General features: G+C 48.4%; 2 protein-coding genes across 6 annotated transcripts in view; both read left to right on the top strand.

Moving 5' to 3' along the window:
* Positions 1–17,526, top strand: part of LOC134945860 (uncharacterized) — a 22,224-nt gene extending 4,698 nt beyond the window's left edge. Inside the window, exons 2-5 of one of the 2 annotated variants that reach the window (XM_063935402.1) lie at positions 2,647–2,767; positions 3,862–3,935; positions 14,667–15,023; positions 16,673–17,526. In XM_063935402.1, coding sequence (XP_063791472.1) covers positions 2,647–2,767; positions 3,862–3,935; positions 14,667–14,995 — 524 coding nt within the window. In that variant the 3' untranslated portion in view covers positions 14,996–15,023; positions 16,673–17,526. Of the gene's footprint in view, positions 1–2,646; positions 2,768–3,861; positions 3,936–9,415; positions 9,568–14,666; positions 15,024–16,672 lie in introns of those variants that run through there. The other variant, XM_063935403.1, reaches the window with a different exon arrangement.
* A 16,585-nt stretch (positions 17,527–34,111) lies between these two features.
* Positions 34,112–70,277, top strand: LOC134945859 (uncharacterized). Of its 4 annotated transcripts, none has more exons than XM_063935398.1 (6): positions 34,112–34,171; positions 41,915–42,301; positions 45,107–45,211; positions 47,210–47,330; positions 55,039–55,121; positions 67,567–70,277. In XM_063935398.1, exons 2-6 carry the CDS (start codon positions 41,941–41,943, stop codon positions 67,971–67,973), a joined length of 1,077 nt encoding a protein of 358 aa, XP_063791468.1. In that variant the 5' UTR covers positions 34,112–34,171; positions 41,915–41,940; the 3' UTR covers positions 67,974–70,277. The 4 variants fall into 4 exon arrangements, with proteins under 4 accessions (XP_063791468.1, XP_063791471.1, XP_063791469.1 ...); XM_063935399.1 differs by having other exon boundaries at positions 34,142–34,160; XM_063935400.1 differs by lacking the exon at positions 34,112–34,171 and adding an exon at positions 40,925–41,025.
* Positions 70,278–72,089: the final 1,812 nt, after the last annotated feature.

Below are 72,089 nucleotides of genomic sequence, written 5' to 3'. Positions count from 1 at the left end.
AAAGGGGGATTCTGCCTACCTCATGTGTAAAAAAGGGGGACTCTGCTACTGTAATGTGTAAAAAAGTCGGACTCTGTTGTAATGTGTAAAAGGGGACTATACCTGCTGTACTGTGGAAAAGGGAGCTCTGCCTAATGTAATGTGTAAAAGGGAGCTCTAACCATGCTCCTTCCCCATGAAGCAACACCCCTATATTTTTGGCACGCGCATTGACCCTGTTTTGTATATGGGGGGGGCGCCAATGCTGTTTCTTGCACACAGCGCTAAAATGTCTAGTTACGGCACTGATTTAATGGAATGTATGTGTAACGGACTTAACCAGAAAAATCGTCACGGATGTAACCATCAAATAAATCAATCAGGAAATGGCAAAGGCCCCTTGCAATTAACTGGCACAGGGTCAGTTACCTTTCTGACAATGTTTCAGATGGGTACCATATCTCATCATCTTTGTTTTAACTCTTTCACTAACATAAAACCACATGAAACACTGATTATCAACATATAATTTCTGACAGAACATGTCCTCAACTCTTGTTATAAACTACAATAATCCAAGTTTCTTACCTTTGTTTTCAGAAAACAGCAATAGATAATCAGTGGTCACAATCAGTGTCTGCCTGATGCATGGTAGCCATTACTGAAATAAGACAAAATGGCAGCATGTCATGTGACACACTGTTACCAACCCATTTTTTTACTACTATAGACTATCACTGATGCACTGGGAAATGTTTTTTTTTAATATTCCAACCATGACCCATGTCCACTTTTGGTTGGAATTGCCCATACACATAATAACCCCAGTATTGTGCCAGTTACACGCAATGCAACAAGTATAATGCCAGTTACACGTAATGCCACAAGTATAGTGCCAAATACACATAATGCCCCAAGTATAGTGCCAGGTACATATAATGCCCCCAGTATAATGCCAGTTACACGTAATGCCCCCAGTATAGTGCCAGTTACATGTAATGCCCCCAGCAGTGCCAGATACATGTAATACCACAGTAGTGCCAGATACACGTAATGCTCCAAGTATAGTGCCAGAAACACATAATGCCCCCAGTATAGTGCCAGTTACACGTGATGCCCTCAGTATAGTGCCAGTTACATGTAATACCCCAGTATAGTGCCAGATACACGTATTGCCCCAAGTATAGTGCCAGATACACATAATGCAACCAGTATAGTGGCAGTTACACGTAATGCCCCAAGTATAGTGCCAGTTAAACATAATGCCCCCAGTATAGTGCCATATACATGTAATTCCCCATGTAATGCCAGATACATGTAATACCTCTAGCAGTGCCAGATACACGTAATAGCCCAGTATAGTGCCAGATACATATATCTGGCACTACTAAGGGCATTATGTGTAATGCCCCAGTAGTGCCAGATACACATAATACCCCCAGTAGTGCTACATAGACGTAATGCCCCAGTAGTGCTCACTGCTGCTGGGCTTCTGCCGCCGCTGCTCATATCTGAGGGGAGAGGGAAGAGTGGAGGGCACAGCATGCACCTCTCCTGCCCCTCACTGAAGTCTGGTCTCCAGCAGCCATTTGAAATTTGGTGCCAGCTCATAAGCCAATCAAAGCTTGTGGTTCGGCAGCCAATCAGGAGCCGCCGCTGCCACTCCACGAGCTCTGATTGGCTCATCAGCTGGCACCATATTTCAATTGGCCGCTGAAGACCAGAAATGGCCGGGCGCCCCTAGTAACCCGACGCCCCATGCAGACTCTCCTAAGCAATGTGCCTAGAGCCAGCCCTAAATAAGGAAACAAGACCTCTCATTGCGTATATTGATTCAACTCATACATATACATATAATCAATAGTATGACCTTGGTACAGATTATTTTCCCCCATACAGTACTTGTCTAAGCATTTGTTCCAACGGAACACCGAGGCATCTATCCTGGCATAGAAGAAATCAGTGGCAAGAGCCTGAAGCAAGTACATGGCGGCAGCAGAACTTCACTGTTGGATGTGAATCGTCTTACACCCTGCTGCTTCTTCAATGCTCCAAAGAAATGGAAATCACTCAGTGCCAGGTCAATGTGGCAGAAATTGTCATCTGTGGTGGACGTACTTGGCCGGCCAGATCGTTGCTCATCTTTAATGTCTGTCCTGCCGTTATCAGAAGCAGTGCACCAAACCCAAACCTGTTTCCGTGACATGGCGTTATCACCGTACACCTAGACAAGTTGGTGATGTCAGCTGCTGATGAGCCCGTTAGATGCAGAAATCTGATCACACTAGACACCTCAATGTGCCACCATGTGTCCACCAGCCCCGCCATCTTACACCTGATGCTGGGACAGTATGACTGATAGGAGGCGCAGTCTAATGGCCGTGAGGGGAAGCAGTGGGCTACCTGCTCTGGCCTGGTGGGGAATTAGACTGACATAGAGAACATTACACACCTGAGAGGTCTTGTTACCTTATTGCACCACCATTGTATTGACTTCATCGCCATGAATGGTGTTACTGGTAGACATTCTGTTTAGCAACTACTGCTGTAGAAGAGGTCATGTGGAACATTAGCGGTAGTTGTGTCATAGTTAATCTGCGCAAGTTTTCCCATCAGGATGATGCACGCAGCACAGGGCGCCTCACCATGTGCCTGTTTTCCTCTCAGGGTCCTTACGGGACATTGGGAAAGTGAGCTGGGAAGATAACCTGACTAAGACCCTGGAGCAGATCCCGAAGAAGTACTCGCAGCGCCCTGCTGATGTCATTGTACCCATCTACGTGTACAGGTACAACTAATAGCAACGTGAACACAGTCTTCACAACACTGGGGACCTCTTGCATTGGTACATTGGCAATACATAGACATCTACAGTCAGAGGGGGAGATGTATCAAGCCTTGGAGAGAGATAAAGTGGAAAAGTTGCCCTTGGCAAATAAAGCCACTTCTGTCATTTCATAGACTGTTCTAAATAAAGGTTTATTTGCAATGGGCAACTTCTCCACAGTTTACTCTCTCCAAGGCTTGATACAACTCCCCTTGAGTCCTGACATGTGCAGAGTAAATAGCTCAGTGTCCAGAGCATGTAATGGCCCCTTTCTATCTGCCTTGTTACCCTGGAGAGGGGGGTCGCTGGTTTTGGATCCCTGACCTAACCACTGTGGGCACCTCCTTATAAGGAATGGATATAGATGTGGATAAGTCCTACAGAGATATAGGGGGAGATGGATCAAATCTTTTAAAGAGTGGAGAAATGGACAGATGAAGAAGTTGCCCAAACAGATGTGTCCTTCCTTACTGTGGCACCAGTCGTGCCAAACAGCCCCTCCCAGCGCGCATGGTACTAGACTGTATAGCCGCGCCGCGGTATAGGCTGCGGAGAGAGGGGGGTATAGGATTAGGCTGCAGAGAGAGTGGGGTTCAGGATTAGGCTGCGGAAAGGGGGGTTAAATTTAGGCACCACCAAAGAGCGTTAGGCTGCAGGGGGAAGGGGTGGGGGGGTACGTTTAGACTGCAGGGAGGGGGGGGGGGGGCAGAATTAGGCACCACCAAGGAGTGTTAGGGTTAGGAAGGGGGTGGGGGGGGGGGGAGAGATGGTTATGCAGCCATTGGGGTAAGTATGTATACTTACCTGTCGGGATTCTGAACACCGGGATGCCTCAGTCGGTATTCTGACCGCCATCATTTCAATCCCATCCCATACAGGATGTGGATTATAACACTCTGACACCAGCAGCCACCTCATCGGGATTCTAAAAATACTGTAGGTATTCTATGGATGATCAATTTACATATTTATCCATTTGTGACCCATACTTGTGCCATATAAGTGACAGTACAGTTGATGGTGAGCGTAACATGTTTTGCACCTCTGTGTTTCAGTGCCACACAAGCCTGGAGCCAATCTGATGGAACAGATATACAAAAACTGACCAAAAGTGCCTTAACAATAACAGGTTTGTCTCCTACAGAAGCGGAATTTGCCTTCAGTGTTTAGCCCGAGTGTTGGCGAATGCAAGGGTTACGCAGGCCTTCTGGGTGGACAAGCAGTTGTAATAGCAGGTCCTCACAGATGATGGACGGATAAGGATCCAGGATACGCCTCTTTCCATCTCTCCTCTTTTCCTTAGTGCCTCAGATACAGAAGGTCAATTTGTGCCTCAGAGGTTCTGCCTAATTTCCCTACAGAGGTATGGTTGGTGTCTTCTCTCTCTCCACCACCTCTTCTCTGGTTACATAAGGAGTCAGCACGGCCAGTTACTTTCTGTTCTGTGTTTGGCTTTCCAGTCTAGAACCAGGTTGCGCTGTCCTCCTTTGATGTGTTGTTTGGGCAATCATACCCATGGACTCCTCCAACCAGCTCCTTCGAATAGCTGTCACTGTTCACAACAGTTCCTGATATCCTGGGTATATCACGGGTGCCAGTACTGGGACTACTAGTTTAAAGTAAGGGCACTTGACAGACCTGACACAATGGCAAAAAAGGAGGTATTCTGACCAGCCCCATTTGGTAAATTACTGAAATATATCAAGGTCTAAGCTGCAGACAAGGAGAAACAAGCCCCTCCACCCCCCCCCCCCCCCCACCCCCCATAAAAAGGTCCTGGAGAGACTGTGGGGGATATTTAAATATAATTATAAACACAAAAACCCATAAATATCTCTTCTCCAGTGGCAGTTGCAGCACAGTCCAAAATTCAAGTGGGAGCCTCACCCACTGCCACCCCACACACTACCAAACATCGCCGCCAAGGACTCACTGGAAGTTTTGGACAGTGATGCAACTGCCACAGGAAAAGAGATTATTTATCTCTGTTTTTTATTTTTTAGATAATTATGTTTATTAAATATCCCCTTATATGAAGTATGGAGTTAATTCTTTGGCACTATTATTACTTTAAACAGGCTCCTACAGGGAGTGTAAGTAATAGATATACCACTCTTGGGTGTACGGTCACGCTCTGATATATGTACGCCTTGGTGTGCATTGTGATGCACGAGGCCAAAGGCCAAGAAGTGCCTTTCACAGGTTTCAAAGAGAAACAGATTCCTAAAGAAGTAGCGGTGCAAGGCTCATAGAAGACTATAGGTGACCCACTTAGTGCACTAACCACAAAGATAGAGGAATTGACATCACGCATGATTGAGATTTGTAAAAAAATTTGTGATAAGAAGAATCGGCTGACTCATGCCAAGGAACCGCCTCCGTGGTGACCAGAGCAAAGAAAAGATGTCTGTGAGTGGTGGAAGACCCCTCAGAGGAATGGGAGGAGAGCATCCGACAAGTTTGATGCTTGGAGCAGACCTATTTGCCAACGGTGTAACCGAAAGAAATTGTAACATGAGCAGGGATTTTAACTCCAGTACTCTGGGGAAGATGACCATTCCTTGGGGAAAATTAACAGCACTAATTGTCAACTGAGAAGAGTGGGTGCCATGCTACGTTGGCCAAAGCCCCGCCATACCGATCTACATCGACGGAATTCAAGTCCAAGCTATGCTAGATACAGGCTCACAAATCTCTACCATTCAACTAGCCGCATTTGAAAGACATTGGGGTGAAGAGTTAATATTACCCCCGCCGCCGTATTGGCTCCACCTCATTGCCGGTATGGAAATTTTGTGTCAGGGATACTGGAAAGCCACTATCCTGATTGGCCAGACGTGTCTCAAGAAACAAGGCTGTGTGCGATCAAGATACTATTCCTGTTGTTATTGGTAGGAAGGAACATATTGCAGCATTGTCCTGAAGAGTTGGTAGCTATATTGAAGAGAGAGATGTCCCAAGCTGCTTATCCTGAGCAACAAGTTCTGCAGCATAGGATTCCTACAAGGACACCAGACAGTCCGAGATTCCAGCTGGGAGGCAGGAAAAGTGAGAATCACTGATCGGAAGCCCACTGTTTTGAAGCCAAACACAGAAACTAAAGTCTGGTGAAAAGCCGGATGTGGACTCCAAGGTACAAGTTATGAAGCTTTGGTCGAGCCATGTGCAGAGCCCATCAGAAATTAAGTGGTTGTAGCTAGAACATTGGTGACTGTAAAGGATGGTCGAGTTCCAGTGAGGATTCTGAATCCGCAAAACCATGCCATGAAATTGTATCGATTATTCCAATTGCTCAGTTGAGTTGGACACATTTTCAAGATGTAATGATCCCACAGCTGAACGTACAGCAGAATGCAGTAACAGGTGAAAAGAAGGCCTCCGTTACTGCTTGGTGGGAAGATGTGCAAATTGGAGAAAAGAGACCCCTGAAAGACAGCAACTTGGTGTTCTGGAAATAATAAGGGAGAATTGTAAGGTTTCATCAAGGATCCTGCCAACTTTGGAAAAGTCCAACATTACATCCCCATTGGAGATGTTCCCCCTTTTAAAGAGAGGCACCATCCATTGTCTTTCAATGGCTTTCAAGTTGGCCCAATATTTGTCAACCCTCGATCTGATGAGTGGCTACTGGCAGATAGAGATGGCCCCACAAGACAGACAGTAGACTGCATTTACGACACCCATGAGCCTAGTTAAATTTCTATGTATGTCCTTTGGGTTTTGTAATGCTCTGGGGACCTTTCAGAGGATTACTGAGCACTGTCTAAGCCATAGGAATTTCAAATTTGTTCTCCTCTATCTCTACGATATATTATCTTCTCACAGTCTTATGAAGAGCACCTGAAACATCTGCGAGAGGTCTTTAGGCAGTTAGAAAAATTCGGATTAAAGCTAAAACCGGGCAAGTGTTACTTGTTGAAACTGGAAGTTAAGTGTCTTGGGCACCTAGAAAATGTGAAAGGTGTGACTCCTGATTCTGACAAGATTGAATCCATGAGAGACATGCCTATACCCAGTTTGAAAAAGACGAGAGATAAACGATGCCAATTATAGTGCGTTCAAGTTAGAGTTCCTGGCACTGGTCAGGGCGGTGACAGAAAATCTCAGAGGATATCTGGCAGCCGCCCCATTGGAGACCTTCATAGACTGTAACACCTTGGCTCACCTCAACACAGCTAAATTGGGAGCTTTGAAGCAAAGATGGTCGTCGTCACTGGCAAACTACCAATTTACCATCAAATATCGACCTGGAAAGACTAACTAGAATGCTGACGCTTTGTCCAGGTTGCCTAGCAAGGAGGAGCGTGAAGGAGAAGATGAGTGGGAAGTGTTGGAGTGGCCAGCTTTCTACAGACCCAATATCGAGACCACTCAAAGCGCTCTTACAGCCAGAACAGAGAAACAAGACAGGCTGGAAGGAATGAACATGAACATAGATTGGTGAAGGTGGCAGGATGACGATCCCATCTGGCAGCGAATAAAACAACTGATTATGAGTAAAACAGAAATAACTAAGCAGGAGCAGGATGATGCAGAACCAGAACTGTTGAAGTTATGGTGACACAGAGATTGGCTAGCCAAAAGAGAGCATGTTCTACTGAGAAAGAGTCGGGACCCCAGAACCCATCAATCATTGACTCAGATCATGGTACCAAGTTCTAAGGCCAATGTGCTACTGCATGCATATCATGACCAATCAGCTCATTTCGGTCTTCAGAAGACAAAATCCAATGTGAGGAAATGTTTTTACTGGATAAACCTGCAAAAAAGTATTGAAGAGTGGTGTAACCATTGTGAAATCTGTACCTTAAGTCAACCATCTCCAAGTACACAAGGAGCACCTTTACACCCCCATAATAAGTCAGCGACCTTTGGAACTGGTCATGATCGACCACGTCAAACTGGACCACTACACCAAGTTAATTTTGACATTTTCAATGAAGCATCTCACAACAAGAACCAGTGCTAAGATATTCCTTGTTAGACCCTATGGCTATACTGATAAGATACTGACCAATCAAGGCCCAGCTTTTACATCAAAGATTTTCCATGAGTTATGTGAATTATAAGGGTGTAAAAAGTTGCAAACTACCGCTTATTCACAAGGAAATGGATTAAGTGAAAGGACTAACTAAATTCTGATAAACCTGTTGAGAACCTTGCCGGGGCAACAACGACTAGAATGGTCTACCCTACTGGCAGAACTTGTGTGCATTTATAACAATACCATACATGGATCGACAGGTCATACACCTTATTACTTAATGTTTGGAAGAAAAGGCAAATTGGCCATTGATGTACAACTGGGGTTACCCTCCAAAGTTGATTAGGAACTGTTTCTGGAAACAGATTGGGTGGCTGAACATAAAAGAAGACTTTGATTGTCCCAAAGACAAGTAAATCCACAAATGGATCTTTCCAGCAGTAGGCAAGAAGATTATGACAAGAGTGCCCTTGCTGAACCCATACCACTAGGAGCCAGAGTAATAAGGAAAAAGAATCCCTGGGTTAGTAAGTTTGACTATCAGTGGGAGAAGATGTAGCAGCGTATCGTAGAGAGGATGGTCTAAAGTCAAGTTGGGTTCATCAGGATCAACTGTAATTATGTCCAGAGTATAGCAATAGTGATATGGAGGAGGAACTGGCTCAGAGTATAGAAGAATCGTCCGAACCTTGATCAATGGTCTCCCTCAACGCTTTGGATCTCCTGTGCAACATGTGTTGGCCGATACCGCTATTGGGAATTCCCAACCCAATAGAGCCTATACAAGCAGTCAGGCTCTGGTTCCAGAACCAGTACAAGAGTTACCAGCAAGGAAAGAACAAATGGTGGCAGAAGAAAATGTAACTAACCTCCCTATCACAAGATCAAAGAGAAGCTCCAAAGGAATACTACCTCTGAGATACCGGTAAAGAGAAAGAAAAGAAAGAAGAACAAATTTGTCAAAACTCAGAAAGAAAGCTAAATGGCAAAAATATTTCAAAAATGTTTGAAAGTTTATGACATTGTTATGTGTAAAGTAAAAATTGTGAATTCTTAAGACAGTTATATGATGTAAACATAGGGCATGCCAAGTTTTGAGCTAAAATAATAAGAGATTTGTGTGTAAACGCCTGGTCTAGGGAAAGCCTCAAAATGTATGTGTCACGATCCGGGTATCTGGACGCCATTACTTACCCTTCAGATGCCTCCTAAGGCTGGCTCAGCGTTCCAGGACTGGATCCCGCTGTTCCTGAGTTTTCACATGCAGAATGTCAGAGTGGTGATTTCATCAGCCGCGGCCTCCGCTGTGCCCGCGTGGTTAAATGTGCGCTTGTCAGTCTGGCGTCTCCTGTCTCCTGTGGCCGGCGTCGCCATTACTGTTTCAATTCTCACATGGATTACAAACCAAACTTCCCTCCAAGTGTCTGCATGGGCGCAGCCATCTTGGATTTTGTCATCTGATCATTTCCACCAATCTGCTGTCTGTATTGTTGATTTGCATAATTGCCTAGCCAACCCCTTCCTTGCTGCAGGTATAAGTAAGCTGTGCCTGAGCAAGGAAGGCGTCAGTGCTTTGGTTGTCTAACCTAGTTCCAGTTTGTCTCTCTCCTGTGGTTGTCTTCCAGGTTCCAGCTCCTGTCTCCAGACTTCTGCTATAGAGACCCGCACCAGCATTCCATCTGCGGTGTAGCCTGACTCTCCGATCCATTCTGGACTCACCTGTTTCCAGCTACAACAATCACCTGCTTCCAGCCCAGCTTCCAGCAGTGTACAGCTTCTCTTAAAGGGCCGGTGTCCTTTTCTGCAGTTTACCACTCTCCACCGGTATTATTATTTCACCGCTCTCAAACAATCACCTGCTTCCAGCCCAGCTTCCAGCAGTGTACAGCTTCTCTTAAAGGGCCGGTGTCCTTTTCTGCAGTTTACCACTCTCCACCGGTATTATTATTTCACCGCTCTCAAACTCCAAACTTCATTATTATTTCATCCCTCTCAAGTTCGTTTATTATTTAACTGGTCCCAGCCAGTATCCACTCCGTATCAACAACAGTCTGGTTCCAGCCAGTATCCACAGCAGCCGTTTTATCTTCAGCAGCCCAGCCTTTCCTGGAACACCGGCTGGTACGATCCTGGGTTCTCTCCATTGCTACAGTCAGGCCTGGTAAGGACTTTCCAACTAGAAGATTATAAGAACTGTCTCACACTACCAGTGCCTGTGGCCCTTGCCACCCTGTAGTACCCAGGAATTGTATTTATCCTCTGTTGACTTTTATGTTTCCTTTTACTGCTGCTGTGTTACGGAGTTTGTCATAACTGGTTGTCGTGGTCACGCCTTCGGGCAGTTATTCTACATGTTACTTACATGTCTAGGGGTCTGATACAACCTCCCAGGTTCCGTTACATCTCAGCCCCTACAACTGAGGCTGCCTCCCATCAGCTCAGGCCCTCAGTTGTGACAGTATGAAGACACGCATATTTCCAGCGTAGAGGAATGTGGAAATTGATGTGTGTGCCCCTTTAAAGGCTTACTTACAGTATCTGTAGCTGGAGGAGAAAAGCTGGTGCACCAAAGGTTAAGAATGGACCCTGGTCCGGTCGCGGAGCAGAGTAATGGATGCAAACCATTAAAGTCACGCTGAGTGGTGAGAGCAGCGCTACAGAGCAAAAGCAGCTATTTGCTACCGGAGTGCAGAGAACCAGGTGAGCAGGCGTGAGATGTCACAGCAAGGGACTGGACACCACCAGGCGTACTGAAAGGTGCCGCCATCTTGTGCAGAATTAAACCGCTGAGACAGGTCCCGTTAGTGAGTACACTCACTACCAAAGTTCTGAGTGAGTATGCAGAGACTGCCATTCTTGTAAGCAACGAGAAAACAAAGTAACAAGCCCAAGTGTTCATTTGTCACATGCTGCACATTGTAAAGGGGAAAAGCAATGTAATGCAATACTTTAGAGCAACACTTTATAAACCAGCCCGATTGAAAACAGCTATTAAGACAAACAACTAGAAGACATATTTAGTAACCTTTAAAGAGAAAGTGACTTAGTAATTTGTGAAAGTGAAATTAAGTTCCTCTACAAGGAAAGGACTGAGTTTATTTGCCCAAGGAGCCCTTACTACTAAGTAAATTACATTTGTTGGGATACACTAACATTCCTTTGCTAATTACATTCTCTTTGCATAGACTGAGTTACTGTGACATTCTTGTTAACCCCGGATTAATCTTGCTACACGTGCCATTCCCCTTTTGCAAAACTGTGGCCCTACAGGATTCAAAGAGAGCTCCAACGCTATTTGCCTGTGAAGATTCCAACATCATCACTAGTAAAAGTTAGTACAGGTTGAGTATCCCATATCCAAATATTCCGAAATACGGAATATTCCGAAATACGGACTTTTTTGAGTGAGAGTGAAATAGTGAAACCTTTGTTTTCTGATAGCTCAATGTACACACACTTTGTTTAATACACAAAGTTATTAAAATATTGTATTAAATGACCTTCAGGCTGTGTGTATAAGGTGTATATGAAACATAAATGCATTCAGTGCTTAGACTTGGGTCCCATCACCATGATATGTCATTATGGTATGCAATTATTCCAAAATACGGAAAAATCCGATATCCAAAATACCTCTGGTCCCAAGCATTTTGGATAAGGGATACTCAACCTGTAATATAAAAACTGTTGAGAATCATATTTTTCATCACTCTTCTCACTGCCTTTATTATTGCTCATTATTGAAATACGCATTAACCTGTGATTTATTTGATTGTCTGAATATACCATTTAATGATCCATTGTGTTGTGAGCTGTAGCCAATTTTAATTTCATCATCCTCTTTTATGCCTTACTTCTCTTGTGATTATCCAATATTTTTGTCAATTAACCAATCATCATCCCCAATACAGAGTTCTTTGCAGCTCAAGAAACCTCCTGGTGGAACTGCTGCCGGCTGATTCCTGTTGCTTATTAATCTATACTACCTCTCTGAGAAAGTAGAAGAACAAAGTTATGGGGAGAAATGCATTGTAGGGAAAAGGTCTGTCTCATAGCCACCGAACATTTGTGAAACCTCTTCCAACCACTTAGACATACCCACCAACCCCAGGTTGGCTACATGTACACCTGTGGAGTGATACAGCTGTGGCTTTGTGATGAGGTTCAAATTACAGTTGGAAGTAGATCAGGACTGAGGAGTGCGGTCGTTGGGAAATAATGCATGGTCATGTGATCTAATGTATCCAATCATGTTGATGAACTATGTCTCAATATACCACACCATTTTATAAGTAGCATTATAACCATGGCTTGGAGACATTCTTTACCAAACCATACTTGCCTACTTTTGAAAACTAGAATAAGGGAGATTACAGTAGTATGTGCCACGCAAAGCACGTGGCGCTGCAGAGGGGGCGTGTCATACTCTGCCCAAAGGGCATGTCTAGTTCCACAAATGGCCATGCCTATGCTTAAATGCTTGTTGTTGCAAGATTATATAACATTAATAACAATATATTTTAGGAAGTTTTGCAAGTATTGATACTAACATTGCTGTCTGCAGTATGGGATTTGTTTGCAAATATAGTCACTGTCATATTTATTTTTTTCCTTACTCAGCACAATATACATGATAAATGTAATGCCTATGCAATAAATTCCAAATGCAATTTGACCTTGTGTGAATTCTTCATTAACTAAAGAAAGATTACTAACAACAATTATTACCCTAACAGCTCACTAGCAGCAGCAGCATGCTATGGATGAGTGCAGACCAGCACAAATAAGTGGACCCTGTGTGTAATCATGTGCTGCTGTCTCTCTCTCCTGTCAGGGGTTCCCACAAGGGGGGATAATGGCCCTCATTCCGAGATGATCGTAGCTGTGCTAACACTGACATGCGGTGGGACGCCCAGCACAGGGCCGCCCCCCCCCCCTCCACAGAAGTACAAAGGAATTGCACAGCGGCGATGCCTTTGCACTTCCAGAGTAGCTCCCGACCAGCGCAGCTTTAGCGTGATGGCCGGGAGCTACTCGTCGCTCCCCGGCCTGCAGCGGCTGCGTATGACATCACGCAGTCGCTGAGGACCACTCCACGCACGATCCGGCCACGCCTGCCTGCGTTGGCCGGACCACGCCCATGAAACGGCGGCCAAACACCGCCGTTCCGCCCCCTCCCGCCCAGCGACCGCTTCTGCCTGTCAATCAGGCAGAGGTGATCGCAGCCCTGCTACGGCCTTTGGCCATCTGGCATGCGTCGGCACACTACGGCGCCAGCACATGCGCAGTGGGTACCCGTTCGCTCGGCTGTGATAAAAAGCAGCGAGCGAGCGGGTCAGAATGACCCCCAATGAGTCGTCAGCAGTGACTCCTGAGCAACTACAGCAAATCACTGTTCTTGCAAAGAAACTCGTTAGTTTCACACCTGGCAGAATCTGAAGAATCCGGGAAATGGGACCGACAAAGCAGGGCTCAAAAAAGTTGTCAATGGAGATGGCGCTCCTCTTTATACAAGCATATTCCCTTAAAAACTACCTCAATTGTCAGTTGAGGCAGTTCTCGCAAAGTGAGGTTATAAGAGTAAAAGAGGAAGTTTCCACAGCCACTTCACAAATATACCCCTTGTGGTAATGAGGTTACCTTACGGACAACCTCAATCAGATGAGGTTAAAAGGCATAAAAACATCTCAAAGCAAGCAACGGCTTGCCTTGGGATGTTTTTATGCTTTTTAACCTCATTTGATTGAGGTTGTCTGAAAGGTAACCTCATTACTACAAGGGGTGTATTTGTGAAGTGGCTGTGGAAATTTCCTCTTTTACTCTTATAACCTCACTTTGTGAGAACTGCCTCAACTGACCATTGAGGTAGTTTTTAAGGGAATATGCTTGTATAAAGAGGAGCGCCATCTCCATTGACAACTTTTTTGAACTTTGTATTTGAATGATTGGTGATACAGTATCTTTAATCTTTCGAGGCTGCATCGTGTTATATTTATCCAGGAGCGCTAAAATAAGTACTGTTTTTCTTTTAGACAAAGCAGGGCAGCAGGAAATTTATGACTGAAACGGAAGCCATAGGCAACTATGTACCAGACACGTTCAGAAAGTAGAAAAGTGTTGGGCACTCTATGCCGTGTGTTAGCCTAATCAGTGCTTACAATTCCCCACCAATTATATGAGACCATGGCCCTCATTCCGAGTTGTTCGCTCGCTAGCTGCTTTTAGCATTGCACATGCTAGGCCGCCGCCCTCTGGGAGTGTATCTTATCTTAGCAGAATTGCGAACGAAAGATTAGCAGAATTGCGAATAGAAAATTCTTAGCAGTTTCTGAGTAGCTCGAGACTTACTTCTACACTGCGATCAGCTCAGCCCATTTCGTTCCTGGTTTGACGTCACAAACACGCCCTGCGTTCAGCCAGCCACTCCCCAGTTTCTCCAGACACTCCCCCGTTTCTCCAGCCACTCCTGCGTTTTTCCCAGAAACGGTAGCGTTTTTCCGCACACTCCCAGAAAACGGTCAGTTTCCGCCCAGAAACACCCACTTCCTGTCAATCACACTCCGATCACTTCAACAATGAAAATTCTTAGTTCGGACGTGAGTAAATCTACTAAGTTTTGTGCTAAATTACTTAGCGCATGCGCACTGCGTACCATGCGCATGCACATTTTTGCCTTAATCGCCCCATTGCGAAAATCGGCAACGAGCGAACAACTCGGAATGACCCCCCATATGTAATACTGTATGTTCTCCTACCCCTCAGCCACTGACAAAATAGGGATCTACTTACAATGCAGGCAAAGTATAAAAGCCTCTTAATGTTCTGGACAAGCCCGCCTCACTCCATTTACTAACATTATTTGTACCGGTTGTGCAGGTATTCACCCCATTGTGGTGATCACTAGATGTTCTGAGGATAAGAGAAATGAAGTCTGGAAGAGGTTTGGAGAACTTGGTGTGATGGAAAGACACTGCCTGGAGAACTATACCGAAAACGACCACCAACGCTCAGAAGAAAAAGACAGAAATATTTTGGCGTTTCTCAAAATCTGCATTCGGGAGGCTGAGTGGGAACTTAGCAAGCGGCTGAACCAGGATCGTCAGGCAATGTTCGTTGAACAGGCTGTAGATCAGGTTAAACAAGAGACAGAGGAATACAAGAATCTGAAAACACAGGACAATAAAAACAAATGCAACCCTTTCTGAGAGAGTAGCTTCCTTATCTCATTCACAGGTAACTTTATCAATCAAAGAGACAATAATACCAGATTTGATTGTGTATCCTTCTGCTTCCTGGTGGATGGGGGGCGGGGTCACCTCAACTTTGCTCGCTATATAGCAGGGAGGGAAAGAGAGGAGACTGCTGCTACTCAGCAGCGTGCCTCTGGAGTGTTGGGGGACGAGGGACCTGATATATCCCCCCCCCCTCCCATTGCCCTCATCCTTGCAGTACAGGCACGCATGATGACAGGATAAAAATGATCCAATTTTAAGGGTTTTACAACTTAACCTCTAGAAAATACATAAACACCCAAAATATTCAGGCCTATGGCCACAATATAATATTATAGAATAAAAATTTCTTAAAACTGTACAAATTCACACAATACCAGAGTCCTGTACATAATAAAGATTTGTAATACGTAGCTGTAAAATTTCCAATCCTGAGGTTAAGATTTCTCACCCCTTTTATGATGGTGCTATCATTCAATTGTGGATCCTCATAATATATGTTACAGATTCTTTACGCTGCGCGTTTCATCTCCGCACGAGACTTCTTCAGGAGTATCTTTTTGTATGAATAAAAAAAAGGTGTCTTACAAATATACCAGATATTACAGATTCATTATTTTAATGAAATATCTGATTAGTTATTTATTATGTGGATCTACAATTGAATGATTGATAATCTCATTGCTATGTTACATTGCTTACCTGAAATAGTGACTCCTAGATCCCTTTCCTCCTCAGTAGTTTCCATTATAGTTCCGTTAATACAATATTTAGCCTTTGGGTTTTTTAGACCCATATCCATGATTTTACATTTTTTTAGCATTAAACTGTAGATGCTGTTTTCCTGACCATTCCTCTAATCTACCTAGATCATCAATCATTTTTTACCCCTCTTGGTGAGTCTACCTTGTTGCATACTTTCCCTTCAATACCATTTGCAATGTCACCAACAAAGATATTAAAAAGCACTAGTCCAAGTACAGATCCCTGGGGTATTCCACTGGTAACATTTCCCTCCTGTGAATGCAGTCCATCTACTACAACTCTCTGTTTCCTATCCTGCAACCAAGATCTTATCCATTCAACCCTCTTAGAATCCAATCCCAGGCTTTTGAGTTCATTTCACAGTCTGTGATGTGGGACAGTGTCGAAAACCTTAATAAAGTGTAGATACAGTATGCTACATCTTGCCTCCTGCCCTCAATCTATTACTTTAGACACCCAGCCAAAAGTAATTAAGACTTCTTTGGCATGATTTTCCCCCAGTAAATCCATGCTGTTTGGGATTCTGTAAAATACTGGATTTGAGATATTCCACAACTCTTTCTTTTCCGTACTACTGATGTAAGACTAACCGGTCTGTAGTTACTTGCCTCTTCCTTGCTTCCACTTTTGTGCAGTGGGACTACGTTCGCTCTTCTCCAGTCCTCTGGCATTACTCCAGTATCTAGTGATTGGTTGAATAATTCTGATAATGGTGCTACCAGCACATCTTTAAACACTTTTAGTATCCTTGGATGTATGCCTTCTGGTCCCATTGATTTCAGTTTTGTGAGTTCTGTTAGAACCTTCTCCTAAATGTACTTGTCTCTACCTAATTTTTATTAAAATACATGCAACTTAACTATGGCCCTTTCTCTTCTCTTTTAGTTGTGAATACTGAACAAAAATAATTATTTCGATAATCTGCTATTGCCTTGTCTCCCTCAACAAGACTCCCACTCTGGGTTACATGTAATACGGTCTGAGTTGCCAGAGGTGTGGGACTTCGGGCGAGAAAGCCAGTATTTGAAGAAATTATGTTGTACCTGCTGAGGTTAGAAGAAACACATATATATTATTTTCTATTCTTATTACTACTACTACTACTACTACTACTATTATTATTATTATTATTATTATTATTATTATTATTATTATTATTATTACTACTACTACTACTACAGGTTGAGACCCCCATATCCAAAATTCCAAATTACGGAATATTCTGAAATAAAGATTTTTTTTTCCCAGCATGACTGAGATAGTGGCACCGTTGCTTTCTGATAGTGCAATGTACACAAACTTTGCTTCATGCACAAAATTATTAAAAATATTGTATAAAATAACCTTCAAGCAATGTGTATAAGATATATAGGTAACATAAATGTGTTTTGTGTTTAGACTTGGCTCCCATCCCCAAGATACCTTATTATGGTATGAAATATTCCAAACTATATTCAAATGCTTCTGCTGCCCAGCATTTTGGATATGGGATACTCAACCTGTATATAATGTATATGTAATTGTCAAATATTCTAACACTTTGTTGCAGCACTAACATATGTCTGTTGTTGCCTTTATAAAATGTTCGTTTGTCCCAATAATTACAACATAAATATATTCTTTTTCCTGAATAACATGCTGAGGGCTGATACATTTGTGTGAAAGCCAGAGTTTTGTAACATCAAATCTTATTAGATTCAAATTACATATTGTTCACCCCTATTTTTGTCTTTATTGATTATCTATATTATTAATAAAGTTTTTTTTTAAATCACACACAATTCTCTGCTTGTTATTTCAGTATACCTGCTCCAAAGTTGTTGTTCTTCTTTTTCTACTCCTCCTCCTTCTCCCTATCAGAATTCCAGTATAAAACATTGCATAACATGAGATATAAATATGCTGCACATGCAGTCATAATACCCAAAGGCAGCACCAGCTGAACATAAAGGTTCAGTGTCATTGCAGGCAATGGGGAGGGGGGGGGGGGGGGGGGGGAGATGATGCTATAAGTGAGGGAAGGGAAAGCATATGAGGGAAGAGGGCCCTGCATTGTGACAGTATACAATCTACAGGTGAGTGAGTGGCAGGCAGACCAGGGTGAAACAGAGGGAAAAGGCTGTGATGGAGCAGTGGGTTAAGAATACAGATGGAAGGCCTTAATAAAGAAGTGGGTTTGGAGACACGGTTTGAAGATTTGCAGAGGTGGTCTGACAGGGAAAGGGAGAGAGTTCCAGTAGTAAGGAGCAGCACAGACAAAATCTTGACGTGGGTAGAGATATTTAGTTGGGAGTGTGGAAGGACATGAGGTTAGAGATGACGTGGGGAGAGAATTGGGTGAAGGGTTTGTGAGTGTAAGGCCTTTGAATTGGGCTCTGATGGGGAAGGGGAGTCAGTGATGGGCTTATAGGAGAGGGTGGCAGTAGTGCATTTGAAGAGGAAAATGAGCCGGGCAGCAGTACAGAGGACAGATTGGAGAGGAGAGAGGAAGGAGGTAGGGAGGCCAGATAAGAAGAGGTTACAGTAGTCCAGTTTACAGATGACCAGTCAGTGCCTTTTGGTTGAGAAAAGGTTTAATCCTGGAGATATTTCGAAGGTGAAACCGGCAGGACTGCGCGAGGGGTTGAATGTTTAGTTTGAATGAGAGGGAGGAGTCAAGAAAAACTCTTGACATATTGGCAGTAATGTTTTCACTATTGTATTTGCAATATATTATCCTCTATCCTCTCTCCCCCTCATATCTCTCCTCTGTTCAGGAAGCTCCGTCGGTAGCTCAAGAAACCTGAAACTCCTGTGTCTCAGCCTACACTGCATACTGTCCTGCTCACATTCTGGCTGCCTGGTTTTGCTGCTGCACAAGAGGGATCCTGTCTTCTACAGTGTGTTCCCTAGCATGTAGAGACTCTGCACATTTAAGTGAAACCATAATTGCAGTGCCATAACTATACATTTTGATGCCCTGTGTCAAGAAAATAATTGGTGCCCCCTCTCTCACCATATTCAAAATAGCGACAGAGCGTGACGAATATATAGGGGCGTGGCTTTATGGGGAAGGGGCATGGCCACAAAATAGTACCAGTTCACATTACCGGCACATTAGTGTCCGCTATTCACATTACACCACACAGTAGTACCCCTTATACACATTACACCACAGTAGAGGAGAGGCCCTTATACACATTACACCCCAGTAGAGGTCCATATACACATTACACCACAGTAGAGACCCTTATACACATTACACGACAGTAGAGGCCTTTAAACACATTACACCACAGAGCTACTGATACACATTATGCCAGGTAGAGCCCACATTATGCCAGGTAGAGTCCCTGTCAGGTAGAGGGGTGTGTGTGTTGTCTTTTCCCCTCTCCCCAGAGCACACAACTTTACCTTACAGTAGACGCGGCAACCACTGAGCGGGAAGCCGGGAGAGGAAGATCATGTGGACGACATGCTGCAGTGCTGCCTTGCTACCATTCTATGTAACACTGTAACAAGTAGCCGGGTGCTGCAGCTACCTAGCGTGGAAAAACATTGCGGTGTAGACCTGTGGGTGTTGCGGGCGGTTCTGAGCCCACAGTGCATATGCGCTGTGTGCCAGGCACTGCTGGCACACACATAGTTATGGCCCTGTCTGATTGGGACTAGTGCCAATTTTAAAAGGGCCTTCACTCTGCTCATACATAAGCAATGTCAGGCATCTCTCAGTTCCACCCAGGCACGTACTAAGAGAGGAGGGGGCTGGTGTGTAATCTAAATCCTGGCCCCCTCTTCTCTAGCCGGCAGTGGAGTGGCTCTTTCAGCATTAGGGTGACTAGGAGACCCGAGTGCTGTGCCAGAGTCTTGTGCACAGGTCTCTGGGAAATGGTGCGGTGGTCATTTTCCCGGTTTTCTCAAACGTCCTAGAGGATGCTGGGGACTCCATAAGGACCATGGGGTATAGACGGGATCCGCAGGAGACATGGGCACACTATAAGACTTTGAATGGGTGTGAACTGGCTCCTCCCTCTATGCCCCTCCTCCAGACTCCAGTTAGATTCTGTGCCCAGGAGAGACTGGTCACACACTAGGGGAGCTCTACTGAGTTTATCTGAAAAGACTTTATGTTAGTTTTTTTATTTTCAGAGAGACCTGCTGGCTACAGGCTCCCTGCATCGTGGGAGTGAGGGGAGAGAAACAGGACCTACTTCTTCTGAGTTAAGGGCTCTGCTTCTTAGGCTACTGGACACCATTAGCTCCAGAGGGTTCGATCACTTGGTGCGCCTAGCTGCTTGTTCCCGCAGCAGCGCCGTCAACCCCCTCACAGAAGACAGAAGCCGGGTGAGTATTAGAAGAACAGAAGACTTCCGTGACAGCAGAAGACTTCAGAGTCTCAGAGGTACCGCGCAGCGGTCGCACTGTGCGCTATTGCTCCCACACACCAACGGCACTACAAGGGTGCAGGGCGCAGGGGGGGCGCCCTGGGCAGCAATATACCTCTCCTATGAGCCTGGCTAAAAGATGTATACAGTGCTTAGGCACTGTATACGGACCACCGCCAGCATAAAATGGTAAAATATAGCGGGGCTGAAGCGCCCCGAGAAGGGGGCGTGGCTTAGCCCTCACAACTTGATACAGCGCCATTTTCTCCACAGTCCCCGCCAAAGCAGTGTAAACAAAGGGGGGCACAGTAATTTAGTGCAATATAAAGGAAAATAAGATTTTAAACCTACCGGTAAATCTTTTTCTCCTAGTCCATAGAGGATGCTGGGGACTCCGTAAGGACCATGGGGTATAGACGGCTCCGCAGTAGACATGGGCACTGTAAAGCTTTAGAATGGGTGTGCACTGGCTCATCCCTCTATGCCCCTCCTCCAGACCTCAGTTAGGACTGTGCCCAGAGGAGACCGACAGTACGAGGAAAAGGATTTTGTTATCCAAGGGTGAGATACACACCAGCCCACACCATACACACCGTACAACATGGTATACAATAACCAGTTAACAGTATGAACAAAACAGCATCAGCCAGAGGCCGATCTCAACTGTAGCATAACCTTTAAGTATGCAATAACTATATACAAGCCTTGCAGAATGATTCCACACAGGGACGGGCGCCCAGTATCCTCTACGGACTAGGAGAAAAAGATTTACCGGTAGGTTTAAAATCTTATTTTCTCTTACGTCCTAGAGGATGCTGGGAACTCCGTAAGGACCATGGTGTTTATACCAAAGCTCCAGACTGGGCGGGAGAGTGCGGATGACTCTGCAGCACCGACTGAGCAAACACGAGGTCCTCATCAGCCAGGGTATCAAACTTGTAGAACTTAGCAAAAGTGTTTGACCCCGACCAAGTAGCTGTTTGGCAAAGTTGTAATGCCGAGACGCCTCGGGCAGCCGCCCAAGAAGAGCCCACCTTCCTAGTGGAATGGGCCTTTACTGAATTTGGTATCGGCAATCCAGCCGTAGAATGAGCCTGCTGAATCGTGTTACAGATCCAGCGAGCAATAGTCTGCTTAGATGCAGGAGCTGCATACAGGACAAACAGTGCATCTGTTTTCCGAACCCTAGCCGTTCTGGCTAAATAAATCTTTAAGGCCCTGACTACATCAAGGGACTTGGAATCCTCCAAGGCCCCTGTAGCCACAGGCACCACAATAGGTTGGTTCATATGAAATGACGAAACCACTTTAGGCAGAAATTGAGGACGAGTTCTCAACTCTGCTCGATCCGCATGGAAAATCAGATAGGGGCTCTTGTAAGACAAGGCCACCAAGTCGGACACCCGCCTCGCAGATGCCAAGGCCAATAACATGATGACTTTCCAAGTGAGAAACTTCAATTCAACCGTTTGAAGCAGTTCAAACCAGTGTGATTTAAGGAACTGTAACACCACGTTAAGGTCCCATGGTGCCACCGGAGGCACAAAAGGAGTTTGGATGCGCAACACACCTTTCACAAAAGTCTGGACTTCTGGGAGAGAAGCCAATTCCTTCTGAAAGAATATGGATAAGGCAGAAATCTGCAGCTTAATGGAACCTAACTTCAGGCCCATATCCATACCTGACTTCACAAAATGGAGAAAACGTCCTAGCTGAAAATCCTCAGTAGGAGCATCCTTGGCTTCACACCAAGACACATATTTTCTACAGATACGGTGATAGTGTTTCGCCGTAACATCCTTCCTAGCTTTAATAAGAGTAGGGATGACTTCATCTGGAATACCCTTCTTAGCTAGGATTTGGTGTTCAACCGCCATGCCGTCAAACGTAACCGCGGTAAGTCTTGGAACACGCAGGGCCCCTGTAGTAGCAGGTCCTCCCTGAGAGGAAGGGGCCACGGATCTTCTGAGAGCAGTCCCTGAAGATCTGCATACCAGGCCTTTCAAGGCTAATCTGGAACAATGAGTATTGTCTGCACTCTTGTTCGTCTTATGATTCTCAATATTTTTGAGATGAGAGGAAGTGGAGGGAACACATAGACCGACTGAAACACTCACAGTGTCACCAGGGCGTCCACCGCCGCTGCCTGAGGGACCCTCGACCTGGAACAGTATGTTCAAAGCTTCCTGTTGAGGCGTGACGCCATCATGCCTATATCCCCAACGACTTGTCACCTCTGCAAAGACTTCTTGATGAAGTCCCCACTCTCCTGGATGGAGATCGTGTCTGCTGAGGAAGTCTGCTTCCCAGTTGACTACTCCCGGAATGAAGACCGCTGATAGAGCGCTTACGTGATTTTCCGCCCAGCGAAGAATCCTGGTAGCTTCTGCCATTGCCGCTCTGCTTTTTGTCCCGCCCTGGCGGTTTACATGCGCCACGGCTGTGACGTTGTCTGATTGTATCAGAACCGGTAGGTTGCAAAGAAGATTCTCTGCCTGTTTAAGGCCGTAGTATATGGCTCTCAACTCCAGCACATTGATGTGTAAACAAACCTCCTGGCTTGACCATACTCCCTGAAAATTGTTTCCCTGTGTGACTGCTCCCCATCCTCGGAGGCTCGCATCCGTGGTCACAAGAACCCACTCATGAATGCCGAACCTGTGACCCTCTAGAAGGTGAGTACTCTGGAGCCACCACAGGAGAGAGACCCTGGCCCGGGGGGACAGGGTTATCTTCCGATGCATGTGCAGATGGGACCCTGACCACTTGTCCAGAAGGTCCCACTGAAAAGTCCTTGCATGGAACCTGACGAATGGAACGGCCTCGTAGGCCGCCACCATCTTTCCTAATACACGAGTGCATTGATGGACTGACACTCTTTATGGCTTTAACAGGTCCCTGACCATGTTCTGGAGTTCTTGGGCTTTTTCCACTGGGAGAAAGACCCTTTGTTTTACTGTGTCCAGAACCATGCCCAAAAATGACAGCCGAGTTGTCTGAACTAACTGCGACTTTGGTAGATTTAGAATCCAGCTGTGTTGTTGTAGTACTCTCAGGGAGAGAGACACGCTTTGTAACAATTGTTCCCTTATACTCACCTTTATCAGGAGATCGTCCAAGTACGGGATAATTGTGACGCCTTGCTTGCGCAGGAGCACCATAATTTCCGCCATTACCTTGGTGAAAATCCTCGGGGCCGTGGAAAGCCCAAACGGCAATGTCTGAAACTGGTAATGGCAATCCTGTACAGCGAATCTCAGGTACGCCTGATGAGGAGGATAAATGGGGACATGAAGGTATGCATCCTTTATGTCCAGCGACACCATAAAATCCCCTCCTTCCAGGCTGGAGATCACTACCCGGAGAGATTCCATCTTGAATCTGAACCTCTTCAGATATAGGTTCAGTGATTTTAGATTCAGAATGGGCCTGACCGAGCAATCCAGCTTCGGGACCACAAATAGGCTTGAATAAAATCCCTTCCCCTGTTGTAGTAGGGGAACCTTGATAATCACCTGCTGTTGACACAGCTTTTGTATTGCAGCTGCCACTACATCCCTCTCTGGGGGAGAAGCTGGCAAGGCCGATTTTAAAAATCGTCGAGGAGGTACATCTTCGAACTCCAGTTTGTAGCCCTGGGATACAATTTCTACCGCCCAAGGATCCAAATCTGACTGAACCCAGACTTGGCTGAAGTGTCGAAGACGTGCCCCCACCGGCGCGGACTCCCTCAGCGGAGCCCCAGCGTCATGCGGTGGATTTTGTAGAGGCCGGGGAGGACTTTTGTTCCTGGGAACTAGCCGTAGCAGGCGCTCTTTTCCCTCTACCTCTACCTCTGCCGAGGAAGGAAGAGCCCCGACCCTTTCTGAACTTATGCGACCGAAAGGACTGCATCTGATACTGAGGTGTTTTCTTTTGCTGTGGGAGAACATAAGGCAAAAAAGAAGATTTACCCGCGGTAGCTGTGGAAACCAGGTCCCCGAGGCCCTCACCAAATAAAACTTTACATTTGTAAGGCAAAGTCTCCATATGTCCTTTTGAATCAGCATCACCTGTCCATTGGCGGGTCCACAGGGACCGTCTAGCAGAAATTGTCATGGCATTGGCTCTTGCACCCAACAGCCCAATATCTCTCGCAGCTTCCCTCATATATAACGCTGCGTCTTTAATGTGACCCAAGGTCAATAAAATGTTATCTTTATCTAGGGTGTCAATGTCAGACGACAAGGTATCTGCCCACGCTGCAATTGCGCTACTCACCCATGCCGACGCTACTGCCGGTCTTAGTAGGGCACCCGTATGTGTATAAATTGATTTTAAGGTAGTTTCCTGTCTGCGATCAGCAGGATCCTTGTGGGCTGCCGTATCAGGGGAAGGTAGCGCCACCTTTTTGGACAAGCGCGTTAAAGCCTTGTCCACCGTGGGCGAGGATTCCCACCGTAACCTGTCCTGTGAGGGGAAAGGATACGCCATAATAATTCTCTTGGGAATCTGCAGTTTCTTGTCTGGAGTTTCCCAAGCTTTTTCAAATAAGGTGTTCAGCTCATGAGAGGGGCGAAAAGTTACCTCAGGTTTCTTTTCCTTAAACATGCAGACCCTCGTGTCAGGGACAGAGGGGTCCTCTGTGATATGCAACAATCACATATTGAATACTCTTGGCCACCCTTGGGTGCAACCTAGCATCATCATATGGTCGGACTCCGTGTCGGTATCGGTGTCTGCTATCTGGGAAAGGGGACGTTTTTGTGACCCTGAAGGGCCTTGTGACACAGTCAAAGCCATGGATTGACTCCCTGCTTTTTCCCTGGACTCTGCTTTGTCCAATCTTTTATGTAATAAAGTCACATTCGCATTTAAAACATTCCACATATCCATCCAATCCGGAGTCGGCGATGCCGACGGAGACACCACAATCATCTGCTCTGCCTCCTCCCTAGATGAGCCTTCCACTTCAGAAATGCCGACACACACGTACTGACACCCCCACACACACTGGGATATATAAGTTTATGGGGACTGACCCACAATAAGGCCCTTTGGAGAGACAGAGAGTATGCCAGCACACACCCAGCGCCACTGTACACTGAAACAAAGTCCCAGTCTGTCAGTGCTTTTTATATATATATATATATATATATATATATGTGTGTGTACACCAATTGCGCCAATTAAATGTGCCCCCCCCTCGTTTTTGCCCTCTGTATTTGAGATCAGCAGGGGAGAGTCCGGGAGCAGCTTCTCTGCAGCATGCTGTGGAGAAAATAGCGCTGGTAAGTGCTGGAGGATCAAGCTCCGCCCCCTCGATGGCAATTATTTATACTGGCGGGGGATTTGAAAATATACTGCCTCCGCAGTATCTATACTCTGTCAGTGTCCTATTTGAGGTATTTATTGCTGCCCAGGGCGCCCCCCCCCCCCTGCGCCCAGCACCCTTACCGTGGCGCCTGTGTGTGTGAATCGTGGGAGCAATGGCGCGCAGCGTTACCGCTGCGCAGTACCTCAGTGAAGATCTGAAGTTTTCTGCCGCCTTTGAAGTCTTCTTTCTTCTTATACTCACCCGGCTTCTATCTTCCGACTCTGTGAGGAGGACGGCGGCACGGCTCTGGGACGAACAGCGAGGACGACACCTTTGTTCCGACCCTCTGGAGCTAATGGTGTCCAGTAGCCTAAGAAGCAGAGCCTATCATTTAAGTAGGTCTGCTTCTCTCCCCTCAGTCCCACGATGCAGGGAGCCTGTTATCAGCAGCGCTTCCTGAAAATAATAAACCTAACAAAAGCTTTTTCAGAGAAACTCAGGAGAGCTCTCTGCAGTGTATCCAGTCTCCACTGGGCACAGGATCTAACTGAGGTCTGGAGGAGGGGCATAGAGGGAGGAGCCAGTGCACACCCATTCTAAAGCTTTACAGTGCCCATGTCTCCTGTGGAGCCGTCTATACCCCATGGTCCTTACGGAGTCCCCAGCATCCTCTAGGACGTAAGAGAAATATAGCACTATGTTATATACTGGGCGTGTAGTCAATGAGTTGTACATAAGTGTCTGTGTTTTCCCTGTCAGATATACCCACTATAGCTTTTAGTACACGTGTCGACATGTGTGAGTGCTCTGTCGCAAACAGCTATGGAAATATCTCTGTCGGCATCGCCGACTCCTGATTGGAACTTGATTCAGTAGATTAAGTGTCAGCAGGTCGGTAGCTGTATGCTTTGCAAAAAGTAAACACTGTATGGGAGACACAGTAGTAGGTGGGTGACCCTGTCGGCACCAACTGTTATTACTAGGTATAGATAACATGATGTAACTAGCTTATACCTGTATATATATATTTATATGTATGGTACGGTTCCATGGGCCTGTAGCTCGAGCACAGACATGGTTGTATTGTGGGGGAGTGATATTAAAGTTATTGGTGTATACTTCCCTCGGGTTTGCAAGAATGTTATTTTGCCTGGTTACTACTCCCTGCTGTCTACGAATACTATGTTTTATGTTGACCATAAGGTTTCCTGGTTAGATCCACAACTTGGGCATTCAGTACATGGTCATACACATTCAGAACACATTAATGTCTCTAGGGACCCTGCGGATCCGGACAAACTGCTTATATGTATGATATATATATATATTATATAGATATATATATAGGATATGTGTGTATATGTATATTAAAATATGTATAGTCATATTACAATTTCTAATGAATGCTGAAGTAAAAGTATTCCTTCTCATGTGCTGGTCGCTCTGTTGATAAGGCTCTAGGTCGGCCGTGACGAGTTGGACGCAGATCCTCATGAGGAATCCGAGGGGTATATTTACAAAGATTCGTGTTTTGGTCGTTTTGAAGGGTGTTTGATCTTGAATGGTATCGGGTGTATTTTACTGCAACTTTTTGAATCCTGATACGGTCATTCACTAAGCTGCCGACTTTTCCCAATTCGTATTTTCTGATGTCGATGTGACTCGTAATGTCAGGCAGTGTTTTACGGGAGTGATGAGTAAAACACTGCCTGACAAAACACAAGGAATCCCGGCCGGATCTGTGAGATCCGTGCAAGGCTTCATTGTGTACCTTAAAAAGGTGTTTAAAGTCTTCAAAAATCTGAAAAAAAATGCGTGGGGTCCCCCCTCCTAAGCACAACCAGCCTCGGGCTCTTTGAGCCGGTCCTGGTTGACAAAATATGGGAAAAAAAATGACAGGGGTTCCCCCATATTTCATCAACCAGCACCGGGCTCTGCGCCTGGTCCTGGTTCCAAAAATACGGGGGACAAAAAGCGTAGGGGTCCCCCGTATTTTTTAAACCAGCACCGGGCTCCACTAATGCCACAGCCGGGGGACACTTTTATAGTGGTCCCGGTGGCCCTGGCATTACATACCCAACTAGTCACCCCCGGCCGGGGTACCCTGGAGGAGTGGGAACCCCTTAAATCAAGGGGTCCCCCCTCCAGCTACCCAAGGGCCAGGGGTGAAGCCCGAGGCTGCCCCCCCATCCAAGGGCGGCGGATGGGGGGCTGATAGCCAAGTGTAAAAAATGTGAATATTGTTTTTAGTAGCAGTACTACAAGTCCCAGCAAGCCTCCCCCGCAAGCTGGTACTTGGAGAACCACAAGTACCAGCATGCGGTGGAAAACCGGGACCGCTGGTACCTGTAGTACTACTACTAAAAAAATACCCCCAAAAAAAACAGGACACACACACTGTGACATTATAAGTTTATTACATACATGCACACCTACATACACACATACTTACCTATGTTCACGCGAGGCTCGGTCCTCTTCTCCCTGTAGAATCCTTGGGGTACCTATGAAAAAATTATACTCACATAATCCAGTGTAGCTTCTGTCCTTTGTATAATCCACGTACTTGTCAAAACAAAAAAACGGAAACCCGACCACGCACTGAAAGGGGTCCCATGTTTACACATGGGACCCCTTTCCCCGACTGCCAGGACCCCCCCAACTCCTGTCAAAGAGGGTCCCTTCAGCCAATCAGGGAGCGCCACATCGTGGCACTCTCCTGATTGGCTGTGTGCTCCTGTAGTGTCTGTGAGGCAGCACACGGCAGAGATACAATGTAGCGCCTATGCGCTCCATTGTATCCAATGGTGGGAACTTTGCGGTCAGCGGTTGACCGAAAGTAACCTCACCGCTGACCGCAAAGTTCCCACCATTGGATACAATGGAGCGCATAGGCGCTACATTGTATCTCTGCCGTGTGCTGCCTCACAGACACTACAGGAGCACACAACCAATCAGGAGAGTGCCACGACGTGGCGCTCCCTGATTGTCTGAAGGGACCCTCTTTGACAGGAGGGTCCCTTCAGACAGGAGGGTCCCTCCCTGGCAGTCGGGGGAAGGGGTCCCATGTGTAAACATGGGACCCCTTTCAGTGCGTGGTCGGGTTTCCGTTTTTTTGTTTTGACAAGTACGTGGATTATACAAAGGACAGAAGCTACACTGGATTATGTGAGTATAATTTTTTCACAGGTACCCCAAGGATTCTACAGGGAGAAGAGGACCGAGCCTCGTGTGAACATAGGTAAGTATGTGTGTATGTAGGTGTGCATGTATGTAATAAACTTATACTGTCACGGTGTGTGTGTCCTGTTTTTTGGGTGGGATTTTTTTAGTAGTAGTAGTACTACAGGTACCAGCGGGCCTGGTTTTCCACTGCATGCTGGTACTTGTGGTTCTCCAAGTACCAGCTTGCGGAGGAGGAGGCTTGCTGGGACTTGTAGCACTGCTACTAAAAACAATATTCACATTTTTTACACTAGGCTATCAGCCCCCCATCCGCCGCCCTTGGATGGGGGGGACAGCCTCGGGCTTCACCCCTGGCCCTTGGTTGGCTAGAGGGGGGGACCCCTTGATTTAAGGGGTTCCCACTCCTCCAGGGTACCCCGGCCAGGGGTGACTAGTTGGGTATGTAATGCCAGGGCCGCCGGGACCACTATAAATGTGTCCCCCGGCTGTGGCATTATGTACCTGGCTAGTGGAGCCTGGTGCTGGTTTTAAAAATACGGGAGACCCCTACGCTTTTTGTCCCCCGTATTTTTGGAACCAGGACCAGGCGCAGAGCCCGGTGCTGGTTGATGAAATATGGGGGAACCCCTGTCATTTCCCCCCCCATATTTTGTCAACCAAGACCGGCTCAAAGAGCCCGAGGCTGGTTGTGCTTAGGAGGGGGGACCCCACGCAATTTTTTTTGTCACTTTTGACACTAAACACACCCTTTCCCATAGATAACCATGCACAGATCTCACTGATCCGTGCATGGTTATCCAAACTCGACTGGAAAAAGCAGGTCTATTTTTTTGCTGCTTTTTTTAACGATTCGAAAAAAAATAGACCCGCACTTGAGCACTCAGAGACTAACACCCAAATACGAATGAATAGTGAATTGTATGAAATAACAGCCGCGTTTGACCGATGGTCTATTCATTCGTATTTCAGAACTTTGCCAATCAAACCATTACGAATAGACCAGACACTGCCGAGTTTTCTGTTTAGTGAATTCCCGGATTGGGACTTAGAAAAAAAAAACACAAATCGGCAAAACTCGGATTCTTAGTAAATACTGGCCCGAGTGTTTATTCTTTTCCCGCCGTGGATAGAATACAGTGAAAGTCAACTCCTGGTCTGCACGGGGCCCTGTCACAAAGGATCGTATACAGGAAGCTAAGTGATATTTTAATTATATGCTTAGATGATATTTGCATTACATTCGCATGGGGGAGTGCTTGTATTCGGAAAGGGTTGGTTACCTTGGCAGCCGATAGCATTTCCCTAGAGAGAGAGGGGATGTTTTCTTATGTTGGGTCTTCTCTATAACATTGCGGCAAGCTGCCGTGCGACTACAGGAGGTCTGGCCAAGGGAATGCTGAGGCTGACTCTGAGAGATACTGGAGTATTTTCCCTGTAAAGGTGTAACCGCTGTTTGGGGATGCCTTAGTTAAGTTACTCTCGGCAGATACCACTGGTAAGTCTACCTTCTTGAGAAATGTTCCCTCACAACGGTTGATGACGCATTCTTTTGTGGGATGCAGTCATTTTAACCGGTTGGATACTGTTCTTTTTCCCCTTCTTTGCAGATAGTGGAAGGTGAAAAGGTAAGGGGTTTGCAGCCTTTTCAGGTTCGCAGAAACAGATATCGTCTTCTGTTTCTACCACATCCACCGCATGTCGCTGGGTCTATCTTGCTGGAGCACACACCGGTGGGAACTCGTCTAACACTCTTCAATCAGTCCTGGAATGGTCTTGGACCAGTGAGTTAAAAATAGAAGCCAAAGGGGGACATACTGGAGATTCCAGATGATTCCCCTCGCTGATTTTTCAAATAGATCTTACCGATTCTCCTCTGGAAGTGGAGGTAGTATACGACGCCATACAAGAGTTGCGTCAGGATCAGAACATTGTCCTGCTGTCCCTGTCATAAAAAAAAAAAAAAAAAAAAAAGATTTCTACTTAAGAAGTTGAGCTACAGGATGGAATCTCTCAGGCCAGGGATCTCCAACCCGTAAAAGAAGAAAGAGGGTTTAAATGCGGTTTCATCTGCATTAAGCTTACCTGGGTTTACTATCCAGGATTGTCATTGCCATTTCACTGGAGTGATGGCAGTATGATGTTTTTCCTTCAATAGTATGAGCTATTATTATTCTGTACTGGGACGCTCTCCTGAATACAGCAAAATCATGAAACAAGTGGTGCAAATCGTTGTTCCTCTCTGACAGTTCTTCAGTGCAGAGAATCGCTGTTGATCCCAACGACGCAGATGTCGGAGGTGGGAATAAGATTAGATACTGAACCGTTGAGAGTTGTCTTTTCCTGTGGAAATAGATCTGAGGATCCAGAGTCGGATCAGATTTGCAGTAGTGACAACCCATCAATATGTTCTGTTGATGAAGAAGATGGTTGCGGCCTATGGGGCCTTTTGCTGAGCAGGTCAAATGCCAGAGTGGCTTTCACGGGACCAGTGGGACATGTGGTCCGGGTCTCACCTGCACATGCACCGGAAAATAATCCTAAGGACCGGGATATCTCTCCTGTGGTGACTGCACAGTTCTCACCTCTTAGAGGGACAAAGGTTCGGGATCCAGAATTAGATCCTGGTGTCCATGGATGCAGGTCTCTGAGGCTGGGGAGCAGTCTTTCCAAGGGAAAAGGTCACGCTGGGAAGCTTGTCTGCAATAAGCGTTCTTAAATTAAGAGCTATTTTCAACGAACATCTTCTTCGTGATCTGCCCGTCTTAAGTCTGTCGGACGACTTAACAGCAGTGGCGCAAGTAAGCCGCTAGGGCGGAACAAGGAGCAAAGCGGCAATGGCAGAAGCCGCAAAAGTTTTCCACGGGGTGGAAAGGCATGGAAACGGTATATTATCTGTCTTCGTTCAGGATGTAGACAAAGGAGAAATAGATTTTCTCTGCAGACGCGATCTCCATCAAGGAGAAATGCAGTCGTCATCAAGAAGTTTTCACAGAAGTGACAAGTCTTTGAGGAATGCCTCAATTGGACATGATGGCGTTTCGCCTCAGCAAGAAACCTCGGGGATATTGGTCCAGGTCAAGGGACAATCAAGCTATAGCATTGGACACCCTTGTGACACCTTGGGTGTTTTCAGTCGGTCTATGTGTCCCCTCTACTTTCACTCTTTCCGAAGGTGATAAACGTAAGAAGAACAAAGGTTCAGGCGACCCTCATTGTTCCGATCTAATCAAGGAGGGCTTGGTATCCAAATCTTCAAGACTTACTCATAGAAGATCCATAGCCTTTTCTTCTACGAGAGGACCTGTTCCAGCAGGAACCGGGCGTGTATCAAAACTTACCGCGGCAGCGTTTGACGGCATGGCGTTGAACACCATATCCTAACCCGAAAGGGTATTTCCGGTGAAGTAATTCCCACATTGCTTCAAGCTAGGAAAGGAGTAACGGCGAAGCTTTACCTCCATATTTGGAGGAAGTATGTGTCTTGGTGTGAATCCAAGAAGGTTCCTACGGAAGAATTTCAGCTGGGTCGTTTTTCTCCATTCTTTGCAATCAGGTGTGGATGCAGGCCTAAAGTTAGGCTCCTTTAAAGTGCAGGTTTCGGCCTTATAAACTTTCTTTCAAAAATAATTGGCCACCTTTCTAGAGGTTCGGTCTTTCTTGGAAGGAGTGCTGCACATCCAACCTCCATTTGTGCCCCCAGTGGCACCGTGGGACCTTAACGTGGTCTTGCAGTTTATTTCACACTGGTTGGAACCTTTAAGAAAGGTTGTGTTAAAATTTCTCTCTTTGAAAGTGGTCATGCTGTTGGCCTTGGCGTCCGCAAGGCGGGTGTCGGAATTAGCGGCTTTGTCTCACAAGAGCCCCTATTTGATCTTCCATGTGGATAGAGCGGAATTGAGAACTCGGAAAATAGTTCTGCCAAAAGTAGTTTCTGTGTTTCACAGAAACCTGCCTATTATGATACCTGTGGTTACTTAAGCATTGGCTGATTCAAAGTCTCTCAATGTAGTCAGGGCTTTGAATATTTATGTCGCAAGATCGGCACAGATTGGGGAAACAGAGGCTCTGTTTATCCTGTATGCTCCCAGCAAAACTGGGGCCCCTGCTTCTATGCAGTCTGTTATACGCTGGATCTGTGATATGATTCGGCATGCTCATTCTACGGCTGGATTGCCATTACTGAAGTCGGTGGAGACCCATTCGGCTGGGAAGATGGGCTCTTCTTGGGCGGATGCCCGAGGAGTCTCGGCGGTTCAACTTTGCCGAGCGTCTACTTGGTCAGATTCAAACACTTTTGCTAAGCTCTACAAGTTTGATACCCTGGCTGATGAGGACCTCATGTTTGCTCAATCAGTGCTGCAGAGTCGTCCGCACTCTCCCGCCCGGTCTGGAGCTTTGGTATAAACCCCATGGTCCTTACGGAGTCCCCAGCATCCTCTAGGACAGGCATTCCCAACCACGGTCCTCAAGGCACACTAACAGTACAGGTTTTTGTGATATCCAGGCTTCGGCACAGGTGACTTAATTAGTAGCTCAGTTATTTTGATTTAACCATCTGTGCTGCAGCCTGGATATCACTAAAACCTGCACTGCTGGTGTGCCTTGAGGACCGTGGTTGGGAATGCCTGCTCTAGGACGTTTGAGAAAATAGGATTTTAATACCTACCAGTAAATCCTTTTCTCTTAGTCCGTAGAGGATGCTGGGCGCCCGTCCCAGTGCGTACTGTATCTGCAGTTATTGGCTATGGTTACACTCTTGTGGTGTTTCTTCTCTGTCAGGCTGTTACTGACGTTATTCATGCCATGGCATGCGGTATCCTATTATTGGTGGTGTTGACACACAGGTTGTGTTACATATTCTCTCAGCATATGGCTGTGTATTTTTCCATGCTGTCAGCTGGTGTTCTATTGAATGCCACGTTCTGCGGCATGTTCGAGGTGTGAGCTGGTATGACACTCACTGTGTTTAAACGATAAATTCTTTCCTCGAAATGTCCGTCTCGCTGGGCACAGTTCTCTAACTGGAGTCTGGAGGAGGGGCATAGAGGGAGGAGCCAGTTCACACGCATTCAAAGTCTTATAGTGTGCCCATGTCTCCTGCGGATCCCGTCTATACCCCATGGTCCTTACAGAGTCCCCAGCATCCTCTACGGACTAAGAGAAAAGGATTTACCGGTAGGTATTAAAATCCTATTATTTTCTTACTGCGCAAAACATGGCCTCTGCACCATTTTCTCAGTATGGCCTGAGTATGGCCTCCAATGTGAGCAGTGTTGGGGTACCCTTCCAGGTTTTGCGATGGGTGGGGCCCGCAAAGTCCTAGCTACACCCCTGCATAGTAGCTTATTAGCGCCATCATAGGAATTAACCTTATAACAAGAACACATAAACATATATAGAAATGGATTTCCCTTTGATAGATTCCCTACTATGAGACTCACAAATAGTTAATGTTCTGATACAGCAAAGTCCGCCCACAGGAAGAAGAGAAAACATATTTTACTTTCGCTTTGGATCCTGTTTGCAGGTGTGGTCACAGTGAGTGATGTTTATGTTATTTTCAGTGTCTGATTAGTAAATAACTGTATTTTGTAGCAGGGTGGACTCTGCACCTTTAGCAGGTAATATAATAGGGAAGGGTGAGAGGTGTCTGAGGATATGAGTGCACTGGGGAAACAGTGTAGAGCTGACAGGGACTATCTGATCTGTGTTTCCGGGATGCAAAACATCTTTTATAATCTATATCAGGTGTAGGAATCTCGGCTGCCCTGCTGTGGAGGGACTATAAATTCCAGCATGACCCCCAGGCAGGAGAAAAGCTGGGACTGTTACCTCCACAATAGCTGGATAGCCTAGGCTGCCTACATCTGTTCACACATGCGCTATCTGTCCTGGAAACATAACTGAGAGTAGAAAACTTTTATATTTCACATTTTTCTATAAAGCGTAACTCCTGACACGGGAGTCACAAGGTGGGTTCCGGGGCTGGCGGGTGGCGGGCGATGCTATCCGTTCACATGGTCGACCATTCATACCGGAAACCGCGGGTGATGGAGGTTGCAGGCCACACCCGGTTGTCACCCACCCAGGGGGTGACACCAAAATGCTGACTCCTCTACAGCGACAATAGCCGGGTGCTGCAGTGTGACATTTTCCTGCGGCACCGGTCACTGAGAAAGAGACAGCAGTGCTGGAGGAGGCTTTGGGGGCAGCCCGCACGCACCTGGAGTACGGTAACTGGGCTTCCCCCCATGAGTACACAACCCTTTTGTGACGCCAATGAGGCCCCCGCAAAGCCATGCCCTCTGCATGCGAAGTCACACCCCAATTTTGGCCACGTGCAGGGTGCTTTTGGCTGCACCAGGTGTCACCGACCCCAGTGCAGCCACTGTCTCCCGACACTGGGGAGGATGGGTTCGGGATTCTCATGCATGCCTGAAAAATGGGCGTGGCATCATACCGCACAAGTCCAAGCTCCTGTGGAGGCATACATTTTGGGGTGCGTCCCATCTCTCATTACACTAGGGGCGAGCCTAACACTCCAGCTGCGGATGACAGCGCCCCCCCCCCCCCCACACACACACACACTGCAGTCCACTGGTGGGACAGTCCGACATTGCCCGAAAGGTGGGACTATAGTGTACCACTGAATTCAGGACGGTTGGGAAGTATGTTATAATGCAGCAATGTGGACGGTGTGATGAAGGAGTCACCTGGTTTCTGCTAATTACTTGCAGTATAAACCTGTTATTTATTTATACTCATCATCTGCCCCTGACTTCAACTGTTCTTTATAAATAATACAATATAGCGCACACATATTCCGCAGTAGGGAGGCCAATCCCGGGCCGTTTTTTCAATCCCGGGATTCGCGATTGAAAAACGATAAATCCCGGGATTGCAGTAGGGATCAGTAAAGAAGGGTGTAGGGAGCAGCGCTGGAGGGTAGGTAGCGGTGCGGGAGGGTGTAGGTAGCGGCGGGGAAGGGAGGGTGTAGTTTGCAGTGCAGGAGGGTGTAGGTAGCTGGGCGGGAGGGTGTAGGTAGCGGTGCGGAGGGTGTAGGTAGCGGCGGGGAAGGGAGGGAGAGTGTAGGTAGCAGTGCAGGAGGGTGTAGGTAGCTGGGCGGGAGGGTGTAGGTAGCTGGGCGGGAGGGTGTACAGTAGGTAGTGGGGAGGGTTGGTAGCGGTGCGGGAGGGAGGCTGGGTGTAAGTAATAACACTTACTATTAGGTGGGCGCCAGACATGGACACACTGAACGCGGCAGCATTTCAAATGAAGCGCCGGCCGCCAGCCAACCAGAGCTGGCGGACCAGCAGCCAATCAGGGAAGCGGCCGCAGCAGTCGCTCCTGATTGGCTGCCGCGGCAGCTTCCCTGATTGGCTGCCGGTCCGCCAGCTCTGATTGGCTGGCGGCCGGCGACACATTTGAAGTGTCGCCGCGTTCAGCGTTCGTCTATGGCTGCCGCCCGCCTAAGAGTAAGTAGTATTACTTACACACACTCCCTCCCGCACATGCGCAGTGCAATCCCGTGAATCCCGGGATTGGATGCTCCAATCCCGGGATTCAAATCCCGGCATTTTTGGGCCCAAATCCCGGGATCCCGCCGATCCCAGGATTGGCCTCCCTATTCCGCAGCGCTTTACAGGGAATTCACACCAGTCCCTGCCACAGTGGAGCTTACAATCTATGGAGTCTATTTACTAAGCCTTGCATGGAGATAAAGTGGTGAGAGATAAAGTATCAGCCAATCAGCTCTTAACTGTCATTTTTCAAACACAGCCTACAACATGACAGTTAGGAGCCGATTGGCTGGTACTTTACCTTTGTCCACTTTATGTCCATTAAACGCTTAGTAAATAGACCCTTTTATTCCCTGCCACCAAGGTGGTCTGGGCCAGGGTGCCCATTTCTGTACACCAAAACTGGGTTATCACCTGAAAATCATCCCTGTATTAGATTTGTGAGCTAACACTCTCCTATTTCCCCCTAGTCATGTGGCCAGTCTGCAGTGGTTGCATTTTTTTTAATCCTTTGTTTCAACACCTAAAAATTCATGAAAATAGCTGCATATTCCTTCTTATCTGCAGCAGCATAAACGTCTTAGGTCTCTAGGGGTCATTCCGAGTTGATCGCTAGCTGCCGCCATTGTTTGCTGCGCAGCGTTCAGTTAAAAAAACGGCAAACCTGCACCGCAATGCGCACGCGTGATGTACGGGTACAAAGAGCTTTGTGATTTTGCACAGGTTCTAGCGTCGATTCCATTCGCACTGGCGAACGCAAGGAGATAGACAGGAAGTGGGAGTTTATGGGTGTCAACTGACCGTTTTCTGGGAGTGTCTGGAAAAACGCAGGCGTGGCCGGGCGTTTGCAGGGCGGGTGTCTGACGTCAATTCCGGGACCTTCGTCGCAGCAATCATTGCACAGAATAAGTAACTACAGGGCTGGTCTTGTTCTGCACAAAATGTGTTTGCTGCGCGCGGCTGCACAGGCGTTCGCACTCCTGCAAAGCGAAAATACACTCCCCCGTGGGTGGCGACTATGCATTTGCACGGCTGCTAAAAGTAGCTAGCAAGTGATCAACTCGGAATGACCCCCTCTGTTTCATGTTTGTTTATACCCAAAACTCTCCTTGTCCTTTTCCCTCTCCATCGATAACATCTACCTCTGTGTTCTGTTCCCCATGTGTGCTGTGTGGTTGCCAGCCTGGGCTCTGCCGCCTCCTGCTCCCCTCTACATCCAGTCCCTCTCACATCCCAGACATTTCCTCCTTTGTAATAGCTGCAGAATCTGCCTTTCTTACCATGGAGGTAACTGAGACTCATTCATGCTCTCATCGTCTATTGCTACACTAGTCCACTCCTCCCTGGCCCCTCGCCCTGCCCCTCTACTGTCCTAATGTAATATCGCTAGAAAGTGGATTCGTACCTGAAGCTCAGTCGGTTTCTGGTCGGCCGTGTCCTCTCTTCAGAAATGTTGAGGTCAGCGACTGTTCTTCTCATTACCTATAAAGCTGGGACAGAAGGACCAGGAGGACCCCAGAAGGACAACCCAAACACTGTATGCTCAAGGACCACCACACAGGGAGACGGTGACAACCATTTATTTATCTGAGAGTATCAGTCACCGCTATAACTCAATTCTCAATAAAGGCAATTGCATAGGTTGAACATCATTACAATGCCCTGATTCTTTCCCTGTCTATAACAGCAATCACAGCTTAAATATCTCAAAGGCATGACAATATCTTGGTCCAGCAATCAAATATGTCACATGCAAAAGCAATCATTTGAAAGGTAATAATGTCTTTGGGCAAGAAACTTCTTGACAATAATTTAGATACACCTCCTAGAGGGTGGTCTTCAGGTTGCCGGCTGTCGGGATCCCGGCGAACAGTATACCGGCGCTGGAATCCCGACAGCCGGCATACCGACAGTTTGTCTCCCTCGTGGGGGTCCACGACCCCCCTGGAGGGAGAATAACTACGCACCCCACCGTGCCCGCAAGGGGCTCATTTGTGCTCGCCACGCTGTCGGTATGCCGGCGGTCGGGCTTCCGGCGCCGGTATGCTGGTCGCCGGGAGCCCAGCCGCCGGCATACCATACCACACCCCTCCTAGACTGTCCTTAGGGTGGCGCTGTACGCCAGGCACTAATGTTCAGTTCCAACGCCTCAGTGGGCGTTTAAGGTCAGTGTCTCTTTAACAGCACACTTGCACTCTAACAGTGAACTCCAGGGAAGACGTCAGTGGACGTAAGGTAAGTATTCGTAGAAAGGTATGTAGAACTAACCGTTGGTAATACAGCACTGCAGCAACGGCTAACGGTACTAACCGTATTGGTAGCCACAGAAAAGTAAGTAGTTCGGCAGCGTCAGGCTCCTCTATAATTGGAAGGGTATTTGTATCCACAGAAAGGCAAATCAGTTGGATTAAAGATACTCCACTAAGGTCAGTGTCTCTGCCCAGGCATAGGTGCGTGTCCCTCTAGCGGCCCTGAACAGGGTAATGACTACACTAGCCAAGGCGCTGTGAAGGTACTGGGGATGTTGAGCACAGTTAGGAGGTACAGCGCGGCTTAGGCGGTAAAAACGGCAGACCAGGCACAAACTGTAGGCAGCCACTGCGGGGCACTACTTCACAATGGGGCTGGGGTATGGTTCTGGTGTCACTGCAATATGTCCTCTGTCGGAACAAGGGAAATGCCTGGGCTGGCAGACTGTCTAGAAAGCAGTACCTGTGGCTGTCAGTGCTCTTCCCAATCCTCCGGTCTGGCGCTGTTCTGCACTCCTCCTGCTGTCCGGTGCTCATACAGCGGCGGTGGTCGGTGGCAGCTTCACAGGCTCCGCTCCCCTCTGACTGGCGGCTCCCACTTGTGTGGCTCTGCTCTTTCCCCACAGGGTGTCCTCCCTCTCCAGCTGCCTCGTCCAGCAGCAGCGCCGTGCGTCTCCCCTCTGTGCGCGGAGAAGAGGCAGCGTGTCAGGCCTCTCTCCCCGCGTAGCGGCGGGGCGCGCTCTCCTGCTTCCTCTCACGCTGCGGTCCTCTCTCCGTCTCACACGTCACCCGTCCTGCTGGCTTACTCCTCCCCGCTCTCCCTTTGGCGCGCAGCTCTTGTCCAATCCTGCGGGTCCAGGACTTCCCGCTCCCAGGGTATCACGGCCGGACTGCCCTGGGTCCTTGTGCCCCGATTTTAGGGGGAGGGTTAACCCTCTCAGTTCCAAACATTATAAGTCTATACTGGCAGCGCTGGCTACCCCTATGGCTGCGGTGCATGAAGCAGGGGAACCCCAACGTGGGTATCACACTAACAGTTCTGCCTGTCTGTTTCCCCTCTCATGGCTCTATCTCTGCTGCCCCCCCCCTCTGCCAGTCTCTCCACTGTCTTCTTATATCACTCAGAATTCATCCTCCTCTCTCACCTACAAACCTCTCGCCGTCATCCCTGCTCCCTACACCTCCAGCCTCAATTCCACACATTCCCTCGTGCCCTTCTCCAGGGCCGCTCCCAAACTCTGTACTGCCCGCCCGCCCGCACTCAATTACACTTTCACCCAGACTTCAAAAACACCCTTAAAACTCATTTTTTAATTCTAGTTTAACACCCCTCCTCCTAAGTCTCCAGCCTTGCTCTCTAACACTCTGCCCTCTTTTGTGTCCACCCCAGAGCCGGTTCCGGGGCTTCATGCGCCCTGGGCGGCATTAGGGGGTGTGGCTTAATACAGGGGGCGTGGTCAGTTACGCCCCCTGTACTGTAGTAGGATGTGCGGTGCGCGATGACGTAATCGCGCACCGCACAGCAAAGGTCCTCTCCACGAAGGGAACTAGACGGTATGCTACGCATCTAGTTTCCCTTCATGGAGAGGACCTTTGCTCAACGCGCACCGCACATCATTACAGTTAAGGTCCTCTCCAAGAAGGGAAACTAGACGCGTAGTTTCCCTCACAGCGGGCAGCCCACGAAGGGAATCTAGACGCGTAGCGTCTAGTTTCCCTACACAGAGGACAGCAGGACAGCGGGGGGCACCACAGCAGCAGCGGATCTTGCCATGGTGCGGCGCCCTCCGGAAGGCGGCGCCCCGGGCAAAAGTACTGCTTGCCCGTGGCAAGATCCGCTACTGGTCCACCCCTATCCCTTTTAACAGTAGTTCCCAGAGTGGGTGCGGTGAATGGAGATTGGCAGCTGCCAGCATTGGTTTAGCCTATCATAAACACTATAAATGACAGATGAGCACAATTAATTTAATCAAATAATTTTTGCTGGATTGCTCAGTTAGAAACTTTGGGGTGCTATGAAAAAACTGCTAATACTCTAGGGCAGGGATAGGGAACCTTCGTCCCTCCAGCTGTTGTTGAACTACACATCCCAGCATGCCCTGCAACAGTTTTAGCATGGCCAAATAGCAAACCTGTACCAAGGCATGCTGGTATGTGTAGTTCAACAACAGCTGGAGGGCCGAAGGTTCCCCATCCTTGCTCTAGGGTGCCGTGATTCAAGAAAATTTGGAAACCATTGCCCTATAGATTGCAAGCTCTTGCTAGCAAGACCCTCTCCCCCCTTATTTTCTCTACAGAATTACATTAATGGAATATTGTAATTATTGTAAATATTATTTATGTATAGTTGTGAAATTATCTGTAGCAATTTGTACTTACAGTATTATGACAAAAACACTGGAAAGGTTGTCAAGGAGATATGTATATATGTCCCAGGTTTTTAGCTTGTGGGCCAGCCGTACTAAGGGGTCTATTTACTAAGTCTTGGAGAGAGATAAAGTATCAGCCAATTAGCTCCTAACTGTCATTTTTCAAACCCATCCTGTGACATGTCACATGCCTGGTAGACAGAAGCGGATTAGCAGCCTCGATTGCCCGACCACCTGTGAGAGGCTGATAACGGGTGAGTGTCTCTCTCACTACCTGGGGAGCAGGCAGCAGGCCTGCTGATGGACGCTGTAAGTACTGTGCTAATACTGTTGTTTTGAGAGAGGGACGGTAGGTCCCCCCACTCAGAGAGAGGGAATCATTTGTTTAGTTAGAGCTGGACAGGCTAAGGCTTTTCTTTTATGTTTTATTTGTCTTTATGCTACAAGTAAAGCTAGCTGCAGCTACTTGCACCTTGGCCCTGGACTGGCGTGCTACTAATTGGCTGCTGTGTGAAAGTGCACCCGTCTGCTCCAGGCATACTAACCGACTTTATGGCGGCTCAGCAGGGGGCGGGGCAGGACAGTGATGAACAGAGTGGGCTGGGCAGAGGCGGAATGAGGGCAGAGGTGGGGTGGGGGCGTGGTTGCTGTATCGCGTCATGTAAGCCACGCCCCTCGCTGTGCGTTGCCGATATTACGGGCATTATACTACAGTGGGCGTGGCTATGATGACGCGATTCAACAAGACTTTACTCACTAAGTGAGCGGCCGGGCAAGGGGGAACACAGAAATCGGGAGACTTGCCTGCTCTTCCGGGGGGCCGGGAGGGTCACCCGATTTTCGGGAGCTTTCCGGCCATTCCGGGAGGATAGGCAAGTATGACTACAGGAGATGGCATCCTTACCCTGATGTTGCCGCATTATGCTGTGTGGTTTCTGTTCTTTCCTCTTTGTATAGCGCTATGGAACACTTGTGGTGCCTCAGAAAGGAAATGCAATAATAATTGTATCCAAGACAGCTTCCTATTATGCCTATTCAGTCTCAGCTCTGTCCATGACTGATCATTCCTCTTACATTACTCTTCTGTATTCTGAATTGTTACGCTATTATTATTAAGAATATTTTACTGTTGTGCATTTATAGGTTTGGATCCTCTCCGACGCTGAACCATGCAGTCCCCAGATGCTGATTCCGATAGTGATGATGAGACGGTACAGCTCACATCATTACGGAGCATGTTGTCCAAGTACATGCCAGGGTCCACTCGGGATCTCCAGGGACACGGCGTCAGGAGAGTGTGCCTTCAGCTCTTTGGCAAGCATGGCCATGGAAAATCCTCCCTCATTAACTCATGTCTGTGTGTGGTCCAGGACTGTCCATTTAGCAATGAGGTCGGAGCAGGAGGATCTGGAAAACCCTTTACCATGGCGAGGAAGGAGTACAAGCTGTCCGACACTGTATACATCGTTGATAACCGTGGTCTAAGCAAGATGAATATAGACGAGAACTTGGAGGTGGCGGCTCAGTTACGTAAGTGACGCTATACATTGTACATGCTGCGTTATTAGGGTGCTAGGAGCAGTGTTGGATTATGGGTCACACGGGCCTGGGGCTGAAAAACGAGGGTCTGCTGTGAGAAGCGGATGGGCTGTGGCCAGTACCGCGTGGGTGTGACCAGTCCGGTATGGGTGTGGCCGATGCCACGTGGGCATGTACACACCTTCACTGCCCCAATGTCACCCTAAACATAAAAATTAGAAAAAAGTAATCCATTTGAGAGTAAAAATACACTTGTAATAATGATGCTCTATGGTAATCATGCGGTCATTAGCGGCAGGCAGAGGCGTAACTAGGGTTTTCGGATCCCAGCGCAAGATGAAGAGTGTGCCCCCCCCCCAAAAAGAAATAAAACACCAAAAGAAGTATGTGAGCGCCAAAAAAATGGGCGTGGCCACAAACCAGAAGGGGTGTGGCCACTGAAAATGGGGCATGCCAACATGACTATCACCTACCCCGTGTCGCCTCTCAGCACACTATCACCTACCCCTTGTGTTGTCTCTCAGCATACCTTCATTCAATTTTTGCACAGTACGCATGCAGAGTCCCCTTTTTACACTGTGCCAGATACACAATTGCCCCACAGTGCCAGATACATATTGCCCCACAGTGCCAGATACAATGCCTCACAGTGCCAGATACATGCCTCACAGTGCCAGTTACACTGCCCCACAGTGCCAGTTACACTGCCCCACAGTGCCAGTTACACTGCCCCACAGTGCCAGATACATGCCTCACAGTGCCAGTTACACTGCCCCACAGTGCCAGTTACACTGCCCCACAGTGCCAGTTACAATGCCCCACAGTGCCAGATACAATGCCCCACAGTGCCAGTTACACTGCCCCACAGTGCCAGTTACACTGCCCCACAGTGCCAGTTACAATGCCCCACAGTGCCAGATTCAATGCCCCACAGTGCCAGATACATGCCTCACAGTGCCAGTTACACTGCCCCACAGTGCCAGTTACAATGCCCCACAGTGCCAGATACATGCCCCACAGTGCCAGTTACATGCCCCACAGTGCCAATTACATTGCCCCACAGTGCCAATTACATTGCCCCACAGTGCCAGATATAAGACCCCCATCCCCCCCCCCCATCCCCCCGGTCACTCGCGGCTTCCTTCCCTCTGTGCTATGTGAGGGGAGGAGAGCGCAGCACAGCACCTCTCTTGACCCTCAACGCTCTAGGTCTCCGGCGGCGGCTATGTGGCGCCGGTTCGTTAGCCAATCAGAGCTCGCAGACCTGCAGCCATTCAGGAACCGGTCCGCAAGCTCTGATTGGCTAACACCGCCAGAGAACGGACACACGCAGCGTTGCTGGCAGCGCCACGCGGCAGTGGCGGTGAGGACATTGAGGGGAGGGAGAGACGCTGCGCTCTCCTCCCCTCACATTGCGGCGTGACGGGGGCGAGTGGGCATGATGCCCTGCCCGGCGGCGCACCCCCCCTCTGCTGGGCCTGCCAAGGTGCCCAGGGCACGTGCCCCACTCGCCCTACCCTAGTTACGCCTCTGGCGGCAGGTCATCATTATGCTGTCATGATGATAGGCCTATTTTTATGTGGAGGCCTGGGGCTGTAGTCCCACCTGCCCTATTGTTAATCTGGCCCTGACAAGGCGTTGCCCCTTATTCCAGTGTTCCTATGCGTGTGTATAGTGTATTTTATCATTATCAATTGAAACTGAAGTTGTTTTACTTACCAGCGATTGTCACCATCAGCCGCCTGGATACAGATTTGCAGCACATTGTGGCAGTATGAGGCCAGCCAATCGGGGCCTCAAGTAATTGCGCCCTGAGCATAGAATTAAAATAAAACATACAAATGCTTAGTTAGATGCATTTTAAGAGGCGTCCAGCTAGGAAATGCGTCAGTTTACCTCAGAATAACCAGTACATACCACAAGTGTGCAGAGGAAGCGTAGAGATGCGTCTTAACACTGTTAGCAGTAAATGCCAAATTCACATTACCCTATTTGTACACAATACAATTATGGGAGGAGCATACCTCCCAACCGTACTGATTTCAGCCAGTACCCGCTGCACTGGCAGGGTCCTGCTGTCCCGCCCGTGAGTGTATATATATATATATATATATATATATATATATATATAGAATTGGAGACTACGGCGCTCGGGTGCAGTTTATGTGGTAATTATGCACAGAATATACAGTGAAAGTGTTGTTTAGAAATATGATAAAATGTACTGAATATAATAAAGAAGAAACGTGGAGTAAAAGTCCCTATTTCATATAAAAGCACTTCTCAATAAGTTATCAGAGCGGCAGCTTGTAATGCATATAAATATGCTTGGCGTGCATAGAAAATTTGTTGCAAGAATTGGTGAAAAACAAGCGCCCAAGAGTGTGATTATTAAAATCAGGGAAAATGAAGGTATAGAGGAACGGATGATAAGGATCGGTTTAAAACACTTATCTGGTAGGTAGAGACTTGACTCAAGCAGTACTCTTTTTGTGGATTAAGAACATGCGGATAAAACAGAAGAAAACTAACATAGTGTGTACCGTTTATGTTACGTATTATGTTACTGCTTAGTTTCACAGGCCTAATTAGGGAACTAGCTTATTCCCACAAAATATAAATTTGCAGCCTGAGCAGTATATATATTAAAAATACAAAAAATTTTAATAACATAATCACATAAAAACACACATAAAAATAGCTGTATAGCATGCGTACAGAATAAAAATTATATCAGGCTTATCTGTCCATGTAAATGACTGAAATGCATGCGTACAGGATTTAAAATTATTTTAGGCTTATCTGTCCATAAAGAGGAGATGTCTGCAGGTACTGCCAACGCGTTTCGTCCGTCAGCAACAGGACTTCATCAAGTGGCAGCCAGACACGGGCGCAGTCAGAGTGAGTGGCAGCCAGACACTGGTGCAGTCAGAGTGAGTGGCAGCCAGACATGGGCACAGTCAGAGTGAGCGGCAGCCAGACAGGAGTGCAGTCAGAGTGAGTGGCAGCCAGACACGGGTGCAGTCAGAGTGAGTGGCAGCCAGACACTGGTGCAGTCAGAGTGAGTGGCAGCCAGACACTGGTGCAGTCAGAGTGAGTGGCAGCCAGACAGGGGTGCAGTCAGAGTGAGTGGCAGCCAGACACGGGTGCAGTCAGAGTGAGTGGCAGCCAGACACTGGTGCAGTCAGAGTGAGTGGCAGCCAGACATGGGCACAGTCAGAGTGAGCGGCAGCCAGACAGGAGTGCAGTCAGAGTGAGTGGCAGCCAGACACGGGTGCAGTAAGAGTGAGTGGCAGCCAGACACGGGTGCAGTCAGAGTGAGTGGCAGCCAGACAAGGGTGCAGTCAGAGTGAGTGGCAGCCAGACAGGGGTGCAGTCAGAGTGAGTGGCAGCCAGACAGGGGTGCAGTCAGAGTGAGTGGCAGCCAGACAGGGGTGCAGTCAGAGTGAGTGGCAGCCAGACACGGGCGCAGTCAGAGTGAGCGGCATCCAGACAGGAGTGCAGTCAGAGTGAGTGGCAGCCAGACACGGGTGCAGTAAGAGTGAGTGGCAGCCAGACACTGGTGCAGTCAGAGTGAGTGGCAGCCAGACACGGGTGCAGTCAGAGTGAGTGGCAGCCAGACACTGGTGCAGTCAGAGTGAGTGGCAGCCAGACATGGGCACAGTCAGAGTGAGCGGCAGCCAGACAGGAGTGCAGTCAGAGCGAGTGGCAGCCAGACACGGGTGCAGTAAGAGTGAGTGGCAGCCAGACACGGGTGCAGTCAGAGTGAGTGGCAGCCAGACAAGGGTGCAGTCAGAGTGAGTGGCAGCCAGACACTGGTGCAGTCAGAGTGAGTGGCAGCCAGACAGGGGTGCAGTCAGAGTGAGTGGCAGTCAGACACGGGTGCAGTCAGAGTGAGTGGCAGCCAGACAGGGGTGCAGTCAGAGTGAGTGGCAGCCAGACAGGGGTGCAGTCAGAGTGAGTGGCAGCCAGACAGGGGTGCAGTCAGAGTGAGTGGCAGCCAGACAGGGGTGCAGTCAGAGTGAGTGGCAGCCAGACAGGGGTGCAGTCAGAGTGAGTGGCAGCCAGACAGGGGTGCAGTCAGAGTGAGTGGCAGCCAGACAGGGGTGCAGTCAGAGTGAGTGGCAGCCAGACAGGGGTGCAGTCAGAGTGAGTGGCAGTCAGACACGGGCGCAGTCAGAGTGAGTGGCAGCCAGACAGGGGTGCAGTCAGAGTGAGTGGCAGCCAGACAGGGGTGCAGTCAGAGTGAGTGGCAGCCAGACAGGGGTGCAGTCAGAGTGAGTGGCAGCCAGACAGGGGTGCAGTCAGAGTGAGTGGCAGCCAGACAGGGGTGCAGTCAGAGTGAGTGGCAGCCAGACAGGGGTGCAGTCAGAGTGAGTGGCAGCCAGACAGGGGTGCAGTCAGAGTGAGTGGCAGCCAGACAGGGGTGCAGTCAGAGTGAGTGGCAGTCAGACACGGGCGCAGTCAGAGTGAGTGGCAGCCAGACAGGGGTGCAGTCAGAGTGAGTGGCAGCCAGACAGGGGTGCAGTCAGAGTGAGTGTAAGCCAGACAAGGGTGCAGTCAGAGTGAGTGGCAGCCAGACAAGGGTGCAGTCAGAGTGAGTGGCAGCCAGACAGGGGTGCAGTCAGAGTGAGTGGCAGCCAGACAGGGGTGCAGTCAGAGTGAGTGGCAGCCAGACAGGGGTGCAGTCAGAGTGAGTGGCTGCCAGACAGGGGTGCAGTCAGAGTGAGTAGCAGCCAGACAGGGGTGCAGTCAGAGTGAGTGGCAGCCAGACAAGGGTGCAGTCAGACACGGGTGCAGTCAGAGTGAGTGGCAGTCAGAGTGAGTGGCAGCCAGACATGGGCACAGTTTATACTTCTAGGTGCGCAGCCAATATTACTGTTTCCTTTTTCTCCATAGGGAAGCTGCGGGAGCTGGGCAAGGTGGAATGGGAGTTTGAGCTGGATAGAACCGTGAATCTTCTTGAGGACAGATATAAAAATCAGTCCATGGATTTCATAGTGCCAGTGTTTGTTCACAGGTATGCTGATATTTGTAGTGCATGCTGCTCGTAAGTCGGGGACACTTCTATAAAGAGCTGCCAGTGTGAGGTAACATTGGAAAAATAAGCACAACTGCAGTTTCCTAATGTACATAATGCAGAAACAAAAACTTAAAGGAGTTTAATGTATTCATACAGTACTTAGCACAGGGTTTGGAAAAACATATAATTCAGGTGTCTATTCATCCTCGAAGCAGAGCGGCAGTGCTAACGTATTATCCGACTCCCTGCGAGTTGCAGCACTGGATACTAAAACACCAGAGCAATTCAACATTGTTCCGTCACGGAAACAACTGATCCAAAAATCATCTGTCCTCGCTAACACTGACACAGCTACTTCTGCAGCAGTGACACGTTACACTGCCAGGTCTGACCCTGCATAGCTAGTGCACATGCGTGAACTGAGTTTGCACATGTGTACGTTGATACACAATAGACTGTGTGGGGATCCAACGGGCTGCAGGGAATATCGAAAAGATCCCCATTCACGACTCGCAGCTCCTTCTTTCCCTTTAGAAGGAGTAGTGGTCTGGGAATTGTCTCCATCTGAAGTCCTTGTACGTACCAGGAGTCCCCACACCTCCTCACGCAGCCTCTCTAAGGTCCGGTCACACCAGGTAACCTTTCTGTCTAGTCTGCTCTCATCCGAGGTCCTTGTGGTATCCTGCCCTGCGCTGCAATTGCAACAGTGCAGACCGCATCCACAGAAGTGACCTGCCCTGCTATAGCTATCCGTTATATCTAGTCACTATGTGACAAGAAAGAATCGACCCAACCACGCTCACAATTATAGTTGCTGCCTATTGTATCACAGTTGAGCCTTCAAACAGATAAAGGCATACAGTATATCACCCAAACAATGGAAGTCACACTGGAAGTCCCGCTATTTCCAATGAACATAGGGTCCATAAAATGCCAGATGTGGCGAGCCACCGAGCACGCAGCGTGGTGAGCTCAGCAAGCCCCCAAGGGGCTTCGTTGCGCTCGCCCACCTGCCGGTATGCTGAGCGCCGGGATCCCGGCGTCGGTATGCTGAGCGCCGGTATCCCGGCTGCCAGCATCCCATACCCAACAACCCACACTGACACATGTGGTCCCAAGTCACTGACACGCGTGGTCCCAAGTCACTGACACGCGTGGTCCCAAGTCACTGACACGCGTGGTCCCAAGTCACTGACACGCGTGGTCCCAAGTCACTGACACGCGTGGTCCTAAGACACTGACACACGTGGTCCCAAGTCACTGACACGCGTGGTCCCAAGACACTGACACACGTGGTCCTAAGACACTGACACGCGTGGTCCCAAGACACTGACACGCGTGGCCCCAAGACACTGACACGCGTGGCCCCAAGACACTGACACACGTGGTCCTAAGACACTGACACACGTGGTACCAAGACACTGACACACGTTGTCCCAAGACACTGACACGCGTGGTCCTAAGACACTGACACGCGTGGTCCCAAGACACTGACACACGTGGCCCAAGATACTGACACACGTGGCCCAAGACACTGACACACGTGGTCCCAAGACACTGACACGCGTGGTCCCAAGACACTGACACGCGTGGTCCCAAGACACTGACACGCGTGGTCCCAAGACACTGACACGCGTGGTCCCAAGACACTGACACGCGTGGTCCCAAGACACTGACACACGTGGTCCCAAGACACTGACACACGTGGTCCCAAGACACTGACACACGTGGTCCCAAGACACTGACACACGTGGTCCCAAGACACTGACACACGTGGTCCCAAGACACTGACACACGTGGTCCCAAGACAGACATACTGACAGACATGGTCCCTAGACACCGACAAATTGATGCATGGTCCCAAGACAATGACGCACTGACACACGTGGTCCTAAGACTCTGACACACGTGGTCCTAAGACTCTGACACACGTGGTCCTAAGACACTGACACACGTGGTCCTAAGACACTGACACACGTGGTCCCAAGACAATGACACACTGGCACACGTAGTCCCAGGACACTGACACCTGGGGTCCCAATACACTGACACCTTTGGTTCCAAGACACTAATACCTGGGGTCCCAGAACAATGACGCACTGACACTTGGGGTACAGGAACAATGACGCACTGACACTTGGGGTACAGGAACAATGACACACTGACACTTGAGGTACAGGAACAATGACGCACTGACACTTGAGGTACAGGAACAATGACGCACTGACACTTGAGGTACAGGAACAATGATGCACTGACACTTGAGGTACAGGAACAATGATGCACTGACACTTGAGGTACAGGAACAATGATGCACTGACACTTGGGGTACAGGAACAATGACACACTGACACCTGGGGTCCCGGAACAATGACGCACTGACACTTGAGGTACAGGAACAATGATGCACTGACACTTGAGGTACAGGAACAATGACGCACTGACACTTGAGGTACAGGAACAATGATGCACTGACACTTGAGGTACAGGAACAATGATGCACTGACACTTGGAGTCCCGACAATGACACACTGACACCTGGAGTCCCGACAATGATACACTGACACCTGGGGTCCCGACAATGACACACTGACACCTGGGGTCCCGACAATGATACACTGACACCTGGGGTCCCGACAATGACACACTGACACCTGGAGTCCTGACAATGACACACTGTCACCTGGGGTCCCGGAACAATGGCACACTGACACGTGGGGTCCCGACAATGATACACTGACACCTGGGGTCCCGACAATAATACACTGACACGTGGGGTCCCGACAATGATACACTGACACCTGGGGTCCCGACAATAATACACTGACACGTGGGGTCCCGGAACAATGGCACACTGACACCTGGGGTCCCGGAACAATGGCACACTGACACCTGGGGTCCCGGAACGGGATACGGTCATTAGGTCGACTCCACTTAGGTCGACAGTCATTAGGTGGACCACTATTGGTCGACAGGGTCACTAGGTCGACATGGTCGTTAGGTCGACAGTTCAAAAGGTCGACATGAGTTTTTCACATTTAAAAAATTTTTTTGAACTTTTTCATACTTTACGATCCACGTGGACTACAATTGGGAACGGTAACCTGTGCCGAGCGCAGCGGCAGAGGAGCAAGGTGCCTTGCCAGAAGCATGGCGAGCGAAGCGAGGGGATGCGGTGCACTAATTGGGGTTCCCCGTCACTTTACAAAGAAAACGACACTAAAAAAAGTAAAAAAAAACTCATGTTGACCTTTTGACCTGTAGACCTAGTACATGTTGACCTAATGACCCTGTTGACCTAGTGACCCTGTCGATCAATAGTGGTTGACCTAATGACTGTCGACCTAAGTTGTGTCGACCCAACGACCCACACCCACCAGAACAATGACACACTGACACTTGGGGTTACAAAACAACGACACAGTGACAATTGTGGTGATATGACAATGACACACTGACACGTGGGGTCCCAAAACAATGACGCACTGACACTTGGGGTACAGGAACAATGACGCACTGACAGAGGCATAACTAGGGTTTTTGAAGCCCAGGGCAAAATGTAAAATGGCGCCCCCCCCCCCCCAAAGAAAAAAAAACATAGCAAAAGAAACATGGGTGGGGGAAAAAAACGGGCGTGGCCACACTCCAGAAGGGGCGTGACCACGCTCCAGAAGGGGTGTGGCCACTGAAAATTGCCCACAGTACCAGTTACATTGCCCCCCAGTGCCAGATACATTGCCCCACAGTGCCGGATACATGCCCCACAGTGCCAATTGCATTGCCCCCCAGTGCCAGATACAATGCCCCACAGTGCCAGATACATGCCCCACAGTGCCAGATACATAGCCCCACAGCGCCAGATACAATGCCCCACAGTGCCAGTTACATTGTCCCACAGTGCCAGATACAATGCCCCACAGTGCCGGATACATGCCCCACAGTGCCAGTTACATTGCCCCACAGTGCCAGATACAATGCCCCACAGTGCCAGATACATGCCCCACAGTGCCAGATACATGCCCCACAGTGCCGGTTACATGCCCCACAGTGTCGGCCAGATACATGCCCCACAGTGCCAATTGCATTGCCCCCCAGTGCCGGATACAATGCCCCACAGTGTTGGATACATGGCCCACAGTGCCAGATACAATGCCCCACAGTGCCAGTTACATTGCCCCACAGTGCCAGTTATATTGCCCCACAGTGCCGGATACATGCCCCACAGTGCCAGATACAATGCCCCACAGTGCCAGATACATGCCTCACAGTGCCAATTGCATTGCCCCCCAGTGCCAGATACAATGCCCCACAGTGCCAGATACATGCCCCACAGTGCCGGATACATGCCCCACAGTGCCAGTTACATTGCCCCACAGTGCCAGATACAATGCCCCACAGTGCCAGTTACATTGCCCCACAGTGCCAGTTATATTGCCCCACAGTGCCGGATACATGCCCCACAGTGCCAGATACAATGCCCCACAGTGCCAGATACATGCCCCACAGTGCCAATTGCATTGCCCCCCAGTGCCGGATACAATGCCCCACAGTGTCGGATACATGGCCCACAGTGCCAGATACAATGCCCCACAGTGCCAGATACATGCCCCACAGTGCCAATTGCATTGCCCCCCAGTGCCAGATACAATGCCCCACAGTGCCAGATACATGCCCCACAGTGCCAATTGCATTGCCCCCCAGTGCCAGATACAATGCCCCACAGTGCCAGATACAATGTCCCACAGTGCCTGATACATGCCCCACAGTGCCGGATACATGCCCCACAGTGCCGGATACATGCCCCCCACAGTGCCAATTGCATTGCCCCACAGTGCCAATTGCATTGCCCCACAGTGCCAGATACAATGCCCCACAGTGCCGGATACATGCCCCACAGTGCCAGATACAATGCCCCACAGTGCCAGTTACATTGCCCCACAGTGCCAGTTACCTTGCCCCACAGTGCCAGTTACATTGTCCCACAGTGCCGGATACATGCCCCACAGTGCCAGATACAATGCCCCACAGTGCCAGATACATGCCCCACAGTGCCAGATACATGCCCCACAGTGCCGGATACATGCCCCACAGTGTCAGTTACATTGCCCCACAGTGCCAGATACAATGCCCCACAGTGCCAGTTACATTGCCTCACAGTGCCAGTTATATTGCCCCACAATGCCGGATACATGCCCCACAGTGCCAGATACAATGCCCCACAGTGCCAGATACATGCCCCACAGTGCCAATTGCATTGCCCCCCAGTGCCGGATACAATGCCCCACAGTGTCAGATACATGGCCCACAGTGCCAGATACAATGCCCCACAGTGCCAGTTACATTGCCCCACAGTGCCAGTTATATTGCCCCACAGTGCCGGATACATGCCCCACAGTGCCAGATACAATGCCCCCCAGTGCCAGATACAATGCCCCACAGTGCCAGATACATGCCCCACAGTGACAATTGCATTGCCCCCCCAGTGCCAGATACAATGCCCCACAGTGCCAGATACATGCCCCACAGTGCCAGATACATGCCCCACAGTGCCGGATACATGCCCCACAGTGCCAGTTACATTGCCCCACAGTGCCAGATACAATGCCCCACAGTGCCAGTTACATTGCCCCACAGTGCCGGATACATGCCCCACAGTGCCAGATACAATGCCCCACAGTGCCAGATACATGCCCCACAGTGCCAATTGCATTGCCCCCAGTGCCGGATACAATGCCCCACAGTGTCGGATACATGGCCCACAGTGCCAGATACAATGCTCCACAGTGCCAGATACATGCCCCACAGTGCCAATTGCATTGCCCCCCAGTGCCAGATACAATGCCCCACAGTGCCAGATACATGCCTCACAGTGCCAATTGCATTGCCCCCCAGTGCCAGATACAATGCCCCACAGTGCCAGATACAATGCCCCACAGTGCCGGATACATGCCCCACAGTGCCAGATACAATGCCCCACAGTGCCGGATACATGCCCCACAGTGCCAGTTACATTGTCCCACAGTGCCGGATACATGCCCCCCACAGTGCCAATTGCATTGCCCCACAGTGCCAATTGCATTGCCCCCCCAGTGCCAGATACAATGCCCCACAGTGCCGGATACATGCCCCACAGTGCCAGATACAATGCCCCACAGTGCCAGTTACATTGCCCCACAGTGCCAGTTACATTTCCCCACAGTGCCGGATACATGCCCCACAGTGCCAGTTACATACCTCACTGTGCCAGATACATTGCCCCACACTGTGCCTGATACATGCCCCACTGTGCTAGTTACATGCCCCACTGTGCTCTCCCCCCCCCCCCTTCCCCCCGGTCACTTACCGAGTCACCGGCGCGGCGCCGCCGCGTGTTCTATGTGAGGGGAGGAGAGCGCCTCTCCTTCCCCTCACCGCTCCAGGACAGGTCTCCGGCGGCTGTGTGGCGCCGGTTCGCTAGCCAATCAGAGCTTGCGGACCGGCAGCCAATCAGGAGCCGGTCCGCAACCTCTGATTGGCTAACGCCGCCGGAGGCTGGACACTGCAAGGGCTTTCAGCGGCGGTGAGGGGAGGGAGAGACGGTGCGCTCTCCTCCCCTCACATTTCGGCTTTCGGCGTGACGGGGGCGAGTGGGGCATGATGCCCTGGCCTCCAGCGGTGCCCCCATCTCCTGGGCCTGCCAAGGCGCCCAGTATATGTGCCCCACTCGCCCTACCCTAGATACCCCTCTGCACACTGACACTTGGGGTACAGGAACAATGACGCACTGACACTTGGGGTACAGGAACAATGACACACTGACACTTGGGGGCCCAGCATGATGACACACTGACACTTGGGGGCCCAGCATGATGACGCACTGACACCTGTGGTTACAGAACAATGACAGACTGACAATTTTGGTGATATGACAATGGCACACTGACACCTATGTGATCTGTACTGGTGCCCATACACTTTTGCGATGCCCCGCAACGCGACATCGTGGGGCATCGCACCGGCAGTTCAGGTGCAATGAAATCGCACCTGAACTGCCAAAAAGATTACCATGCGATAGATCGCATAGTAATCACGTGATGGGCACGTCACCGCCGAGTGGGAGCGGCCCCTGTGCAATCACATACCTCCCAACTGTCCCGTTTTTTGGGGACTGTCCCGCTGTCCCACCCGCGGGCCGCAGTGTCCCGTGGTGGGGGCAGTTGGGAGGCTCTGTCTCTCGCTGCCCTGCTTAGCGCATGCGCACAGCGTCTATTCACTGGAGTTAGAGGGGGCATGCCAGCGGCTCACAGAGCTCTGGGCATGCCCCCTCAGTGATGAAAACGGGGGCATGGCTCACAATCGCGGGTCCCCCGTGAAGCCACGCCCCTTTTCTTATGCTACACCCCTTTTTCGGGGACACACGCGGCTTATGTCAAGTTCAAAGTTGGGAGGTATGCGATATATGGCATGTGTTTCTAGAAACACATGCGATCGCACTGCGATTCGATAAATATTATGTGCAGCACATAATATCTTATAGATGTGGTCGAAATGGAAGGCTAGTAGTATAATCTCATAAGTGTACGGGCACCATACTAGACATGATGTAGTGATGTATATTAATGACAATGTAGCAAAGAAAAATTGGAGAAAAACTTCAACTTTTGACTTCAGCTTTTCTACACTAAACTTCTGCTCTCTGCACAATTTTGTCCTTTGTCTGTACCAGTGTTAAACCCCAATATGGAAGAAATTTATCCAGTGTATCCAATGATATCGTGCCCTTTCTAAGAGATGCGTTTGAGATAACAGGTAAGAGTTATTCTGTAAAGTGTATATACAGATGTGTGCACTTACAGTATATATGCGCCAAATAGTCCTGTCTACTGCATCATAACTACTACTACTGTAAGTACCTAGGACACTGTAAGCAAAATAAGAGGTAATATTGAGGAAAAGTTGAGCAGGGCGTGCTGGGTTGGGGGTACCAGCTGCCCCCTGGACTGATCCCATTTTCAGTGCTTCAGGCCGGCCACCATTTACCTTCCCCCCTCCTCTGCGTCTCGGCCATCCATGATTTTCACATTCCCATATCATCACAGCAGACTAGCAGAGGTATGTGGAGCAAGGGTCGGAATCTGGGCGCACTGCTGGACACTGCCTTCCCAGAGCTGAGGTTTTCTTTAGCTCCTCACCTCTGTGCCCTCCTACTACCCACCTCCCTCCTGTCGCTGGTGGCAGTAAGTGTGTCTGGAGTATCTGGTCACTGGTTCGGTGTTAGTTTGTATATTGCACCCAGACACAGCCTGTCCCTCAATAAATAGGGTTTTAATTACCTACCGGTAAATCCTTTTCTCGTAGTCCGTAGAGGATGCTGGGGTTCCATTTAGTACCATGGGGTATAGGCTCTCATTCCGAGTTGTTCGCTCGTTATTTTGTTCTCGCAACTGAGCGATTAGTCGCTAATGCGCATGCGCAATGTCCACAGTGCGACTGCGCCAAGTAAATTTGCTATGCAGTTAGGTAATTTACTCATGGCATTACAAGGTTTTTTCTTCGTTCTGGTGATCGTAATGTGATTGACAGGAAATGGGTGTTTCTGGGCGGAAACTGGCCGTTTTATGGGTGTGTGTGAAAAAACGCTACAGTTTCTGGGAAAAACGCGGAGTGGCTGGAGAAACGGAGGAGTGTCTGGGCGAACGCTGGGTGTGTTTGTGACGTCAAACCAGGAACGACAAGCACTGAACTGATCGCAGATGCCGAGTAAGTCTGGAGCTACTCAGAAACTACTAAGAAGTGTCTATTCGTAATTTTGAGAATCTTTCGTTCGCAATTTTGATAGCTAAGATTCACTCCCAGTAGGCGGCGGCTTAGCATGTGCAAAGCTGCTAAAAGCAGCTTGCGAGCGTACAACTCGGAATGACCACCATAGACGGGTCCACTAGGAGCCATGGGCACTTTAAGAGTTTGATAGTGTTGGCTGGCTCCTCCCTCTATGCCCCTCCTACCAGACTCAGTATAGAGACTGTGCCCGAGGAGACGGACAACTTCGAGAGAAGGAATTTACACAGATAGTGGTGAGATTCACACCAGCTCACACATACAAGGCAAACCAAGCTAACCAGCTTGAAAACTCAGCAACCGCTGAAACATTACTTAACCAAGTACCAACACAGTACTTAACCAAGAACAAAGCAGTACTGAACTCAAGTAGCTACTGCAGGATAACGAAGCGCTGGGCGGGCGCCCAGCATCCTCTACGGACTACGAGAAATGGATTTACCGGTAGGCAATTAAAATTCTATTTTCTCTTACGTCCTAGAGGATGCTGGGGTCCACATTAGTACCATGGGGATGTACCAAATCTCCCAGAACGGGAGGGAGAGCGCGGAGGCTCCTGCAGAACCGATTGACCAAACTTTAGGTCCATAGCCAAAGTATCGAACTTGTAGAACTTAGTAAACGTGTTCGACCCTGACCAAGTAGCTGCTCGGCAGAGCTGTAAAGCCGACACACCCCGGGCAGCCGCCCAGGAAGAACCCACCTTACGAGTAGAGTGGGCCTTAACAGATTTTGGACACGGCAATCCTGCCGTAGAATATGCATGCTGGATAGTGAACCCAATTTTCTTGGCATCATACAGGACAAACAGAGTCCGACTTTCTGTAACGAGCAGTCCTCTTCACATAGATTTTCAGAGCCCTTACCACATCCAAGGACTTTGATGGAATTGAGTAGTCAGTAGCAACTGGCACCACAATAGGTTGGTTGATATGAAAAGCCGACGCAACCTTTGGAAGGAACTGCTGACGCGTCCTGAGTTCAGCTCTATCTTCATGGAAGATTAAGTAGGGGCTTTTACAAGACAAAGCCCCCAATTCCGACACACGCCTAGCAGAAGCTAAGGCCAACAATGTGACACCCTTCCACGTGAGAAACTTGACCTCAACCTCCTGTAAAGGCTCGAACCTTACGTAAAAACAATCCAATGTCACTTCTATCCATAGAATCTAAGTCCTCAAGTAATGTACCTGACCACTTTACTATGGCTTCAGAAATCCATGAACAGGCAATAGTGGGCCTCAACGCCATGCCTGAAGCAGTGTATATGGATTTGAGCATAGTTTCAATCTTGCGGTCTGCCGGTTCTTTCAAAGCGGTAGACCCGGTAGACAGTTAAAACCACATTTTTAGACAGTCCAGATACAGAAGCGTCTAAAATAGTTGGGTTTTCCCACTTTTTCCTACCATCCTCAGGGAAAGGAAAAGCAACGAGAACCCTTTTAGGTATCTGGAATTTTTTTCTGGGTTTTCCCAGGATTTTTCAAATAATACATTTAATTCTTTAGACGCAGGGAAGGTCAGGCAGGCTTTCTTATTGTCTGTAAAGAAAGCCTCCTCAACCTGCTCAGGTGGTTTGTCAGTGAAGTGTGACGCATCCCTAATGGCCTCAATCATGAGCTGCACCCCTATTGGGAAGCCTCACCCCCCCCCCCCCCCACCCCCCTGCATATCCACATCACCGTCTGCTGTGTCAGAGTCGGTATCCGCGTCATCTTGCATAATCTGGGCAAGCGCACGTTTCTTTGGGTATATACAAGGGGATTTTGAGGTAGTGGGAACAGAACCAGACAAAACCTCCACAGATTTTTTTTTTTAAAACCTGTGTTTCAGTCTCATTATGCGCTATCCTAGTAGAAATCTGGGATATCATGCCCTTAATAGAAGCCACCCACTGGGGCTCGGGTTTGGAAGGCTGAGACGTAATATTACATTCCTGAGTACATGGAATGGATTCCTCTGGTGAAGATACATACTCTGCAGCACAAGATACCGAGTCCCTGGACATGATAGTGTGCGATTTGCATAAACACACACACACAGGAAAATGTCAGACACAGTTTCCCCCAAGTACCTATCAGAGAGACACATAGTTACTGGAGCCAGCACACACAGCGCCCCAGTAGGCAGTTATGGAATAAATGCCTGGCGCTGACTGTGCACCCTTAATAGACTACACAGTTATAAATACACCCCCCCCCCCTTTCTATAACCCCCTGGTACCGCACAGGATAGCTGGAGTTATGTGGAGGGTCAGCGCTCCCTGTCAGCGTCTCTGTGTGATGTTCTGCAGGGAGAAAATGGCGCTGGGGAGCTACTGGATCCTCTCTGAGGGGAAGCTCCGCCCCCTAACTTGGCAAGTCTTCCCGCACTTTGTAAGATTATACTGGCCTGAGGTATCTGATGCTGGCAGTAGACAAAGTCCCTGATAGCTACGAGTGACCAGTGTAAGGGTATAGCGCTGGCTGTGGGTGCCCCTCACAGCACCGCAGTAACGCTGAGCCTTCCGGAGTGCAGCTTCAGTACTGCGCTCCCACCCTGTTGCCGCCATACACATTGGCTCGCCGCTTGTCGGGTCGCCGGCATCCTACTCACCACCGCAATCTCCTGGCTCTGTTAGGGGGTGGCGGCATGCTGCGGGAGTGAGCGGTGGCCTCGGGGGCTAACGATCATCACCCTCAGGAGCTTAATGTCCTGTCAGCGGAGATAGTGGCCATTAACCTCAGAGGGTTGGATACTACTCCCCCCCAAAGTCCCACGAAGTAGGGAGGCTGTTGCCAGCAGCCTCCCTGTGCCTAATACTCTTAAGAAAAATAATAAAACCAGAAAAGCTCTGTAGAGCTCCCCTAGCTGTGACCGGCTCCACCGGGCACATTTTCTAAACTGAGTCTGGTAGGAGGGGCATAGAGGGAGGAGTCAGCCCACACTATCAAACTCTTAAAGTGCCCATGGCTCCTAGTGGACCCGTCTATACCCCAGGGTACTAATGTGGACCCCAGCATCCTCTAGGACGTAAGAGAAATAAATGTCCACCTGCTGCTTTGCTCTTCTGAGTATACGTGGGAGCCAAGAGATGCAGCAAAGTTCTGTTTGGGACTGAGAGCTTCATTGCGATTTGTACACTAATGCCTACACAGATGCAATTTTTCAGCCTACGGACATGCACAACAACGCAAGTGTAGCAGCTACCCAGAAATGAACAGAGATGACTTCCGGACCTATCGCAAAATCGCAGCAACTACGTATACATTCGCAGCACAGGTGCAGACGCAGGGAACACTGACTCACCGACACCTGGGGTCTATAGTCTCGCAGACTGGCCGCAGCAGCTGTGACGCCGGTGCCGTGTTTCGTGCGTACACTGAGACACGCTACCAGGAACATGTTGATGACATGGCTGTGTTTTTGCTGACACCCTCCCCCAAGTGGTCCGTTACTGTCAATCACTCTGTGAATAAAACCTGACTGCCAACTCCATTGAAACAGTACCTTGGCATGTGCGAAGTGCGACTTAAATGCATGTGCAGTCAGCCAAAAATCTCTCGGCTGCGTAAATATCGGCATTGCGTAGAAATTGGAATCAGGCCCTCACTCTGTATGCAGAGTGAGAGATTACAAAAGGAAGGGGGTTGGGGTGTTAGGAATCACACCTCTTCAGATTTTACATGTTACTCTTGCTGATATGCCTTTAAATTATTAATCGATACATGCTGTCTCTTATCTGTGTGTTATTGTGCAAGACTCATCTGTCTAAATAACATCACGTCTGAGTAAATATCCTTTACCAATCTTAAGGTCAGACTGCCTGTACTCCAGGTGCAAGACTTATTACATTTCTCTATCGTCCTAAGTGGATGCTGGGGTTCCTGAAAGGACCATGGGGAATAGCGGCTCCGCAGGAGACAGGGCACAAAAGTAAAGCTTTTACAGGTCAGGTGGTGTGTACTGGCTCCTCCCCCTATGACCCTCCTCCAGACTCCAGTTAGATTTTTGTGCCCGGCCGAGAAGGGTGCAATTCTAGGTGGCTCTCATAAAGAGCTGCTTAGAGAGTTTAGCTTAGGTTTTTTATTTTACAGTGATTCCTGCTGGCAACAGGATCACTGCAACGAGGGACAGAGGGGAGAAGAAGTGAACTCACCTGCGTGCAGGATGGATTGGCTTCTTGGCTACTGGACATGAAGCTCCAGAGGGACGATCACAGGTACAGCCTGGATGGTCACCGGAGCCACGCCGCCGGCCCCCTCACAGATGCTGAAGCAAGAAGAGGTCCAGAATCGGCGGCTGAAGACTCCTGCAGTCTTCTTAAGGTAGCGCACAGCACTGCAGCTGTGCGCCATTTTCCTCTCAGCACACTTCACACGGCAGTCACTGAGGGTGCAGGGCGCTGGGGGGGGGGCGCCCTGGGAGGCAAATGAAAACCTTTAAAAAGGCTAAAAATACCTCACATATAGCCCCAGAGGCTATATGGAGATATTTACCCCTGCCTAAATGTACTAAATAGCGGGAGACGAGCCCGCCGGAAAAGGGGCGGGGCCTATCTCCTCAGCACACGGCGCCATTTTCTGTCACAGCTCCGCTGGTCAGGAAGGCTCCCAGGTCTCTCCCCTGCACTGCACTACAGAAACAGGGTATAACAGAGAGGGGGGGCAAAATAAATGGCAATATATTAATATAAAAGCAGCTATAAGGGAGCACTTAATCATAAGGCTATCCCTGTCATATATAGCGCTTTTTGGTGTGTGCTGGCAGACTCTCCCTCTGTCTCCCCAAAGGGCTAGTGGGTCCTGTCTTCGTATAGAGCATTCCCTGTGTGTCTGCTGTGTGTCGGTACGTGTGTGTCGACATGTATGAGGACGTTATTGGTGTGGAGGCGGAGCAATTGCCAAATATGAGGATGTCACCTTCTAGGGGGTCGACACCAGAATGGATGCTTTTATTTGTGGAATTACGGGATAGCGTCAACTCGCTTAAGCAGTCGTTTGCCGACATGAGGCGGCCGGACACTCAATTAGTGCCTGTCCAGGCGCCTCAAACACCGTCAGGGGCTGTAAAACGCCCCTTGCCTCAGTCGGTCGACACAGACCAAGACACAGGCACTGATTCCGGTGGTGAAGGTGACGAATCAACCGTATTTTCCAGTAGGGCCACACGTTATATGATTTTGGCAATAAAGGAGATGTTACATTTAGCTGATACTACAGATACCACTAAACAGGGTATTATGTGGGGTGTGAAAAAACTACCAGTAGTTTTTACCGAATCAGAAGAATTAAATGACGTGTGTGATGAAGCGTGGGGTGCCCCGATAAAAAACTGCTAATTTCAAAGAAGTTATTGGCTTTATACCCTTTCCCGCCAGAGGTTAGGGAGCGCTGGGAAACACCTCCTAGGGTGGACAAAGCGCTAACACGCTCATCAAAACAAGTGGCGTTACCCTCTCCTGAGACGGCCGCACTTAAAGATCCATCAGATAGGAGGATGGAAAATATCCAAAAAGGTATATACACACATGCAGGTGTTATACTACGACCAGCTATTGCGACTGCCTGGATGTGCAGTGCTGGGGTAGTTTGGTCAGAGTCCCTGATCGAAAATATTGATACCCTGTACAGGGACAATATTTTACTGTCGTTAGAACAAATAAAGGATGCATTTCTTTATATGCGTGATGCACAGAGAGATATCTGCACACTGGCATCACGGGTAAGTGCTATGTCCATTTCGGCCAGAAGAGCTTTATGGACACGACAGTGGACAGGCGATGCGTAGAGGAGTTATTTGGGGTCGGTCTATCGGATTTGGTGGCCACGGCTACGGCCGGGAAATCCACCTTTCTACCTCAAGTCACTCCCCAACTGAAAAAGGCACCGACCTTTCAACGCAGCCCTTTCGTTCCTTTAAAAATAAGAGAGCAAAGGGCTATTCATATCTGCCACGAGGCAGAGGACGAGGGAAGAGACAGCAACAGGCAGCTCCTTCCCAGGAACAGAAGCCCTCCCCGGCTTCTACAAAAGCCTCAGCATGACGCTGGGGCTTCGCAAGCGGACTCGGGGGCGGTAGGCGGTCGTCTCAAGAATTACAGCGCGCAGTGGGCTCACTCGCAGGTAAATCCCTGGATCCTGCAGATAATATCTCAGGGGTGCAGGTTGAAATTAGAGACAGAGCCACCTCGCCGTTTCCTGAAGTCTGCTTTACCAACGTCCCCCTCAGAAAGGGAGACGGTTTTGGAAGCCATTCACAAGCTGTATTCTCAGCAGGTGATAGTCAAGGTACCTCTTCTACAACAAGGGAAGGGGTATTATTCCACTCTTTTTGTGGTACCGAAGCCGGATGGCTCGGTAAGGCCTATTCTAAATCTGAAGTCCTTGAACCTGTACATAAAGAAGTCCAAGTTCAAGATGGAGTCACTCAGAGCAGTGATAGCGAACCTGGAAGAAGGGGACTTTATGGTATCCTTGGACATCAAGGATGCGTATCTCCACGTTCCAATTACCCCTCACACCAGGGGTACCTCAGGTTCGTTGTACAAAACTGTCACTATCAGTTTCAGACGCTGCCGTTTGGTTTGTCCACGGCACCTCGGGTCTTTACAAAGGTAATGGCCGAGATAATATTTCTTCTTCGAAGAAAAGGCGTATTAATTATCCCATACTTGGACGATCTCCTAATAAGGGCAAGGTCCAGAGAACAGCTAGAGATGGGTTTAGCACTATCTCAAGAGGTGCTAAAGCAGCACGGATGGATTCTGAATATTCCAAAATCCCAATTAATGCCGACAACTCGTCTGCTGTTCCTGGGGATGATTCTGGACACAGTTCAGAAAAAGGTTTTTCTTCCCGAAGAAAAAGCCAAGGAGTTATCTGACCTGGTCAGGAACCTCCTAAAACCAGGAAAGGTGTCTGTACATCAATGCACAAGAGTCCTGGGAAAAAATGGTAGCTTCTTACGAAGCAATCCCTTTCGGCAGATTCCATGCAAAGGGATCTGTTGGACAAATGGTCAGGGTCGCATCTTCAGATGCACCTGCGGATAACCCTGTCGCCGAGGACAAGGGTATCCCTTCTGTGGTGGTTGCAGGAGGCTCATCTATTGGAGGGCCGCAGATTCGGCATGCAGGATTGGATCCTGGTGACCACGGAGGCCAGCCTGAGAGGCTGGGGAGCAGTCACACAGGGAAGAAATTTCCAGGGAGTGTGGTCGAGCCTGAAAAAGTCTCTTCACATAAGCATTCTGGAACTAAGAGCAATCTACAATGCTCTAAGCCAGGCGGAACCTCTGCTTCAAGGAAGACCGGTGTTGATCCAGTCGGACAACATCACGGCAGTCGCCCATGTAAACAGACAGGGCGGCACAAGAAGCAGGAGGGCAATGGCAGAAGCTGCCAGGATCCTTCGCTGGGCGGAGAATCACGTGATAGCACTGTCAGCAGTATTCATCCCGGGCGTGGACAACTGGGAAGCAGACTTCCTCAGCAGACACGACCTTCACCCGGGAGAGTGGGGACTTCATCCAGAAGTTTTCCACATGCTATTAAACCGTTGGGTAAAACCAATGGTGGACATGATGGCGTCTCGCCTCAACAAAACACTGGACAGGTATTGCGCCAGGTCAAGAGATCCGCAGGCAATAGCTGTGGACGCGCTGGTAACACCTTGGGTGTACCAGTCGGTATATGTGTTTCCTCCTCTGTCTCTCATACCAAAGGTATTGAGGATTATACGGCAAAGAGGAGTAAGACTAGTGGCTCCGGATTGGCCAAGAAGGACTTGGTACCCGGAACTTCAAGAGATGGTCACGGACGATCCGTGGCCTCTACTTCTGAGAAGGGACCTGCTTCAGCAGGGTACTTGTCTTTTTCAAGAATTACCGCGGCTGCGTTTGACGGCATGGCGTTTGAATGCCAGATCCTAAAAGGAAAAGGCATTCCAGAAGAAGTCATTCCTACCTTGATAAAGGCAAGGAAGGAAGTCACCGCGAAGCATTATCGCCGTATTTGGCGAAAATATGTTGCGTGGTGCGAGCAGCGGAGTGCTCCGATGGAGGAATGTCAACTGGGTCGTTTTCCTACATTTCCTGCAATCAGGATTGTCTATGGGTCTCAAATTGGGATCTATTAAGGTTCAAATTTCGGCCCTATCAATATTCTTCCAAAAAGAATTGGCCTCAGTCCCTGAGGTCCAGATTTTTATCAAAGGAGTACTGCATATACAGCCTCCTGTGGTGCCTAAGGTGGCACCGTGGGATCTAAATGTAGTTTTAGATTTCCTCAAATCCAATTGGTTTGAACCACTAAAGAATGTGGATTTGAAATATCTCACATGGAAAGTGACTATGTTACTGGCCCTGGCTTCGGCCGGGAGAGTATCTGAACTGGCGGCTTTGTTTTATAAAAGCCCTTATTTAATTTTCCATTCGACATAGGGCAGAGCTGCGGACGCGTCCGCATTTTCTCCCTAAGGTGGTATCAGCGTTTCACCTGAACCAGCCTATTGTAGTGCCTGCGGCTACAGACGACTTGAAGGACTCCAAGTTGTTGGACGTTGTCAGAGCCTTAAAAATATACATTTAAAGGACGGCTGGAGTCAGAAAATCTGACTCGCTGTTTATACTGTATGCACCCAACAAGTTGGGTGCACCTGCTTCTAAGCAGTCGATTGCTCGTTGGATTTGTAACAAAATTCAACTTGTACATTCTGTGGCAGGCCTGCCACAGCCTAAATCTGTTAAGGCCCATTCCGCAAGGAAGGTGGGCTCATCTTGGGCGGCTGCCCGAGGGGTCTCGGCATTACAACTCTGCCGAGCAGCTACGTGGTCAGGGGAGAACACGTTTGTAAATTTTTACAAATTTGATACCCTGGCAAAGGAGGACCTGGAGTTCTCTCATTCGGTGCTGCAGAGTCATCCGCACTCTCCCGCCCGTTTGGGAGCTTTGGTATAATCCCCATGGTCCTTTCAGGAACCCCAGCATCCACTTAGGACGATAGAGAAAATAAGAATTTACTTACCGATAATTCTATTTCTCGGAGTCCGTAGTGGATGCTGGGCGCCCATCCCAAGTGCGGATTATCTGCAATACTTGTACATAGTTATTGTTAACTAATTCGGGTTATTGTTTAGGAAGCCATCTTTCAGAGGCTCCTCTGTTATCATACTGTTAACTGGGTTTAGATCACAAGTTGTACGGTGTGATTGGTGTGGCTGGTATGAGTCTTACCCGGGATTCAAAATCCTCCCTTATTGTGTACGCTCGTCCGGGCACAGTACCTAACTGGAGTCTGGAGGAGGGTCATAGGGGGAGGAGCCAGTACACACCACCTGACCTGTAAAAGCTTTACTTTTGTGCCCTGTCTCCTGCGGAGCCGCTATTCCCCATGGTCCTTTCAGGAACCCCAGCATCCACTACGGACTCCGAGAAATAGAATTATCGGTAAGTAAATTCTTATTATCTCTAAAAGTGTCTGCATGTGCCTAGTCCGTCACTGTGTTATTGGAGCACCACAGTGCTGTACGGCAATACAGTACTTAGCCCAAGACAGGCTGATACCTTATCATATTAACTGCTGTCTGTCTTCTATTAAATGTACCCTGTTATATTCAATAAAACCTACCCTGGTTTAGAATCAATGTATGGACTAAACATCCTTGCTCACATCCGCTGCGCACATACCAACTTGTAGGCATCTTCCAATAACTCTATATACTGGAAATCCTGGATTCCCGGTGTCCAGCTCCTTCCCATGTGAAAAAGGATGAAGTTGTGAAGAGGGATCCCTCCTCTGCCTCCTCACTGCAAGATGGCAGCCGTGTGGTTCAGTGACCTTGGGTCACACATGCCGGCTCCGGAGGGGTAGTGTTACCGACTGCTGTCCCTGCACCGCAGCAATAATAAATTTCTCTGGTACATAAGCATCAGCCATCACAACTCAGCGAGTTGGAAACTTCATTATCCAGGGGCCATCTGATGATGAATGGGTCATAAAGTCTAGGCTGGGCCTGATGGACCTGCCAGCTATCTAAACTATTTTACAGAGTATAGTATAGTCCTAGTGCTGTAACTGGGCCAAGGCTTTGCCCATGCAATAGTTAAGTGCAACTAACTTTCAGGAAAGAAAAGCAATACTTTAAATATTTGCAGAAATGCTCAGGCCGCTGCGACCGTTAAGAGTGTGTGTGTAAAATCCCTATGAAATGCGTACATGTTGCGTAAGCACGCTGTCACGTTGTAAGCACAAAGTAGCTACACGTGTGGCGGAATACACTTTATAACCCCTAACAGGAAAGGAATGCGACACTAATTGTATATATAATGTTGAGGTCCAACCCAGCAACAAATATTTATTTAAAAGGGGGTACAACAGAAATACAATGAAATAAGAGAAAAGGCTACAATCAATGATACATACGTTTGTTCGCCAGTGCCACCCGGTTCCGGTCCTCAGTCAATCTGGATAGATGACCTTCAGAGAATTAACCTGACCGGCCAGTAGGCTTGGCTTTTATACAATAGTCCAAAGTGTGAAACAAAGGAAACTGTAATCTCTTCATCCATAGGTCAAAGGGCTGGTCATTTACAGTACAGGAGGGGTCATAGGTCGGTTTGAACAGGTGGACTATGTCTGGTCCAGGTGCACTAGCAGATGTTCTCCACTGGGTTCCCGCCGAATATCAAGAGTACAGTAAATACAGTGTGATATTAATATTATACTCCTGCGCATATCTATGCACAGGAGCGTGCTACTATCTGCAAACTGCCATCGAAATATTGCCCTAATACTGTACAACTGGATACCAAACACCACCTCCTAACCTAACTCTGTCCCCTCATATCCTGTAAAGTTGAATCCCTCTGTTGTTATACCTCTGAAGCAAATGTAACTTGCTGGTGTGGTGCGTGTAGGCTGTGTGTAAATTATGTACTATGTGGATTAAATATGAGATATGTCTTTGTGGCTTTTCCATGCAAATGCGTATTCTACCGTATTTACTCATACCACGCGTTAATACGCAAGACCTCGTGAGCCAATATACGCAACGTGCGGGTATGCGCACGCACGGCAGAACAAGCACGCGCACGGAGGCCACTCTGTGTGGTGTTTGCACGTGATGCATGTGGCTATAATATTTTCGACTTCGACACAACCTAAAATGTGCCAATGTGACCTTGAGTTAGAGGTCTGGTCATGGTCCAGCTTCCCACCATCTATGGTTAGTTGCCAGTTTCAGTACACTGTACTGTAATCATCTTACGTGTACATAGATAAAACTGGTACATTCATTTAGCACGTCCAGAGGCAGGGCTGTATGCTGCTAACATTTAATATTAATAGGATGTCTGTTTTACTTTTTTCATTCCATTAAAGAAAAAGTAATTTGTGCAGTAAAGGAAATGAAACCTCCTGTCTTTCTCTTCTGACAGGAATTTTTCCCATTGTGGTCCTCACTAATTATACGGACCAAAACATTACTACTATATGGAAAGAAATTGAAGAACTTGGCGCCCAGCACATCTTCGCTCTGGATAATTACACCACCTCGAATTCCACCCGGACCCTGGATACCGACGCTACAGTCCTGAAATTCCTGCACGCCTGCCTCCAGGAGGCCGATCGGGGGATTCAGAAGACGCAGAACCTGGACGCACAATTGGAGGTTATAAGGCAGTCTGTAAGTCAGATCCAGTCGGAGATGAGTAGACAGAAAGAGATCGAGAGGAATATGAAGGAGGAGAAAGACAGAGCACTCAATCAGAAAGAAAGAGATATAAACGCTAATAAAATAGAGATTTCAAATTTGAAAAATGATGTGGCTAACCTTAGGCGCTAACTAATACCGGGACCGGCAGTCTACTTGTTATGAGACATTACATACGCTAATGCAGATAGTACTAAATGCTCAGTCAGCGCGTTTCCATTGCTTTCTACACCTGTTCTATCGCACCGTAGACCATTATAAAAACAAACAAAACCACCTATTGAAGCGCAAGTAGGCTTATGCTTCTCAATTACACTAAGAAAGTGACAATATTAATAACAAATGTAGGGATATATAGGTTTCTATGTATTGATTTCCACAAATCATGACGCGTTTCATCAGAGATTGAAGAAACGCGCCAGTATTTATTGGATCTGCCTATCCTTACCAGATTTGTCACCATCTGTATTGGGCCGTGTCACTGAATGTCTTTCTGCCGTTTCATCTTGGATGACATCTCACCACCTCACATGTAATACTTCTAAAACAGAATTAATTATATTTCCACCGGCCAATAATAGTTTCCAACCTGATATCTCCATCACTGTGATAACTCAGCAATCATCCCTACCCCACAAACTCGCTGCCTAGGTGTCATTCTTGACTCTGAACTGTCCTTTGTTACCCACATTCAATCTGTCTCAAGATCATGTTACATACATCTAAGAAACATATCCAGAATACGACCATATCTTACACAAGACGCAGCAAAAACTCTAATCCATGCTCTCATTATCTCCCGCATTGATTATTGTAATAGTCTCCTGACCGGTCTTCCCAAACATAGGCTCTCACCACTACAATCCATTCTGAATGCAGCTGCGAGGCTAATCTTCCTAGCTAGACGTTCATTATCTGCAGATCCGCTCTGTCAGTCCCTCGATTGTTACCGGTATTCTACCGTATTAAATATAAAATACTTTTACTGACATACAAGGCTATTAACCAAACTGCACCATCGTACATCACTTCACTCATCTCAACATATCTCCCTACCCGACCTCTCCGCTCTGCACAAGATCTGCGTCTCTCTTCCACACGCATTACTTGTTCACACTCAGAATGACAGGACTTTTTTCAAGCTGACTCACTCTGTGGAATGCCCTCCCACGCACAATAAGACTCTCCTCTAGTCTCCAAACCTTCAAGCGTTCCCTGAAAACTCTCCTCTTCAGGCAAGCTTATCAAATATCAGACATACTCACATAACCTATCTAATTACATCCCCTCTGTATATCGTGACATATATATATATATATATATATATATATATATATATAAAATATATATCACATATCGTGACATATTTTGCCACTTTCAGACCCTCCTGACCCTTGGCCAACATTGCTTTGTGATCATATCATACAGCCCAATAAGAACCTTTGCAATCTGGCCGGACCAATAGGCAATAGGTAGCTCCTATCCTTGTGTATCAATGCCTATTACTAGGGATGGCTATCGACCATTGATGATTCCTAATCATTGATGGTTTATGGCCAATGTCGAATGCTTTTGCCATCGATGGGAAAGAACCAGATGGTTTCACTCCATCGATGGCACAGCATAAACCAGAGGTTCTCAAACTCGGTCCTCGGGGGCACACACAGTGCATGTTTTGCAGGTCTCCTCACAGAATCGCAAGTGAAATAATTAGCTCCACCTGTTGACCTTTTAAAATGTGTCAGTAAGTAATTAATACACCTGTGCACCTGCTGGGTTACCTGCAAAACATGCACTGTGTGTGCCCCCTAGGACCGAGTTTGAGAACCTCTGGCATAAACTAATATTTTTCTTTTTTATTGCAAGGTGCCGGGACATGGAGCATAGCTACGCTCATGACACCCGTGAAGCCCCGCCCCCAGGCTGTGATTGGCCCGCGGGTCATTCACGGAAATAACAGGGATGACCATCTGTGGGTAAAAACTGCAAACGAGGTCTGTTACCATTTATAAGCACCATCTATTACCACTGAGTGTGATATTTCCATCAGCAATGTCTGTACTATAAAGTGCCGTACTGATAGACTTGTAGCAATTATCTGTAGAAGACTAACCCTTCGGCTAATTTATATACACGGACTCCTCCGCGGGATGGGGAGAAAGAGGGTTTGACCTCGGTTTACTTAATTAGCAGTTAATTAATCTGACCAACATTGGATTTTCAATAGTACATATATATAGTACACGACTTGTGTATAGGACAATCTGTATCTGTATCTACTATGGGGATATATGGAAGATGATGCTATAATATCATCTGTCGGGTGTGATCTACTCATTGGTATTGTGATAACGCTTTATAGCTGTGTTTTATTCACCCGCGGAAGATTTGACTTTTTTTTTTCACTCTTTATAAATAATCTTTCATATGAACAAACGTGTCTGATTGTGATTTCTTTACACCGCGCTGATAACGGACACCTAGTTACATTCTAAAAACGTACTGATCATTGAAAAACACTCCTGTGCCTCATTAATATTCCGTATGCCATTAGAAGACCAGTTTATCATTTGATTGGCTTTCTGTTCAGCCAACCAAAAGCTGTGCCGCAATGTGGCACCTGTCCGTAGTTCCCTACCCTACTCTATTCCCTCTGTGTCCCTTCCAGAAATTCAGGGAGAGATTGGCACTATGGGCCTGACCTGGAGTCAGAAGCAGCGCTGATGTCGGGCCGCAGGAGGTGCTGGCAGCGCAAAGACGACCAAGTGACATTTAGGGCCCGTTTTAACAAAAGAACCCTAATCGACGCAATAAGGAGAATTGGTTATTACTGTTAGAGCATTAAAAAAAAACACACACGCGTCGCTGACAGAGACACTACTCACTGGCGTGCCTATAATTGGTGCAGTGTGTGCATTACCTGCACCCATTTTTTCAATACTTACCCTCCGGTGTCCCGCGTCGGTGGCAGCAGCGCTGCAGAAACCAATGGGAAGATGGGGCGGTGGCCATTTCTCAGGCGCTTCGCACATGCGCAGTAGGAAAATCACAGGGAAAATGGTCGCCACGCCATTTTCCCGGAGACCTGCAGATGCGCACTAGGCCCTGGGACAGCGCTAGGGTCTCCTAGTGACCCTAGCGCCCAGAAACTATTGCTGTGCCGGCTAGAGAGGAGGGGGCCCGGGCAGGGGGCTTCACATGGAGCTCCTCCTCTCTTGATGCGTCCCTGACAATACTCACCACTTCACCGACAGACATACACATTACTGACAGAAATAGATTTCTAACAACAAATGTCAACTATCTTATTAATTAAACTGTGATCCCTCATTACACTGTGATCCCGAAAGAATGCAATCGCACGGTGATCGACAGGTGACGGGCGTCCAGTTGAGGCAACGCGGAATTGGGGGCGTGGGATCGGGAAACGCAGGTGTGTCATGGCCGTTTTCGGGGCCGGTCTATGACATCGCCTGCGTTTCCTGCGTATGAGTCTACGCAGCCGGGGGTCGACCTCTGGTGGTCATTCCGAGTTGTTCGCTCGCAAGCTGCTTTTAGCAGCTTTGCACACGCTAAGACGCCGCCTACTGGGAGTGAATCTTAGCTTATCAAAATTGCGAACGAAAGATTAGCAGAATTGCGAATAGACACTTCTTAGCAGTTTCTGAGTAGCTCCAGACTTACTCGGCATCTGCGATTAGTTCAGTGCTTGTCGTTCCTGGTTTGACATCACAAACACACCCAGCGTTCACCCAGACACTCCCCCGTTTCTCCAGCCACTCCCGCGTTTTTCCCGGAAACGGTAGCGTTTTTTCACACACACCCATAAAACGTCCTGTTTCCGCCCAGAAACACCCACTTCCTGTCAATCACATTACGATCACCAGAACGAAGAAATAACCTTGTAATGTCGTGAGTAAAATACCTAACTGCATAGCAAATTTACTTGGCGCAGTCGCACTGCGGACATTGCGCATGCGCATTAGCGACTAATCGCTCCGTTGCGAGAAAAAAATAACGAGCCAACAACTCGGAATGACCCCCTCTGTTCCATGTTTGCAATTAAATTGCGAACACATCGCGGGGCGGCACCACACATGCTGGCCAGCCCCCAGCATGTGAGTATATGGTCGCAGGTTTAGCTGCAAGAGCAAATTCTGCATCCATTTCTGTATAGCCCCCTTTGTCCTCTCCTGCTGATAAAACCTCTTATTCCTCCTCTCACCAATGTCAACTCAACCGCTGTGT

The sequence above is a fragment of the Pseudophryne corroboree genome, chromosome 7 (genome assembly GCF_028390025.1).
Source record: "Pseudophryne corroboree isolate aPseCor3 chromosome 7, aPseCor3.hap2, whole genome shotgun sequence".
Classification (NCBI taxonomy): Eukaryota; Metazoa; Chordata; class Amphibia; order Anura; family Myobatrachidae; genus Pseudophryne; species Pseudophryne corroboree.
This window is presented reverse-complemented; position numbering and strand designations above follow the sequence as displayed.

Bases quoted from the DNA above. Each gene is read 5' to 3' on its own strand.
- LOC134945859 (XM_063935398.1), top strand. From the start codon at position 41,941: ATGCAGTCCCCAGATGCTGATTCCGATAGTGATGATGAGACGGTACAG. The intron at 42,302-45,106 runs GTAAGTGACGCT...AAATTATTTTAG, and splicing joins GGAGGTGGCGGCTCAGTTAC to GCTTATCTGTCCATAAAGAG. The intron at 55,122-67,566 runs GTAAGAGTTATT...CTCTTCTGACAG, and splicing joins AGATGCGTTTGAGATAACAG to GAATTTTTCCCATTGTGGTC.